We start from the raw sequence: 72,089 nt of genomic DNA, 5'->3' as shown, positions 1-72,089 counted from the left end.
CTGGGATTGAGCCCTGCATTGGGCTCCCTGCTTGGCGGGAGGCCTGCTTCTCCCTCTCCCACTCCCCCTGCTTGTGTTCCCTCTCCCTTTGTCTCTCTCCTCTGTCAAATAAGTAAATAAAATCTTTAAAAAAAAAAAAAGAATAAATGAATTCAATAAACTTGCAGGATACAAAATTAATACACAGAAATTGGTTGTGTTTTCATACACTAATAATGAAGTAGCAGAAGTAGAAATTATGAAAACAATTTCATTTACATTTGTACCCCAAACAAGAAAATATCTAGGAATAAACTTAACCAAGAAGGTAAAAGACCTGTACTCTGAAAACCATAAAGGCCTGATGAAAGAAACTGAAGATGATATAAACAAATGGAAAGATATCCCATGCTAATGGATTGGAAGAATTAATATTGTCAAAATGTCAGTACCACCCAATGCAATCTACAGATTCAATGCAATCCTGATCAAAATACCAGCAGCATTTTTCACAGAACCAAAGCAAATAGTCCTAAAATTCATATGGAACCACAAAAAACCCCAAATAGCAAAAGTGTTCTTAAGGAGAACAAAGCTGAAAGTTTCACAACTCCAGATTTCAAGATATACTACAAAGCTGTAGTGACCACAACAATATTGTACCAGCGCAAAAGCAGACACATAGACCAGTGAAACAGAATAGAGAGCCCACACACACAAAAAATGCTTTTATGGTCAATGAATCTCAAGAAAGGAGGCAAGAATACATAATGGGGAAAAGACAGTCTTTTGAATAAATGGTGCTGGGAAACCTGGACAGCTACATGCAAAAGAATGAACCTGGACCACTTTTTCACAGCACACACAAAAATAAACTCAAATGCATTAAAGACCTCAATGTGAGACATGAAACCATAAAAATCCTAGAAGAAAACAGGCAGTAATTTCTTTGACATCTGCCTTAGCAATATTTTTCTAGATATGTCTCTTCAGGCAAGGGGACCAAAATCAAAAATAAACTATTGAAACTACATCAAACTAAAAAGCTTTTGCATAGCAAAGGAACCATCAACAAAACAAAAAGGCAACCCACTGAGTGGGAGAAGAGATATGTAAATGATATATCCGATAAGAGGTTCATATCCAAGATATATTAAGAACTTCTACAACTCAAAACCAAAAAAGCAAATACTCCTATTAGACAATGGGCAGAGGACCTGAATAGACATTTTTCCAAAGAAGACATATGGATGGCCAACAGACGTAGAAAAGATGCTCAACGTCACTCATCATCAGGGAAATGGAAATCAAAACTACCATGAGATACCACCTCGTATCTGTCAGAATGGCTAGAATCAAAAAGACAAAAAACAACAAGTGTTGATGAGGATGTGGAGAAAAAGGAACCCTTGTGCACTGTTGGTGGGAATATAAACTGATGCTGTCACTGTGGAAAACAGCATGGAGGTTTCTCAAAAAATTAAAAATAGAAATACCATATGACCCAATGATTTCGCCCCTGGGTATTTACCCCAAGAAAACAAAGACACTAATTAGAAAAGATATATGCACCTCTAGGTTTATTGCAGCATTATTTTCTTTTTTTTTTTTTTTTTTTTAAAGATTTTATTTATTTATTCATGAGAGACAGAGAGAGAGAGACAGAGGCAGAGGGAGAAGCAGGCTCCCCGCGGAGCAGGGAGCCCGATGTGGGACTCGATCCCAGGACCCTGGGATCACGACCTGAGCCGAAGGCAGACGCTTAACCGACTGAGCCACCCAGGCGTCCCATTGCAGCATTATTTTCGATAGATAAGATATGGAAGCAACCCATGTCTGTCAATAGATGAATGGATAAGGAAGAAATGGTATATACCTATGATGGAATATTACTCAGCCACAAAAAAAAATGGGTCTTGTCATTTGGAACAACATGGATAAACATGAGGGTATTATGCTAAGCGAAATAAGTCAGACAGAGAAAGAAAAATACCAGGTGATTTCACTCATATTTGGAATCTAAAAAACAAAACAAATGAACAACGAAAAACCAACCAACCAACCAACCAACCAACCAACCAACCAACCAACCAAGGGACTCTTAAATACAGAAAACAGGGGCACCTGAGGGGCTCAGTCGGTTAAGCGTCTGCCTTCAGCTCAGGTCATGATCCTGGGGTCCTGGGATCGAGCCCTGCATCGGGCTCCCTGCTCAGTGGGGAGCCTGCTTTCTCCCTCTGCTGCTTCCCCTGCTTGTGATCTCTCTTGCTCTCTCTCCCGCTCTCTGTCAAATGAATAAATAAAATCTTAAAAAAAAAAATACAGAGAACAAACTGATGATTGCCAGTGGGGAGGTGGATGGGGGGAATGGGAAAAATACACGAAGGGGGCTAAGAGGTATAAACTTCCAGTTATAAATAACTCATGGAGATGAAAAGTACAGCATAGGGAATATAGTCAGTAATATAATAACATCATATGGTGACAGATGGTGACTACACTTACCATGATGAGCACTGAGTATAGAACTGTTGAATCAATATGTTGTACTCCTGAAACTAATATATCATTGTATATTAATTATACTTCAATAAAAAGCTGGAATTAAGAAGAACCATGAGAGACGATGGACTCTGAAAAACAAACTGAGGGTTCTGGAGGGGAGGGGGGTGGGAGGATGGGTTAGCCTGGTGATGGGTATTGAGGAGGGCACGTTCTGCATGGAGCACTGGGTGTTATGCACAAACAATGAATCATGGAACACTATATCTAAAACTAATGATGTAATGTATGGGGATTAACATAACAATAAAAAAATTAAAAAAAAATAAAACACACTGAAAATTGAAGAAAAAAAAACTGGAATTATATTACACAATGCTTTGTAGGCTTGTTTCTTTACATAATAATACCACATACATCACTTCAATATATATTCTATTTTTTTTAAGTAGGCTCCACACCCAGCATGGAGCCCAATGTGTGGCTTGAACTCATGACCCTGAGATCAAGACCTGAGCTAAGAGTCGGACACTTAACCAGTTGAGCCACCCAGGTGCCGCTCAATATATATTCTTACTGGCTATATAGTCCAACCTTAATCTCCTCTTTAGACATTTCTGTTTTTTAACTTAGTGCTGGTATAAATGTCTCTGGAATGAACATTCCTGTGGCTAAATCTTAGCACACATCCTTAACCATTTCCTTAGGATGTTTCCAAGAAGTAGAAATGTTGAATCAAAGGGTGAATGTTTTTAAATATCTTAACCATTTCTTGTTAAATAACACATGCAGTATAAAAAAATCTGGAAAACATACGAGCACAAAGAAAAAAAGTGAATTACCTGTAGTCACCTTACCCAACAAAATCCACTATTTACCTTTTGGTGTTAATTGTTCTGGTCTCAAATATTTTTGTGAGATTTTTTCATTCCTACAGTGAAATGCTTCTAGTTCTGTTTCCTTTAGCTGATGGTCTTATGCTCTGAATCTTACAACCTAGCCAGTCATTTCCCCAGTAGTGGATGCTATTGGCAACAGCTCTAGGTAACTTGACCATGATGCCAATAAATATATGAACTAGGGCTCCCTGGGGCTTCTGTGGCTACAAGTCTAATTGGGATCAGAAGCAGAAGCTGGGACAGTGGGATTGGCCGTAGTCTCATGGGGGCCATCCATCAGTCACTGTAACCAGTTGTGATAGCCACCTATATCCAAAAAGGGATGTCCATCTCTGGTTATATATGGTGAATGAAACCTTCACATTTGTCTCCACTCTTTCCTGAAACCCTGCTAAAATGGCAGTAAATAAAGTGCAAATCCTCAAAGACAAGGAGAACAGGAGAGGTACCATTAATGGACAAGAGAGGGTAGTATTTGGGAAGTAGAAAGCAGAGGGACAAGTGATCTAGTGGTCTTGAGCCTGGGTTCTGGGTGGAAGTGCTAGATCCATGGCTTTGTGACCTTGAGCAAGTCACTCTCCATGTCCCAACAAGAAATTGGAGGAAATAATAGTACCTACCCACAGAGTGGAGAGAAAGAAATGACATATTCCTTGTTAATCACTTAGGACAATGCCTGATGGAATTGGTGTTTAATCAGCAACAGCCATTGTATCTACTCTCGTTACTGCCGCTCCTCTGGAGAGACTTGAGACCTCAGCTGGAAGTAGGGGAGGCTAAAAAGAGCAAATCAACTCAACTGAACTCCCAACTGGAGGCAAAGCACCACACTGCAATGGTGAGACCTGGCAAGAAGGATTCCCAGTTAGCCTCCAGAACTCGGATTGCCAGGCTGATACCCATCAGGCAGGAATGTGGAGACTTTCTCTCCAGGAAAACAGCCTCTCCAAATAAAGACCTCTAGATACTGACACTGAGGTACCTCAACAAAATAGGCTCATCCCTCACTGCTCAGTCAACAACCCCCCTCGCAGGCCCCCCCCCACCGCCCCGAAAGAGGTTCCAGTCAGCATTTAGTGTCTCGTTCTTGACTATCAATGGGCAAGCTAGGAAGACCAGACATAGGAAGGGAAAAGTCTCTAACACAAAAGATAGAGAAGCAAACTTACTGAACAGAGAAAAGGAACAAGGAACACAGAGGAAACAGGAAAGGACAGGCAGTAGGAGAAAAATTTAAGAACAAACCAACATTATACATCTCCAGAGAGATTAAAGAAGAAATACAACCAGGGAGAAACAAGAACAAGAGACTACAAAAAAAAAAAAAGAAACCATTGGAAGATAGATCTTCGGGATATTACAAATATGAGAGCTAATATATATATTTTTTTAATTCAGAGGAAACATCGAACGTCAAAGCTGGAATTTATCTTAGAAATCATTTATTGATCAACCATCCCAGTGCGGAGGTGAGGAAATGGGGATCTGGAAAGGTGAACTGGTTTGCGGAAGGTGGTAAAACTAGAACCCCACAAATTACAGGAGGGAATTCATACAGAGGGCTTGGCCGTAGGATGCACTTAATCAATTTGAGTCTTAATAATGTTCATTAAGAGTTTATTATTTGTGGGCGCCTGGGTGGCTCAGTTGGTTAAGCGACTGCCTTCGGCTCAGGTCATGATCCTGGAGTCCCGGGATCGAGTCCCGCATCGGGCTCCCTGCTCAGCAGGGAGTCTGCTTCTCCCTCTGACCCTCCCCCCTCTCATGTGCTCTCTCTCTCTCCTCTCATCCTCTCTCAAATAAATAAAATCTTTAAAAAAAAAAAGAGTTTATTATTTGTAAATGACACCTCAATAAAGCTGTTTAAACATTTTAAGAGTTTAAATGTATTATGTATGGAGCAAAAACCTTTGGTTTATAGGGATTATTGTGTTTATGCTCACAATTCATAAGCATTAATGTCCTGGCATTAAGAGAGCTTACTTACACTTGCTCTAGCTTACCCTCGTTACTGAGTGGTGGAGCAAGGCTGCCTCCAGAACACCTGTTTGTAGCAGAGCCAAGAGTCCACCTCTAAAGAAGTCACATCAAAACTCCAACATGCCAGAATTCCCACTGGAGGTGAACCAATGACTTAGACCAGCATCGGCTAACTTAAATATAATTTAAACTTAAGTTTTCTAGAGCAATACTAACAAAAAAATAAGAGGTGAAATTAATTTCAACAACAGACTTTTTAATTCAATGGATCCCAAATTGTATCATTTCAACCTGTAATATAAAAACATTAATGGGATTTTTTTACACTCTTTTTTATTCTTAATTTCTGAAATCTGCAATATAATTTACATTTACCGCATATCTCAGTTCAGATTAGCTGTATTTCAAATGCTGAAGAGCCCCATGAGGCAGGTGGCTACAGTGATGGACAGGCACATCCCAAACCAGTGAGAGCAAGAGAGTGATCTGAGCTAAGCTCAACCCTCACAGCTTCTCAACTGGCTGGCTGCAGGGATCACTGAGCCAATCATGGAGCTAATGAATTCGCTCTTAACCTGAGGCTCAGCACCTCTGTAATACATTCCCCGACTCCACTAGAATGTACCCCTGGTCTGTGTTTCCTAAATATCCCATATTACCTCCCTCCTAGCAGTTATTGATGTGGGGCCGTGGAGCGCAATGGTTAAGAAAGAATTCTTGAGACATTTTATGGTACAAGAAGGTGCTTTTATTATAGCACAGGCATAGGACCCCTGTGGGCAGTGAGTTGCACTTATGATTGTGAGGAGCAACTGATTACATGCCCCCCCCCAAAAAAATTAAAAGTATATAGAGATAACATAAGTCTCTAAAGGGATTTCCACATGTTAAGGAAGACTTCTAGGATCTTGGAGATCTGGCTATTACTGTCAAGACGAGGTTGCTTTTAGTCTCTAGCAAAACATTAACATTAAAGCAGTCATGAGGTTCCTTGAGGAATGTCATGCTCTGCAGGTCTCAGGTATTTATCAGTGGGCTGAGAACTGTAAGGTAATTTAATTTTAGCTGCATTTCTCTCGCCTTTGTTCTCCTCATCATTTTCCCTCCTGAACAATTTTGACCCTTCAATATTTCAGGTTGCTGAGGTTGGAAGGTTTTATCTTCTGTAACTTCTTCCTGCTGAACAGGGGCGTAGAGATGTCCCTACGAGTCAACATTGGTCAGTTGGGGAATTTATATATAGGCGTTACCAAAGGCACAGGCAGCCGAATCCAAGGTAGGCAACATACGCGAATCCCCTCAAGTAGAAAGGATCATCTGTCGGCTTGAAGTAATGGCAGTCAGAGAGTCTCAGCACCAGCCGGGGAGACACTAGAAAAAAACAACAAAAGAAGATTAATATTATTATGAGAAAAGCCCAATAAAAAGACCTTTGATAATTGACCAAAATCCTCCTCCAGTCCAGGAGTTTAACCAATCATTAAAGGAGAGGGAGGGATCATGTAAAGTGCCAATTTTAGTATTCATATCTTTTAGCAATCCTGTTACATTTTTGTGATTATCTGGAATATATACACAGCAGTCCACTTTAATAAGGGGGTTGGTATCACCTTGTGCAGCTGTTAAATATCTAAGGCCATTTGATTTTGTAGAACTGCTTTGAGCATCTGTGTAACTTCAGCATTAAGTAAGGAAATACTGTTTTGTGAGTCATTTAGTGCTTTTAATAGTGCATTTGTTAAAGGAATTCCATATGCCAAATGACATCCTCCAATTTCATCAAGGGAACAAAGATGGACGTTAAATGATCATGCCAGTGAAATATGATCATGTCTATCATCATTTTAAATTTGGAAGATTAGCCAGAGTAGTGATGGTTTTGATAATGAGCCCAGGAATCTAAGCAAAACCCAAGGTGCAACAACCTGTCCATCCTGGAGGAAGCCAGGGCCATAGGTTAGATCCATGTAACCACTGGGGGCCATTTGGAGCTAGCCATCTAATTCTGGGTTGCCTTGCCCAGCCAGAAGCAAACCAATCAGTAATCCGGAATATAATGGTTTGAGATCATACTTCTAGCATAGCCATCCCAAATGTCGTGTGCTGTTTGTCCAGGTATTATATGTATGATTTCTTTGTTCTCAGCATAAAACTGCCTTTTGATTGAGTTGTCCAGCAGTTGGTGTAAACCATAAATATACCATCCTGGGTATATTGAGAAGTAGGGTTTTGTAATCTAGGCACTCATGGACAGGCTTGTGAATTCAGTTAAAACCTTTATAGTTTGAGGGTATGAAAAAGTCTGGCTATGACCTAGAAAGTTCCAAGCCATACTGATCATGAGCCAAGAAGAAACATTTTTTTTTCTAGTGATAGAATTATCACAATATATGCTAGTGTTAGGATTATCTATCATATCTAAAATATAAGTGTTTAAGGAGTGCCAGTCAGTACCTTGTAAAGGAGAAACATACCAGGGTAACTCAGATGTACTTGACATGGGCACAATTCCACATATCCAACAAGCTGTTCGATTTTGAAGTTCAGCATAATGTTGTGCCCATTGTAGAAAGGCATTGTCTGTTAAAATTGGTGAACAAAGAACAAAGAAATATACAACCTTCATAGTCGTTTGAAGAGGAGTTTCAGATCTTCTAAAGGTTCGCAGGAGTAGGAAGGCATGTTAGTTTGTTGACTGGTTTCCTGTGAAGGAAGTACAGGTTTTATTTTAGATCTAGGAGTCCAAGAAGAGTGTCTCCCTAATTTTACTGCAATAGAAGGACATAATATGACCTGATATGGACCTTTCCATTTTGGATTGAAGTCCCCTGCTGTATTTGACTTCTAATTCTATAAATAAGCCATGTCTCCAGTGCTGACATGGGCTGGACTTTCAGTTATAATTAAATCAGGTTTTGGGAGCATGTGATCAGCATATTCATTAAGTAACTTATGAATTAAACCAGCCTTGAATGAATAATTAAAGTGTTATGATCTTTATCTAATTACAGGTCCACTGTAAGAAATGGTTTTCCATATAATATCTCATAACCTATAGGTTCTTCTGGAGCAGTTATTCTGAGAAGTCTTATTGGTAAGAGAGTAACCCAGTCTTCCTGGGTCTCTAGACTTAGTAAGGTGTTGTTTTAAAGTAGGATTAGCTTTCTCTACCTTTCCAGAGGGTTGTGGATGTAGACAATACTTAATTTTCAAAGCTCGTGCTATTTGTCATTTGGGCAGTAAAAGAAGGTCTGTTGCCACTTTGAAGGGACCGTGGAAGGCCAGATCTAGGAATAATGTCTCACAACAAAACTTTGGTTACTTCCATGGCTCTTTTAGTTTTGCATGGAAAGGCCTTGATCCATCCTGTGAAAGTATCAACAAACACTAGTAGGAACTTCTAGCCTTTGCAAGGAGGCTTTTGTATGAAATCAAGCTGCCAGTCCTCTCCTGGATATGTTCCACGTCTTTGGAGTGGTTTCAAAAGGGAGGGGGGATGGGATGGACAGCGCTTTCCAGATTTACTTGCACACAAACGATACAGGATCAACAGACCTGTTTTATAGTTGTTATAACAATTTATTCCATCAAATATATTTTTTATTAAATGTTCTAAAGCTTTTTTTTTTCTCCAAATGAGTAGCCTGGTGTAAATCTGTATTACCTTCCATCAGTTATTTTTGGGTATGAAGATTTTCCTGTCATTATTAACAAGGCAGTCCTGTGCATTTTTTAAAATATACTTGTTCATGGGCTATGTGAATCTCTTGGTCTAAATAGACTGGAGATATGGGGGCACCTGGGTGGCTCAGTCTGTTAAGTGCTCTTAATTTCACTTCAGGTCATGATCTCAGGGTCGTGAGATCAAGCCCCCAAGTTTAAGATTCTCTCTTGCCCTCTTCCTCTGCACCCCCACCACTCGCACGCTTAAATAAATAAATAAATAATAAATAAACTGGAGATATGGACTTAATTGGAGTTAAAAGTGGTGTAAGACTTAATATTTGTTTATTTTGTGCTGCCTATGTGCCTGCATGGTTGGCCAAATTGTTTCCTTTAGATTCCAAGGTCATAGCCTTTTGATGTCCTTTGAGATGAATTACAGCCACCTCTGTAGGTAGATTTAGGGCCTCAAGAAGGGTAATTATTTCAGGCCCCTATCTGGGGAGTTATGACTTGATAGTAATCCCCTTTCTTTCCAAAGAAAATGCTCCATGGGCATGTAGTACCAGGAAAGATAATTGGAATCAGTATAAATACTAATTTTTAGGCCTTCTGCCAATTGAAGAGCATGGGTAAGTGCTATTAATTTAGCCTTTTGGGCAGAAGTATTTACTGGAAGGGCTTTTGCCTCAGTGGTCTTAATTAAGCTAACTACAGCATATCTGGCTTTTCTTTCTCCCTTATCCATGAAGTTACCGCCATCATTAAGCCTACTATCATCTGCATTTTCAGTAGGGGAATCTTTTAAGTCTGGTCAGCTAGAATAATCAAGATCAATAATTTCTAAGCAGTCATGTCCTAGCATAGAAGTATGATGGTCAGATCCAGGCATAAGGGTAGCTGGGTTTAAAGTTTGACAGGTTTTAAGTATTACTTCAGACATATCTAAAAACATAGGCTGGGATTTAGTATGTCAGTCTCTTGTCATCCATTGGTGGCCTTTGGTCTCTAGTTCTCTGTGAACCTGATGTGGAGTCAGCACTGTTAAGGATTGTCCCGTAGGAAGTTCTGAAGCTGCTTCTACTAGCAGGGCTGTTCCAGCCACCACTCGAAGACAAGCTTGCCACCCTTATGCTACACTATCAAGTGCCTTTGAAAAATAGCCCACCCGTCTTGTTTCGTTCCCTAATTTTTGGGTAAGAAGCCCCAAAGCTTGTCCCTGTTTTTCTGCTATAAACAAAGTAAAAGGTTTTTCTAAATTTGGTAAAGCCAAAGCTGGGACTGACGAAAGCTTAGCTTTTAATGTTTGAAAGCCTGTCTGCTGGGCTTTAGTCCAGAGTAAACCTTCTTTATCGGGGCCTTTAACTGAATCATACAATGATTTGAAGAGCCCAAATCCAGGAATCCACAGGTGGCAAAATCCTGCCATAGCTAGAAAAGCATGGAGTTGTTTCTTTGTAGTTGAGGGTCCAAGATCTAATACACCTTTTTCCTGTCAGTAGACAGGGTATGGTGACCTCATCTTAATTCATATCCCAGATATCATACCTTTTGTTTAGATATTTGTGCTTCTTAAGGGAGACATGCTATCCTGTTTGCCAAGAAATAAAAAGTTATAGAATTACTCTCAGACGTTTCTTTTGTGGGACTACAGATTAAAAATACCTACATATCGAATTATTGTCCCCTGAAGCAAGGATGTATCACCAAAGTCTTTAGTAAGTGCAGCCCTAAATAGGTGAGGACTGTCTTTAAATCCTTGTGGCAAGACTGTCCAAGTTAACTGAGCATCCTCTGGGCTTGAAGGTGAGCCCTAGTCAAAAGCAAGTAATGGCGGTGTTTCTTCACTTACAGGGATGCAAAAGAAAGTGTCTTTTAAGTCAAGTACTGTAAGCCAGTTAGCATCACCAGGGACCTGGGTGAGAATAGTATATGGATTTGGCACTATGGGATGAATAGGTACAACTGCTTCATTTATTGCTCTTCAATCTTATGCCATTCAATAGTCTCCATTTGCCTTTTAACTGGTAAACTTGGAGTATTATAAGGAGATTGACAAGGCCTTAAAATACCATGTTTGAGAAATTTAACAATAAGTGGTTATAACCCAGCTTTTGCCTCAGGTTTTAAGGGATATATATATATTTTTTTATGAGGTATAGTGGTTGGATCCTTTAAGGTCATTTTAACTAGTTGGTCTTTAAGAGCTTGTCCTGGGACATTGCAATCCCAGACCTGTGGCTTTACTTCCTTCCAAATATTAGAAGGGATAACGGTAAGGTTTTAATTCTCCAAGTGTTAAAGAGAATAAGCCATTCTCCTCTTTAGTAGGAGCAAACCTGCTTCCTAGTTTATGCATTAAGTCTCATCCAAGTAATGGAGTGGGACAAGATGGAAGGACTAGAAAAACATGAGTCACCAATTGACTTTTGTATTTATAAGTTAAAGGAATTGTCTGACGGCACATTTTAGTTTCCGCTTCTATGCCAACAATGTTATGGTTAGAAAGACAAGTAGGGCTGGGGCGCCTGGGTGGCTCTGGTGGTTAGGCGTCCAACTCTTGGTTTCAGCTCCGGTCATGATCTTGGGATCATGAGATCAAGCCCTCTGTTGGGTTCCGCGCTGAACGTAGAGCCTACTTGGGATTCTCTCTCCCTCTCCCCCTCCCCCCACCACTCTCTCTAAAATAAAAAAAAAAAAGAAAAAGAAAAAGGCAGAAAGAAAGGTAAGTAGGGCCTGAGTGCTGAATAAGAACAGAGTAAATGGCTCCTGTATCAGTAAGGAAATTGATAAACTTACCTTCCACATCCAGGGTAACCTGGGGCTCAGTCATCTTGATGTCAAAGGGAGCCGGACCAGCCTCAGGGCCCCGTCATGCCAGATCCTCAGGTTCCTGCTCTCAGGCGAGGAAGTGAGTTCCTGTCTTTCTCTCTCTCTGGAGATGAGGACAGTCTCTCTTCCAATGTCCTTCTTCCTTACAGAAAGGACATGGCCCTGATGGAGAGCTTTTGTTTGGACATTCCTTGCTCCAATGTCCGATCTGGCCACACCCATAGCATGGGTCTTACCTGGTCCTTGGTCTGATGCCGGCTTTTTCTGTGGCCCCTGGTTAGTCTGGTGTTGTGGGGGATCCGCGAGAGCGGCAGCCAATATTTGAGCCTGTATTTTACCCTGCAATTTAGCTCTCTGGTCCTTTTCCTGTCTTAAAACTTTCTATTATTAAAAACTCCAGTAGCGACCTTTAGGTGCTAGGTGGAGGTTTGAGGACCTAAAGTCACTTTAGTCAATTTTCAGTGGATGTCAGGCTCCAATTGACTTATAAAATGCATGCACAATCTAATTGTTCCCTCAGGCGATGTGGGGTCCAGATTTGTATAGTTACAGATGGCTTCTATCAAATGACCTTGAAATAGAGCTAGATTTTCCTCAGCTCCTTGAGTAATTGCCTGAATTTTAACAAAGCTTACAGGTTTAGAAAATACTTTTTTTTCCATTCCTGCTATTAAACAAGTGATCATATGGTCTTATCTTTGCCTTCCTTGCCTAACCTCCTGATAATTCCAATGTAGTTGCGTATTTGAGATAGCAACACCTCCTACCTGATAACGATCTCTATCTCTGGCTGCTAGTTCATCAACAAATCTTGAGCCCCCACCCAGATATGGTTCTTTTCCTCAGGGATACAACAATGAGTTCAAGCATAATAGATAATTGCTGAAAACCCTCAATAAATTGAGAAGGGTTTTCAGAATATCGTCCTAATTGTTTTATCTGAGCCAAGTCTGCCATGGAGAATGGGATATGGATTCGAATAGCACCCACTGTCTCCATTAGCAACCTTCCTAAGGGGATATAGTCCCGATTTAGGAGGAAGACAGGGAATTCCACTCCTGGTATGTCCAGCTGGAGCAGAAGGGTCTTGGGGCTTGTAAGGAGGAGGGATAGTAACAGATCCAATGTCTTCTTTGTTTGAACTGGCTGGTGATTCCTCCCCAGATTTGTTGGGAGGAGGGGGCCTATTTAGACAATCATCCTCCAATATTTTGAGAGGGGGTTTATTAGCTTGGTTAGTGGCTAAACAAATTTTGCAAAAAGTCCTTAGGTCAGGATCTTGATTTAAGGCCATGAAGGCCTGGACAGAGGGCACTTCAATCCTTTTGCCTTGTTTCCTGCAGAAGAGATCTAACGGGTATAAAAGTACTGAATTTTGTTGTCCCATTAATGGGCTATTTTTTCCTCATCTCCTATGGAGTACTGAGGCCATGTGTTATTGCAGAAGATGAGTCTTTTCTTCTTTAAATCTTGTAATCCAAATTGGTTCCAATGGGTTAAGAGACACCGCAAGGGAGAAAAACACCCCCAAGAGGAAGATCCCATTCCCATAAAAGAAGAAAAGTCCATTATCATAATCTCCCCTGGATTGCTTGGTGGCATCCCATTCAGGACTATGTCAAGGGTTCCTAGTGTTCAAAGAGACCAGAGGCATCCCTCAAAAAGCTTGTTTACTGAAGGGATGTCAACTTCCCTTTGCTTCCCTATTGTTTTTCCCAGGACACAATAGGTGCCGGTAGGTGGACCAAGAGAGCCTGTCATCTTAATCCATGGAGATGCTAAGAATCTGCAGGAGGAAATACTTAATGTTACAATTTAAGTTGTCAGTAGAGGACACTGATGAAGAATACTAAAGATGGAAATCCATCATGGTCTAAGTGACATTCCAACACATGGGGTCTTGATAGCTGACTTCCCCAGGAAATGGCCCCTGGCTGGGTTTTAATTCAATCAGGTACCTGTTTTAGCCAGCTCCAGGCAGAGGTCTCCTGGCCAGAAGCAGCTAAACCAGAAATGTGGAGGGTCTAATGATCACATTAGACCAATGAGGAGGAAACCTCCCATGGGAGTCTTAAGATCAGTAACTCACCAAGTTTGCACCAAGGCTCAAAGTCCAGATGAAGGAAGATGCAGAATCCCTGTATGTATGGGTCACCAAAAATGATGTGGGGCCATCAAGCACAACAGTCAAGAAAGAATTCTTGAGACATTTTATGGTGCCAAAAAATGATTATAGCACAGGCCCAGGACCCGGGGGCAGACAGCTGCACTTGTGATTGTGAGGAATGACTGATTATATACTTTAAGTTTGGGGGAGGGGGCTCACAGAGATACTGTAAGTCTCTAAAGGGATTTCCACATGTTAAAGAAGAATGATAGGATCCTGGAGATTTAACTATTATTGTCAAGATAAGGTTGCTTTTAGTCTCTAGCAAAACATTAACATTGGGGCAGCTGGGTGGCTCAGTCGGCCTTCAGCTCAGGTCATGATCCCAGGGTCCTGGGATGGAGTCCCACATCGTGCTCCCTGCTCCTCGGGGAGCCTGCTTCTCCCTCTGTCCCTCCCCTGACTTGTGCACTCTCTCTCTCGAATAAATAAAATCTTTTAAAAAAAATTAACATTAAGGAAACCGTGAGTTCCTTGAGGAATGTCATGCTCTGTAGGTCTCAGGTATTTATCAGTGAGCTCAAAATTGTAAGGAAATTTAATTTTAGCTGCATTTCTCTTGCCTTTGTTCTCCTCATTAGTTATCACAGACAATTCTAAAGGTTTTACATATCAAGTTCCCTCTATTAAAGTCTGGGTTCCTTGAGGTCTGGGACCATTCCTTTTAAATTCCTGATTCCGAAGCATCTCTGTGCGGTGTACATTAAATAAACCCTATGTTCTGATCCAAGATGGTAACACAGGAAGACCCTGAACTCACCTCCTCCATGGACACACCAAATCTACACCTGTTTATAAAGCAATTCCTCCTAAAGAAGAACTGATGGCTGACCAAACAACGTCTGCACACACAAAAAAGAATAGACCACATTGAGAACAGCATGGGAGATGGAGACACGCTTATGAAAGGAGCCATTACCCCCAGTGCTGCAAACGTCAATGAGGAAGGACAGTACTGAGAGATCATAAATAGATTTATTTTCCTTATGGCACAGGAAAAAAAAAAAAGCTGTGTGGGTTTTTTTTTTTTTTTTTAAGATTTTTAAAATTTATTTGACAGAGAGAAGAGAGAGAGAACACAGGCAGGGGGAGCGGCAAGTAGAGGGAGAGGGAGAAGCAGGCTCCCCGCTGAGCAGGGAGCCCGATGCGGGGCTCGATCCAAGGATCCTGGGATCATGACCTGAGCCAAAAGCAGATGCTTAACCGGCTGAGCCACCCAGGCACCCGAAAAAAAAAAAAAAAGCTATGTTTTAAAAGGACAACTAGAATGTGTAGGAACCAATCCTAGAACTCTGTCAAATGGCAAGGGAGCTGCTGGAACTCTGCCTGGGGCTCATGAGTGCCAAGGTTTATGCTTCCCCTTCACCTTGATGATGCACATGGGAGCAGGGTCCATGCACCATAACCAGCGAGCTGCCTCAGTGAGCTCTGGGCCTTAGCCCACACCAGCCCCTAATGCCCTGGGGTATAGGAAAAAAGCTGCATTTAAAAGACCAACTGGGTGGTGGTTAAGCCCTCTCCCTCTGCCCCCCCCCCACCCTCAAGTGCTTTCTCTCTCTCAAATAAATTGAGAGAGAGAGATACAGTGAGAGAAGGAACACAAGCAGGGGGAGTGGGAGAGGGAGAAGCAGGCTTCCCGCTGAGCAGAGAGCCCGATGCGGGGCTTGATCCCAGGACCCTGGGACCATGACTGGAGCCGAAGGCAGACGCTTAGCGACGGAGCCACCCAGGCACCCCAATAAATAAAATCTTTTAAAAAAATTGAAATAAAATAAAAAAATAGAAGAGCAACTAGAATATAAAAGAGCCAGTCATAAAACTCCACCAAAAGGTGGGGCAGCCGCTGGAACACTCTCTGGATCTGAAGGGCTGGTGAGCAGCACAGGTTACATTCCCACTCCACAAATGGACAGCAGCAAGGTCTGGGTGCCATCGCTGGCTTACCACCTCGGTGAGCCCTATACCCCTAAATCACACCGGCCCCAACCGCCCCACCATGGCAGCGCCAGTGCAGCCCACACTGGGAAATCCCTGGTTGGTGCTCACTACAGCTCTAGCTGTCACACCAAGGTGACACGGGGGCAAAGCACCACAGAACATTCTAGGCCCACACCACTTTGGCTCCAGACAGCTTGCTTAGGGCCCCTCTGGCACACAGAGGTCCAGGACCTTCTGGCTCATGCCTGCTTTGGCTCTAGTTGCCCCACCAAGGCACCCCCTGTGCAGAGCACCCCAGAAAGCCCCTGGCCAGTGCCTGCCTCAGTTCTAGCTGCCCCACTGGGGTTCCCCTTGTGTAGAGAACCCCACAACCCCTGGACTGCTCCCCATCTTAGTTTCAGCCACCCCATCAGGGTGTCTGCCCTCAGTGTTGGAGGACCTCAGGATACCCTGGCCCATGCTGGCCTTGACTCTAGTCACCCCACCAGGACACCCCATGCACTGAGAACCCTGGAATACCTCAGCTTGCACCCACTTTAGCTATAGCTGTTCTGCTATGAGATATAGGACACAGTAATAAAGGGAACAATCCAACAAGAAGATATAACAATTCTAAATATTTATGCACTCAACACGGGAGCACCCAAATACATAAAACAGTAAATAACAAACATAAAGGAATGAATCGATAGTAATACGATAATAGAAGACTAACACCCCACTTACCTCAATGAACAGATCATCTAAACAGAAAATCAACAAAGAAACAATAGCTTTGAATGATACACTGGGCTAGACAGATTTAACAGCAATATTCAGAACATTCCATCCTAAAGCAGCAGAATACACATTCTTTACAAGTACACATGGAACATTCTCTAGAACAGATTACATATTAGCCCACAAAACAAGCCTCAACAAATTCCAAAAGATCAAAATCATCCCATGCATCTTTTCTAACACAAGGCAATGAAACTAGAAGTCAACCACAAGAAAAAATCTGAAAAGACCACAAATAGATGGAGATTAAATAACATGCTACTAAACAATGAATGAGTCAACCAGGAAATAAAAGAAGTAAAGTTCATGGAAATAAATGAAAACACAATGGTACAAAACCTTTGGAATGCAGCGTGGTTCTAAGAGGAGGTTGTAGCAATACAAGCCTAGCTCAAGAAGCAAGAAAAATCTCAAATAAACAACGTAGCCTTATACCTAAAGGAGCTAGACAAAGAAGAACAAACAAAACACAAAACCATCAGAAGTAAGGAAATAATAAAGATTAGAGCAGAAATAAATGATATAGAAGCTAAAAAAAATCAATAGAACAGATCAATGAAGCCAGGAGCTGGTTCTTTGAAAAATAGCAATAAGACTGATAAACCTCTAGCCAAATTTATCAAGAAAAAAAGGAGAAAGGCTCAAATAAATAAAATCATAAATGAGAGAGGAAAAATAACAGCCAACACACAGAAAAACAAACAATTATAAGAGAGTATTATGAAAAACTATATGCCAACAATTGGACAACCTAGGAAAAAAAAGGATAAATTCCTAGAAACATATAAACTACCAGAACTAAAACAGGAAGAAATAGAACATTTGGACAGACTGATAATCAGCAAAGAAATTGAATCAGTAACCAAAAAACTCCCAACATCAACAACACAAGAAACAACAGGTGTTGACAAGGATATGGAGAAAAAGCAACACTTATGCACTGGGAATGCACATTGATGCGGCCACTCTGGAATACAGTATGGAGTTTCCTCGAAAAGTTAAAAATAGAACTATGATCCAGCAATTGCTCTACTAGGTATTTACCCAAAGAATACAAAAATATTAATTCAAAGGGATACATGCACCCTGGTGTGTATAGTAGCGTTATCTACAATAGCCAAATTATGGAAACAGCCCATATGTCCATAGACTAATGAATGGATAAAGAAGATGAGGTGCGCGCGTGCACACACACACACACACACACATACACATTACTCAGCCATAAAAAAAGAATGAAATCTTGCCATTTGGAACAAAATGGATGGAGCTAGAGAGTATTATGCTAAGCAAAATAAGTCAGAGAAAGACAAATTCTATATGATTTCACTCATATGTGGAATTTAACAGAGCAAACAAGCAAAGGGTGAAAAAGAGAGACAAACCAATAAACAGACTCTTAACTATAGAGAACAAACTAATGGTTACCAAAGGGAGGTGAGTGGGGGGATGCGTTAAATAGGTGACAGGATTAAAGATTACACTTGTGATGAGTACTGGGTGATATATGGAATTGCCGAATCACTATATTGTGCACATGAAACTAATAGAACACTGTGTGTTAACTAATGAGAATTAATATACAAAATTTTTTAAAATAAAGGAAGAGTTTCCCAAACAAAATATACAGTAGTTTATTACCACTAAACCAGCCTTACAAGAAATGTGAAATAAACTTCTTTAAGTGGAAAAGAAATGTCCATAATAAGACATAAAAAAATATGAACAAAAAGATGTAAAATATGATAGCATATACATAAAATGTGGAGAAGAGAGTGAAAAAGGAAAGAGAAAGGGAAAAAGATTTTTTCTTTTCCAATTAAAAAAAATTTTTTGAATGTGTTTGAACTTAAATAACCAACAAATTAATATGGACTGTTATTTACTTAGGATGGTATATATGAACCTCACAGTAACCACAGACCCAAAACCTATGATGGATACACAAAAATTAAAGACAAAGAAAGCCAAACAAAACACTATAGGGGCGCCTGGGTGGCTCAGTCGTTAAGCGTCTGCCTTCGGCTCAGGTCATGATCCCAGGGTCCTGGGATTGAGCCCCGCATTGGGCTCCCTGCTCCGCGGGAAGCCTGCTTCTCCCTCTCCCATTCCCCCTGCTTGTGTTCCCTCTCTCGCTGTGTCTCTCTGTCAAATAAATAAATAAATAAATAAATCTTTAAAAAAAAAAAAAAACCACTATAAATACTCATTAATCACAAAGAGCAAGAGAAGAAGCAACAAAGAAGAAATACAAAAACAACCAGAAAACAAATTTTAAAAATGGCACATATCAATAATTACTTTAAATGTAAATGGCATAATGCTACAATGAAAAGACAGAGCGGTGGAATGAACAAAAAAAACAATATCCATCTATACCTGCCTTTGAAAGACTTGTCTGAGACCTAAAGACACATACGGACTGAAAGGGAAAGGATGGAGAAACATTCACCATACAAATGGAAGTGACAAAAAAGCCAGGGTAGCTTTCTTATATCACACAAAGTAGACTTAAAAATAAAGACTGTAACAAGAGACAAAGGAGGACATTATATAAAGGGATCAATCCAACAAGAGGATATAACAATTGTAAATATCTATGCACCCAACATTGGAACACTTAAATACATAAAGCAAATATTAATGGACATTAAGAGAGAAAGTGACAGTAATACAATAATAGTAGAGGACTTTAACACTCTACTTACATCAATGAATAGATCATCCCGACAGCAAATTAAAAAGGAAAGAGTGTCTTTGAATGGCATATTGGACCAGATGAACAGATATATACAGAACACTCCATCCAAAACTAAGAGAATACACATTCTTTTCAAGTACACATGGAACATTCTCTAGAATAGATCACATAGTAGGCCATAAAACAAGCCAATAAATTTAAGAAGATTGAAATCATATGCATCTTTTCTGACCACAACAGTATGAAACTAGAAAACAATCACAAGAAAAAAAACTGGAAAAACACAAACACATGGACACTAAACAACATGATACTAAAAATCCAAGGAGTCAATGAAGCAATCAAAGAAGAAATTTTAAAAAAGATATACGGAGACAAATGAAAATACAACAGTGCAAAGAAAGCAGTTCTAAGAGAGAAGTATACAGTAATACAGGCCTCTCTCAAGAAACAAGACAAATCTTTTTTTTTTTTTTTTAAGATTTTATTTATTTATTTGACAGAGAGAGACACAGCAAGAGAGGGAACACAAGCAGGGGGAGTGGGAGAGGGAGAAGCAGGCCCCCTGCCGAGCAGGGAGCCCAACGTAGGGCTCGATCCCAGGACCCCGGGATCATGACCCGAGCTGAAGGCAGACGCTTAAGAACTGAGTCACCCAGGTGCCCCCAAACAAGACAAATCTTAATCTAACCTTATGCCCAAATGTTCTAGGAAAAGAAGAACAAAGCTCAAGATCAGTAGAAGAAAGGAAATAATAAAGATCAGAGCTGAAATAAATGACATAGAAACTAAAAAAAAAAAAAAAAAAGATCAATGAAACCAAGAGCTGTTTCTTTGAAAAGATAAACAAAATTGACAAATCCTTAGCCAGACTGAACAAGAGAAAAAGAGAAAGGACCCAAATAAAATAAAAAATGAGAGAGGAAAAGTAACAATTGATTCCACAGAGATACAAAGGATTACAAGAGAATACTATGAAAAATTATATGCCAACAAATTGGACAACCTAGAAGAAATGGATAAATTCCTAGAAACATACAATCTTCCAAAACTAAACCAAGAATAAAAACTCTGAGTAGACCAATTACAAGTAACAAAACTGAATCAGTAATAAAAAAAAAACTACCAAAAAATAAAAGTCCAGGAATAGACGGATTCACAAGTGAATTATACCAGATATTTACAGAAGAGTTAATACCTATTCTTCTCAAACTATTCAGAGGAGAAAAAAATAGAAGAGAAAGGAAAGCTTCCAAATACTTTCTACAGGGATAGTATTACCCTGATACCAAAACCAGACAAAGACACAATATGCGCCCCCCCACACACACACTACAGACCAATATCCTTGATGAACATAGATGCAAAAATCCTCAACAAAATATTAGGAAACCACATATAGCAACACATTAAAAAGATGATTCACCACAATCAGATGGGATTTATTCCTAGGATGCAATGATGGTACAATATTTGCAAATCAATCAATGACATATGTCATATCAACAAAATCAAGAAAAAAAAACCATATGATCATCTCAATAGATCCAGAAAAAGTATCTGACAAGATTCAAAATCCATTCATGATAAAAATTCTCAACAATGTGGGATTAGAGGGAACATATCTCAAGATAATAGAGGCCATACATGAAATACCCACAGCTAACATCATCCTCAATGGTGAAAAACTGAGAGCTTTCTCTCTAAGGTCAGGAACAAGATAAGGGATGCCCACTCTCACCACTTCTTTCACTATAGTACTAGAAGTCTTAGCCACAGCAATCAGACAAGAAAAAGAAATAAGAGACATCCATCCATATTGGGAAACTGTCACTATTCACAGATGACAGGATACTATACAGAAAATCCTAAAGATTCCAGCAAAAAATCCTACTAGAAGTAATGCAAAAAATTTAGTAAAGTGGCAGGATACAAAACTAATGCAGTGAAATTGGTAGCATTTCTATACATTAACAAAATCACAGAAAAACTTAAAAAACAACACCATTTATAATTGCACCAAAAAGAATAAAATACCTAGGAATAAATTTACCCAAAGAGGTGAAAGATCTGTATTCTGAAAACTGTAAAACACTAATGAGAAAAATTGAAGACAAACAAATGGAAAGATATTCCATGCTCATGGATTGGAAAAATTATTTAATATTGCCAAAGTGTCTACATTACCCAAAGCAATTTATAGATTCAATGCAATCTCTATCAAAATACCAACATTTTTTGCAAAACTAGAACAAATAATCTGAAAATTTGTATGGAACCATAGAAGACCCTGTATAGCCAAAGCAATCCTGAGAAAGAAGAACAAAGCTAGAGGTAGCACAACTCCTAATTTCAAGATATACTACAAAGCTGTAGTAATCAAAACAATATGGTATGGCACAAAAACAGACACAAAGATCAACAGAACAAGATAGAGACCCCAGAAATAAACCTACAGATATATGGTCAATTAATCTATGACAAAGAAGGCAAGAATATATAATGGGGAAAAGATAGTCTTTTCAATAAATAGTGCTTGGAAAACTGGACAGTTACCTGTAAAAAAATGAAACTGGACAACTTTCACACCATATACAAAAATAAACTCAAAATGGAGTAGAGACCTAAACATGAGACCTGAAACAATAAAAATCCTAGAAGAGAACACAGGCAGTAATTTCTCTGACATTAGCCATAGCAACATTTTTCTTGATACATCTCCTAAAGGCAAGGGAAACAAAAGCAAAAATAAACAAATGAAACTACATCAAGCTAAAAAGCTTTTGCACAGCAAAGGAATCCATCAACAAAACAACAAATAACCCACTGAACGGGAGAAGATATTTATAAAAGATCTATGCAATAGGGGGTTAACATCCAAAATATATAAAGAACTCTTACAACACACACACACACACAAAATCTGATCTAAAAATGGGCAGAGGCCCTGAGTAGACATTTTTCCAAAGGAGATATATAAATGGCCAACAGACACATGAAAAGATGCTCAACATCACTAATCCTCAGGGAGATGGAAACCAAAACCACAATGAGACATCACCTCACACCTATTAGAATGCCTAAAATCAAGACAAGAAACAACAAGTGTTGATGAAGATGTGGAAGAAAAGGAACCCTTGTACACTGTTGGTGGGAACGTAAAACAGTGCTACCACTGTGAAAACAGTATGGAGTTTCCTCAAAAAATTAAAAATAGAAATACCATATGATCCAATAATTCCACTATTGGGTATTTGCCCAGGGAAAATGAAAACACTAACTTGAAAAGATACATGCACCCTATGTTTATTGCAGCAGTATTTACAACAGGCAAGACATGGAAGCAACCTGGGGCACCTGGGTGGCTCAGTCGGTTAAGTGTCTGCCTTTCACTTAGGTCATGATCCTGGAGTCCTGGGATTGAGCCCCATGTCGGGCTCCCTGCTCAGTGGGGAGGCTGCTTCTCCCTCGCCCTCTGCCCCTCCCCCTGCTCCTTCTATGGAAGCAACCTGTGTCCACCAATTGATGAATAGAAGGGAAAATATGGTATATATACCCAAAGGAATATTACAAAGCCATAAAAAAGGATGAGATGGTGTCATTTGAGTCAACCTGGGTGGTCCTAGAGGCCATGATGCTAAATGAAGTAAGTTGGACTGAGAAAGACAATACCATGATTCCACCCATATGTGGAATCTAAAAACCAGCATCTACAAAAAGCTGAATCAGAATATAAATACAGGGGCGCCTAGGTGGCTGAGTCAGTTAATCGTCTGATTTCGGAGCAGGTCATGATCCCAGGATCCTCGAATTGAGCCCCATGTATGGCTCCCTGCTCAGCCGGGAGCCGGCTTCTCCCTCTCCCTGCTCCCCACTTGTGCTCTATCTCTCTCTCAAATAAATAAATAAATAATCTTAAAAAAAAAAAAGAACTATAAATACAGAAAGCAAACAGATGTTAGCCAGGGCAGGGGGGAGGTGGGGCTGTGGGCAAAATGGGTGAAGTGAGAAGGAGATTCAGACTTCCAGTTATGGAATGAGTAAGTCATGGGAATAAAAAGCAGAGCATAAGGAAAAAGGTTAATTATATTATAATAGTGATGTAATGGAACAGATGGTAGCTATACCTGCAGTGAACATAGCATATCATAAATTTGTGAAATCACTAAGCTGTACACCTGAAACGAATGCAACATTTTGTTTCAACTACACCAAAAAAAAAAAAAATCAAATTAAAAACAAGCTGATGTACCAATACTGAGATCAGACAAAATGACTTTAAGACAAAGACTGTAACAAGAGACAAAGAAGGACATCACATTACGATAAAGGAATTAATCTGACAAGAGAACATAGATTTCTATGTACCTCCTAGCATTGGAGCATCTAAATACATAAATCAAATATTAACAGACATAGAGAAATGGACAGTAATACAATAATAGGGCACTTTAACATTCCACTTACTTCAATGGATAGACCATCCAGGCAGAAAATCAATAAGGAAATGGTGTCTTTGAATGACACAGTAGACCAGATGGACTTAACAGTTATATAACACAACATTCCATCTAAAACCAATAGAATACACATTCTTTGTAAGTATACATGGAACATTCACTGGGAGAGGTCAAATTTTAGGCCACAAAACAAGTCTCAATAAATTTAAAAAGATTGAAATCATGTCATACATCTTTTCTAGCCACAGCTGTATGAATCAAAAGAAATGATTTACAAGGAAAAAAAAAGCACAAACATGTGGAGGCCAAAAAACATGCTACTAAAGAGCCAATGGGCAATAAATCAAAGAGGAAACTTTAAAATACCTGATGAAAAATGAAAATGAAAACACAACAGTCCAAAATCTTTGGGACACAGTGAAAGCAGTTTTAAGAGGAAAATTTATAGCAATAAATTTTCTATCTCAAGAAACAAGAAAAATCTCAAATAAACAATTTAACCTCACACCTAAAGGAACTAGGAAAGGGAGAACAAACAGAGCCCAAGGTTAGTAGAAGGAAGGAAATAAAAAGGTTAGAGCAGAAATAAATAAAGACTAAAAACAAAGAAACAAAACCTGAAAAACATAGAAAAGATCAATGAAACCAAGAACTGGTTCTTTGAAAAATAAACACAATTGATAATCCTTTAGCCAGACTCCAGGGGAAAAAAAGGGAGAGGACACAAAAAAAATCTGAAATGAAAGAGGGGAGATAACAACCAACACAAATAGAAATACAAAGGATTATAGAGACTACTCTGAAAAAGTATATGCCAACAAATTGGACAACCTAGAAGAAATGGATAAATTCCTAGAAACATATAATCTTCTAAAGATTCTAAGTCAGGAAGAAATAAAAATTCTGAACAGACTGATTCCTCATAATGAGATATTGAATCGGTTATCAAAAGCTCCCAACAAACAAAAGCCCAGGACCAGATGTACCCATAGGTGAATCTTACCAAACATTTAAAGGAGAGTCAATACCTATTCTCCTCAAACTACTGTGGGGAAGGATGGAAGAAAAACAGAAGAAGGAAAGCTCCTAAATGCATTCTATGAGGCCAACATTACCCTGATACCAAATCCAGACTAAGACACTAAAACAAGTAAAACCACAGGCCAATATCCCTGATGAACATAGATGAAAAAATCCTTAGCAAAATACTAACAAACCACATTCAACAATACATTAAAAGGATCCATCACCATTGATCAAGTGAGATTTATTCTGGGCATGCAAAGATGGCTGAATATTCACAAAATCAATCGTGATACACCACATCAACAAACCAAGGATGAAAATCCTATGATCATCTCAATAGATACAGAAAAAGCACTTGACAAAATTCAACATCTGTTCATGATAAAAGCTCTCAACAAAGTGGGTTTAGATGGAGCACATCTCAACATAATAAAGGCCACATATAACAAACCCACAGCTAACATCATACTCAATGGTGAAAACTGAGAGCTTTTCCTCTAAGATCAGGAACAAGACAAGGATGTTCACCCTCACTAATTTTATCCAACATGGTACTGAAAGTCCTAGCCATGGCAATCAGACAAGAAAAAGAAATGAGGCATTCAAATTGGCAAGGAAGAAGTATAACTGTCACTATTTGCAGATGACATGATACTAATATACAGAAAACCTAGACTCCACCACAAAACTATTAGAATAAAAGAATTCAGTAAACTTGCAGGATACAAAATTAATACACAGAAATTGGTTGTGTTTTCATGCACTAATAATGAAGTAGAAGTAGAAATTGTGAAAACAATTTCATTTACATTTGTACCCAAAAGAATAAAATATCTAGGAATAAACTTAACCAAGGAGGTGAACGACTTGTACTCTGAAAACTGAAACACTGATGAAAGAAACTGAAGATGATATAAACAAATGGAAAGATATCCCATGCTAATGGATTGGAAGAATTAATATTGTCAAAATGTCCATGCCACCCAAAGCAATCTACAGATTCAATGCAATCCTGATCAAAATACCAGCAGCATTTTTCACAGAACCAAAGCAAATAGTCCTAAAATTCACATGGAACCACAAAAAAACCCAAATAGCAAAAGCTATTTGAGATCTTGAGAAAAGAGAACAAAGCTGAAAGTTTCACAACTCCAGATTTCAAGATATACTACAAAGCTGTAGTGACCACAACAATATTGTACCAGCACAAAAGCAGACACATAGACCAGTGAAACAGAAGAGAGAGCCCACACACACAAAAAATGCTTTTATGGTCAATGAATCTCGAGAAAGGAGGCAAGAATACACAATGGGGAAAAGACAGTCTTTTGAATAAATGGTGCTGGGAAACCTGGACAGCTACATGCAAAAGAATGAACCTGGACCACTTTTTCACAGCACACACAAAAATAAACTCAAATGCATTAAAGACCTCAATGTGAGACATGAAGCCATAAAAATCCTAGAAGAAAACAGGCAGTAATTTCTTTGACATCTGCCTTAGCAATATTTTTCTAGATATGTCTCTTCAGGCAAGGGGACCAAAATCAAAAATAAACTATTGAAACTACATCAAACTAAAAAGCTTTTGCATAGCAAAGGAATCCATCAACAAAACAAAAAGGCAACCCACTGCGTGGGAGAAGAGATATGTAAATGATATATCCGGTAAGAGGTTCATATCCAAGATATATATAGAACTTCTACAACTCAATGCCCAAAAAAAAAAAAAAAAAAAAAAGGCAAATAATCCTATTAGACAATGGGCAGAGGACCTGAATAGACATTTTTCCAAAGAAGACATATAGATGGGCAACAGACATATGAAAAAATGTTCAACATCACTCATCATCAAGGAAATGGAAATCAAAACTACCATGACAGATCACCTCACACCATTCAGAATGGATAGAATTAAAAAGACAAGAAATAACAAGTGTTGATGAGGATGGGGAGAAAAAGGAACCCTTGTGCACTGTTGGTGGGAATGTAAATTGGTACAGCCACCGTGGAAAACAGCATGGAGGTTTCTCAAAACATTAAAACTAGAAATATATGATCCAGTAATTCACCACCCAAGGAAAACAAAAACACAAATTCAAAGATACATGCACCTCTGTGTTTACTGTAGCATTATTTACAATAGCCAAGATATGGAAGCAACCCAAGTGTCCGTTGATTTATGAATGAATAAAGAAATGGTATATATATAAAATGGAATATTACTCAGCCATGAAAAAGAATGGGATCTTGCCATGTGCAACAACACGGATGAGTGGGAGGTTATTATGCTAAGTGAAGTAAGTCAAACAGAGAAAAACAAACACCCTGTGATTTCACTCATATGTGGAATCTAAAAAACAAATATATAAACAAACAAAAAGCAGGCACAACCTCATAAATACAGAGAATAAACTGATGGTTGCCAGAGGAGAAGAGGTAGGGGGATGATCAAAAAAGGGTGAAAGGGAGTGAGATACAGGTTTCCAGCTATGGAATGTCATGGAGATAAAACATATAGCAGGGGAAAGATATACAATGGTATTCCAATAATACTGTATGGTGACAGTAGCTATTCTTGTGGTGGGCGTAGCATAACATATAGACTTGCAGAAATCACCTATGTTGTGCACACCTGAAACTAATGTGACCTTGTGTACCAACTATATTCAATTAAAATAATAACAATAATCCCTAGAAGCACTGGGGTCATTCTATGGGCTTTTGATATTACCTTTATTGAAAGAAAGAAATGAAAGCACGCCTTTGCCACTAGGTGACACTCTTGTCCCACCATTATTTTTGCTTCTATTTATAGTCCGTGCTACCGGGAGCTGTTTTTCACATTCACAAGAAAACAGGAGCACTCCCAAATCCTTCTGATCGGCCTTCAAAGCTGCAAATGATAGGATCCAAGAATTAAGGCGTGTATCCAAAATGAAATGCCATCTTGAGGACAGAGCTCGGACTCCTGCCATGCTGAAGTCCTCAGTACTCAGCCAAGGAATCCCAGTTGTCTTGGCCCGTTTTTATCGGCCAGTTTATCTTGGCTGTTTGAGGAAATCGAATAGCCTGTTTTGGAAGAATAGGAGATGGATCCTGGGAGTAGTCATCTGGGGGCAGCCGTGGGGGTAAGAAAGATGGGAAGGGGCAGAAGAGGAGCCAAGCTGTCCCCATTTCACAGGCAAACGGTTCAATTTGTAACTACTTTGTATCTGGAGGCCCCCAGCCCTGCCTCCCATAGTCTCCCGTAGGATGCGCATCCCTATTAAATCCACTCAAGGCTTCCTTATCTATACCTTCTTCTTGTGACTCCAATAGGCATTTGGCCGTGGAACGGAGATTCACAAAAGCGTGTGGGACTGTTCAAAGAATGGCGACTGACACCAGACACCGTGTGCGTGTGTACGCGCGCACAGGCACACTCACGCACGCACGCGTGCACGCGCAGCAGACTGGAGATGGATGGGGTGGAAACGTCATCGGTGGCATGGGCTTCTTTCTCACAAAATGGAAGTCTGTGCAGCTTAACCTTTCCTCAAACACTGAAAATCCATCCAGACCATTTTATTGTGTAGAGGAGTAGTAAGGCGCAGTAAGCTGAAACCCGCTATAAGCAGGTGAGCATATAGTGCGTTTATTGACAAAATCAGTATATTTTTTAGTGGAAAGAGGAGGGTGTTTTCTCATTACACTGAGACAACAAGCATACACTGGCACTGCTAAACTGGGCGAACTGGGATGAACGGTCGCTCTGGATACAAGGCCATGCCACCAGCCTGCAAACAGCTTTCAATCAGATTTAACTTGGAATGTAAGTTATTTGTCCTGGTCTGGCTATTTCCCTTGCTCCTGACAGCAAAGAAGAAAATGGCTTTGGGGTTTCTTTAGTGGGTGAAGAGTGACTCCCGGTGGACACTGCACATTGCCCTCGGAAGGCTCCCCAACGTCTGCTGTCGGCTGGCAGAGCCCGGGGCCGCCGGTCATCAACAGCATCAACGTCTGCATCGATATGCCAGTTCCTACGTCCCTCAAATCTCTGCTTGAGTGCAGCCTGATTTCTCTCATATATGGCTAGTTGCTTGCAGGGCTGAACCCACAACTCCAGGTTAATGTGGACAGTTGCTGAGAGATACCTTCCCCTTGCCTTATGACTCACATTGCCTTGAGATGGTAGAAACCACCCCGCTCCTGCCTTGACCCTTCTTCATTCCCATCCGTGGGGCACCTCCTCTGCATGATCACCCTAACTGGAGCACTGCAATGTCAAGTGATTTGCGAGGAGCTAGCTGCGAAATGTGGTGCAAAGACCACAAATTGGATCAAAGGACATGAGCTCAGAGACTGACACATAGTAAATGCTCAATAAATGCAAGCTGATTCAAGTCTGACCATCATAGGAACCCTCGCAGCGGAGGGAAGGCCTGTGATCTTCTCTACTATCAGGGCGTTAGAGGAGGAGTCCCTTGCCTGCGTGCCCCCCAATTCAAGCCTATTGTAGTAGAGGCGAGTACCATTCAAAGCAAGAGATTAACACTGGGGCTTCTATGGATCTAGGGGCTCTCATCTATACATCTTTCAAAACTTAAACATGATTCCTTTGAATCCCTGGGAACTGAACAGGAAAGAAAGGATCTTACTCCCCCAAACAGGAAGGAGTAATGCCTTCCCCTAACTCAGAACATGAAGGGAGAAGAAAGTAGCAGAAGACAGGAGGATGACCCTGGACCCAGAGTTAGACAGCCTTGGCTGTGAACTCCCACTCTATTAGCACTACTTATCCCACTTAGCCCCTGGACCCTTACTTGTAAACTAGGGATGATGATGACCACCTACCTGGGTTGCTGTGACAACAAAAGACTCCAGATGTTAAGCCCCAGCACGTGATCAGCCCTCTATCTATGTGAACTATTATTGCATGGGATTGTCTAAAAGAACAGTAACACCCAGCTCTGGGGAATATAGCTCTGTAAGTAGGAGCCCCTAGAAAGAAGATTCTAAAATCATAAATCTTGGTCGCCTGGGCGGCTCAGTAGGTTAAGCATCTACCTTCGGCTCAGGTCATGATCTCAGGGTCCCTGGATCGAACCCCACATTGGGCTTCCTGCTCGGCCGGAGAGTCTGCTCCTCCCCCTCCCCACTCTGCTCCACTCCCCCCACTTGTTCTCGCTCTCTCACTCTCAAATAAATAAAATCTTAAAAAAGAAAAGAACAGGCTTCTTTTCTACTGAGACTGCCATTAAGCAGATTTCTCTGTGCATGAGGAGAGTTGCCCATGTGGCCACCATGTTGCTTGGACCCTTAGGGTCAGCCACCATGGAGGAAGCATGCCACAGTCCTCTCCCTAATCTTTCTGGGACAGGCAATAATACCTTGCCCTTTCATCCTACATTTTCCAAGGATACAGCACTCTGGGAAGCACCTGTGAATTTTCCAAACTTTTTGGCAAACGTTACTGAAAAGTAAAGATGACAGAGCCTGGCTCAGTTTGAAAAGATGTAGGTTCTAGACTCACATCTTTCCTGTATTATTTCTTAGGAAATGTAGGTTTCAGAACTTTTTTTTTCTGATTATAGAATGAATATACCCATTTTGGAAAACACAGAGAGGCATTAAGAAGAAATTAGCCTGCCCCCTGAGAGAACCACTCTTTGCATGTGCCAGCCTCACGTCTACCATTCACTAATGCGTACCCCGGTTACCCCTGTGCTGTGGGACCCCAGTATGTTGGGAAGATGTTCTTACTGTCTCCTTGCCAGTTTTTCACCTGGCAGGGTTTGGCATGGGGAAAGTGAGGGGCACTAATAGTGGTTATCACAACGGTGAGAAATGGGGTGATGGAAAGTGTGAGCAAAGTGTGCGTTTAATGCATTTTGACTGTAGATGTGGTAAGACTAACTGTTGGCCTGGGGAAAAATTTGGTGGTAGCTAGGGGTTTCACCACCTAGAACCACAGTCCCTCACGTTTGAGAAACATCGTCTTTCAAAGCCTTGTTTCCTCATTTGTACAGTGGGGAGACCTCTGTTTATACCAGATAAATTGTGTCAAGTTTCCTGCAAACTAGAAATGAAACCATTATTTCAAAGCCTACTTATTGCAGCTTCCGCAGCCAGGGCCTTTACACCTTAACCATGGGTTCTACCCCTCTGCCTGACCAAGGTAGGCAGTGACCACCTGGTTTACCTTGATGGGCGGGGATGATGGGGAAATACAGAGGGAGAAGAGCTCAGGGTGAATCAGAGGCTATCCTGAGATTAGCTCTATCTCCTGATCACTGAAATAGTCCCTGAATTCTCTGCTCAGTCCTGGAAAGACATGGTCAAGGGGATAAATTGCTGGAATGGGACAGGCACCTCCAAGAAACAGTAGATATACTGACCAGGAGATGAGGTGATATTTTATGGAGTGACTACCCCTGTGCCGTTGGGAGGAGGGAATTGAATTGAAACTACCTTCGTGGGGAGTGTTGGTGGCTCAGGGGGTCCAGCGCCTGCCTTCAGCTCAGGTCATGATCCCAGGGTCCTGGGATCGAGCCCCACATCGGGCTCCCTGCTCAGTGGGGAATCTTCTTCTCCCTCTCCCTCTGCCCCTCCCCCTGCTCAAGCTCTCACTCTCTTGCTCTCCAAATAAACAAAATCTTTGAAAAAGAAAAAAAAGAAACTACCTTCATTTAGTCATCCCAGTTACTGCCTGTCATAAATGCCTGAGTTGGGGTTGGTCCTATGTGTGGGCCAAGGAACCAACCAGACTTGCAGCACTCAGGGGACTGGTTGAGGGGTGGCTGCATTTCAGTGAGGAGACAGAGAAGCAGGGTTGTTTCTCACTCAATAGCTATGTGGATTTGAACCCATTCCTCCCAGTTTGTCTACCTCTAGGGTTTTCAGACTTCCTACTGTTGACATTTATGGCCGAATCATTCTTAGTTGTGTGTGTGTGTGTGGGGGGGGTACGTTCCTGCCCACTGTAGGATGTTTAGCAATACCTGGGGGTTCTATTCACTAGGTGCTAGGAGCAATCCTCCCTCCCAGTTGTGACAGCCAAAAATTTCTTCAGACATTGCTATCCTGAGGGAAAAATTACCCCTGTCCTTGCCTTGTTGAGAAAAACGGAGTTATCCTGAAGGAGAAAGAACTAACCAGAAGTCTTGAGCAGTAGTTGAGAGATGGCTTTAGGGACAGACAGTCTCTTTCAGGGGGTTGGGGTGCCAAACTCACTCCACATCAAGGCCTAGCTAAAACTCGGCTCACATTTCCTTAAATGTATTACCTTAGGTTTGACCTTTGACTCCAGTTACAGTTCTTTCACCATTGATCTGGCCCAAACACTTAGACTCTCTGAACCTCTCTGTGTGCCCCTTCCTGTCTTCCTTGGTTCCAGGAGAGTTTCCTGCATCTCTGGAGGGTAGAAATGGGATGTGGGTCTCTCTGAGCTAAAATCAAGGTGTCTGCAGGGTGGTATTCCTTTTTGGAAGTTCTAGGGGAGAATCCATTCCCTTGCTCTTCCCAGTTTCTAGGGGCTGCCCACACTTCTTGGTTCACAGCCCCCTTCCTCCTTTTTCAAAGCCGGTGGCAAGCATATTCCCTAGCCATGCCTCCCTCTCTCGAACCACAGTTAACCAAGTTTCTCTGCTTTTAAGGAGCACCGTGATTAGATTGGGCCCATCTGGATAATCCAGGCTAGTCTCCCCATCTTGAAGTCCTTACTTTAATCACATCAGCACAGTTGATTGGCCATGTAACGTTTTGTCACAGGTCCTAGGTATCAGGGCCCTTGTTCCGCCCACCACAGCTGGGCCAACTGCCTGGCCTCTATCAACATCACTCCAGCTTGGTGTCCCCATTCCGAGGGGTGCAGGTCGTGAGCTCAGGGGTTTCAGAAGGTAGCGTCACTAGGCGGTTATCACCCTCGGCACAATACCAGCCGTTTAGCACCCATGATTATTACCAGGCAGCATGGAATCTACCTCGAGGCTTCAGGCGCCTAGAGCTGAGTGTTGTCGCTTCCATCAGCCTCCTCTAGTCCCTTTCCTCTGGCTGTCCCAGAAACATAAGCCTCCGGGCCTGACTCCCTAGGAGGAGGGCGTAAATCTAGGGCAAGTCCCATCTTTCTCTCTCTCTCTCCACCACCCATCATGGCCCAGAGGGCTCTGCACCAACCCATATAGCCTCCTGTTGGCAAACACTGTGCAGAGAGGGGGCACCAGTACTCAGGCCACATTCACGCAAGTGGCCTGATGCCCCTGCTGTTTCTGCTCAGCACAAGACACCCAGGGCTGGGCACAGGCTTCTGAAAAATGTGGATAACCGGGAGAGAGCACACAATGGCTCACTGAATCCTCACAACAACCCTGCGAAGTACGTGCCACCACCACTTCTTACCGGCAAGGAAACTGAGGCAGCAGTATTTCGTGACTTGCCAGTGAGTGGGAGCAATGGGATTCACGGCCAGGCAGGCGGCTGCGAGCCTGTGCCTGGCCCCCGAGGCTACGGCGCCTCCTCTGTCAGGAGACCGGCAGCCTCTGCTGGCAATGGGAGTGCTTTCTCCTACCTAGATGTGCACTTTTAAAAAGCACAGCGAGGGACGCCTGGGTGGCTCCGTAGGCTAAAGCGTCCGCCTTCAGCTCAGGTCATGATCCTGGGGTCCCGGGATCGAGCCCCACATCGGGCTCCCTGCTCAGCAGGGAGTCTGCTTCTCCCTCTGCCCCTCACCCCGCTCGTGCTCACTCTCTCTCTCTAATATTAAGTTAAAAAAAATAAAAAGCACAGAGAGATGCACTCACTCTGGCAGCACATATTCTCAAATTGGAATCATACAGAGAAGAATAGCATGGCCCCTGCACAAGGATGACACTCAAATTCGTGAAGCATTCCTAATTTTTTTAAAAAGATAAAACCCGAGAGGAGTACCTTGTGCAACGTAAGGAGGCATGCACCCGACCAACGGAGGTGGATTTGGGTTGGAAGCCCGAATAAGGTAAAGGTATGCTCAGGTTCTTCTGTTTACTGGCTGAGAGGCTTTAAGCAAATAACCCACCACCTCTGACCCTCAACCTCTTTACCCACGGAACGGGGGTGACAGTAACCATACCGTGCTCACAGGGGTGTGGCAGATCAAATGAGATAAGGAAGGTGAAATGATCTGGTGTAAGTTATTATTACGGTTCGAGCGTGGGCTTCACACTTGTTGAGAGTGAATTTGGGACCGAGACCTTACCGGCCCCCACATCACACAACCAGGCAGCACCTATTCCTTCGGCACAGAATGCCAGCTCTCTTTTTTCATGCCCTGCCACCCCCGAGGCTCTTGCTGGAACCTCTGCAACTGTCTTCAGTGGGCACGCTGCCTCCATTCCTGCCCCTTCCGCCCCTCCCCCATTAGCCTTACTGAGACCCACCCCTGCTGTGAACCCCAAGTTGCAACCTTCTATGGCCTGGGTCTGGAGGGTGCCACAGATGAGCCAAGCCAGGTGGGGCAGGTATGCAGACACGTGAGCTGCACCCTACGGGGCTCTCGTCGAAAAGGGACTCAGCTACTCCATTCCTGCAGATTGTCTCCATGAGGCCAGATCCTCCTATGTTTAAGGAGAAGCTGGAAATCTGGGTAGTATGTGAAATGTAGGTCCTTATTTTTAAAAGTTGGCTCAAATTAAACACACACATTATACAGGCCAAACAAAAGCCATCTGCAGGATAAACGCAATCAGCCAGTTTTTTACTTTGGTGTACAGGCTACATCCCAAATCATGAACACGGCATTCTAGGCTCAGATTCAGCAATGACCTACCTTTCCAATCGTCTCTTCCCCTCACTTGGGCCTTCGGCTAGCCAAGAGGAGTTGTGGCTCCTGGGACGCCCGAGGCACCTCTCTGCCCCATGCACCTCCGCTCTGCTGGCTCTGGAATGACTTTCTCCCAGTTCCTCCAGCTCTACCTCGAGAGTTCTACTCCTCCTCCTGGAGGCCTTCCCTGAATTCTCCCCAGCCAAAGAATAATTCAGTAATTATATACAATCTACTCCCCCTGGGCCTCTGGGGCACTCTTAGAGGTTGCGTTTCACCTCTGCTGTATTTTCTTCCATATCCCGGCATGCACCGCCCATCACAAGGCTTCAGAGAAAAAGTGTGCTATTATATTGTAAGCAACTTGTGTGCAGAGTCCCCTCCCCAGCCGCCAACCTGCCCCCCCGCTGAGCCCCAGGATACCACTTGTAGGTCCTGGATGCATGTCTGGGCTTCTTGAAAGCTCCAGCTTTAAGGAACTAAGCTGAGTTTTGCCTGGCCTAACTAAACTCACACCTGGAAGACTGCGCCTGATGGACTCACCAGTTTTCTACTGAATCCTTAGAACTGCTGCACCGGGAGCGAAACTCCCCCTTCTCCTTGCAGCCCCTCCCCAGGGCTTCACTCTTCCCCTGCATTCCCCGCATCTCCTAGCTGAGTCCTTGGTCACTTGGGATCTCGGGCCAGGGACTCTTAATGAGCCAAGCAGCCTCACCCACCCTGGGGGAGTGGATCCAGGTGCTAGCCTGCTGACTTGGTTTGGGGGATGACAGCATCACCTGGGAATGGGAAGCGATGGCTTGAGGGAGCAGCACCTGGATTTGGCTAATCCAAATCAGTACTGATATTACCTTCCTAAAAACGTTACAGCCCAGGGGCACCTGGGTGGCTCAGTTGGTTGGGCGTCTGCCTTGGGCTAGGGTCATGATCCCGGGGTTCTAGGATCGAGCCCCCCGTGGGGTTCCCTGTTCAACGGGGAGCCCCTTCTTCCTCTGCTCCCCGCTCATGCTCTTTCTTGCTCTCTCTCTCTCTCTAAACTAAATAAAATCTTAAAAACAAAACAAACAAAAAAACGTTAAGAGCCCAGAGGGGCCTTATAGACATTAAGATCAAAGGAGCCCCAGAGAAGTGCAGCTTGCCCAAGGACAAGGCAGTATGTGTCCTGGATAGGATCCGAGATACCCAATTCCAACCTGAAGGACTTTTTCCCACTAAGCCATAGATTTGCTGCTATCATTCTTCTGCTAAAACCACAGGGGAGATAGCGCAGGGCCACCTTTTTAAAAAACTCCATTTTGCAGCTAAGCAAAGATGGGCTTCTGATTTCTTATCCTTCCTGCCTTTGTGAATGTAGCACTTGGGAAATCAACATTTGCTGCCCCTCCAGCCATCCCCACCTTGGTGCAATTTCCTTAGCAGAAGGAGTAAGAGTGGGTGCATCCACACATTTCAAACTCTTAGCAAAACGTGTCACAGGAGGGGACAAAATGAGAAAACTCTCACGGGTAGTTTGCTGCGATGTGTCTTGATCTGCTTTCCATCAGAGCTTGCCATATTTACCTGGGAACATTCAAATAAGGAAGAGCTACCGTTTAAATGATGAAAAAAAATTTTTACACTCAACATTACTTTTTCCAGAATAAGAGATTATACTGTCTCCTTCTCATGCCCACCCTGGGAACCTCTGTGTCAGTGTAGGAAGAGATTTAGTGTTGGTAAGACGAGATTATTATCTTTGCTTCACAGACTGAGGCCCAGAGCAGCTCAAAATCAGTCGTCCATGAATTTGTTGTCAAGTAAGTGGACCAGGTGCTGCGCCAGGTTCTGGAAATACAATGGTGGGCAAGATGGACACAGTCCTCACCCTCAGAGTGCTTCCAGCCTAGCAGGAGAGAGACTGTCGATAACTTATATGAAATTGAACATTAATAGAATGTCACCCCAAAATATGCCACTTTGGCATAAGGATTGTTTTGAGCTGAATGCAACTGAGAAACAGACCACAGAAAAAGCTCTCTACCGTCCCCATTTGTCTAAAAGCAGGGCACAGACTTCCCATTATGAAGGGATCCCCCTCCCCTCTCTTGTACCTGGAAAGGCAGGAGGACGGAATCATGGGAGAGGACTGTAGACTCATCACTCCCAAGATGGCACCGAGAGGAAGTGCTATAACAAAGCTTCCTGAACATCCGTCATTACATTCCCACAATGTACCAGCCCCAGAAGCTCAAAAGCCCTTTTAAAATGTCTTTCACTTCTCTACACATTCATTGTCCTCTGTAGAAGCCTTTCGGGTCTGACCATGTCTTTGGGGGGGTGTCTCATTTCATGTCTCTGAGGCTCTCCATATGCATGTGAAATCAACCTTTTTCTCCTGTTCATCTGTCCTTCGGCATTTTAATTTCCAGCGCCTCAGTCACAGAACCTGAGAGGCGAGAGGAGACAGTGTCCCTCCCCTACAACATCTTCTGGCATTTAGTCCGGTGTCCTTTCCCCTTCATGATGCTGACACCACACTCCCAAATCAGCAGTGAAGGAAGAGTTCCCAGGTGAGCTCAACTCTCGGTCTGTAGCTGCTCCTTTCACCTGACCTTGTCACCACCCTGGCTGCCTCCCTAAAGCATGCTTTATTTTGAGGCGAGTCTGGAGATCTTAATCGTCGTGGTCCACATTTCGTGAGTTCCTCAGCGGTATCTTTCAGGCCTGGTAGCCCAGAGCAAGCTGCCCATTGCTCATCTCTGTTGTAATGATGTGGCTTATCCCAAGCCAGAAGCCAGAGAGCATCAAAGAGTTTTTTTGCTTAATAATACACTTAGTCATGCAAACTGTGGCAGGCTTTGATGGTTTCTGAGAAATGTCCAGAATTTCTAAGGAAGCTATCATTTAAAGTCAGCCTTGTGACCTCTGATCATCCAAGCCCGTTTCCACACCCAAAGCCCGGAATTCTTTGCGTCGACCCACAGTGCAGGGTCTGTCTCACAGTTGAACCCTGGCAGCTTTTGCTACCACGGAACCAGCAAAACCCAGCAGGAGAAACCAAAACCACTCTGAGGAAACAGGCCGATGGAGGCAGAATGACAATGGATATGCAAAGGTGTGTGTATGCTGTGCATTGCACCTTTGGGGCCACCATGGAATTTTTAAAATTCTTATTTTGAGGTACTGCACAGGGGGCTTTGCCAGGCCCTAATGGTGGAGCTTCAGTAAGTGTCACTGGTTGTTGTTGAGTGCCTAGCCTCAGCCCCTGAGTCCCCAGGCACTGCGTGACAGGTATAAACCAGGGATGCCTTAAGCTCACCTGCTTGGGTGTCAGAGGTGGTCGGTCCCTTTAGCAGTCTGTCCTGAAGTCTGCCCCACCTGCTATGTGGCAGTCCATCTTCCTTCTGTCCCCGAGCCAAGGAACTCCTAGGGTGGATCAGGAGCTCAATGGGAGTGAACTTGGATCCTTCCACGGCCAGGACACAGGCATGTTCAGAAATGGCTGAGAGACTTGAGGGGGGCTGGGAGGCTTATTGTAGGTGAGGCTGCAGGGAAGAACAGCGGGGATCCTAGGGGATCAATCACAACTGCTAAGGAGCAGGGCGGGAAGGCCAGACTCAGCACCAAGTCCTGCATCCTGGGAGAAACTACGGTCCGAGGGCAGCACACACCTACCCACCACCCCGCCAACGACCGGCCTTCCAGCCCAGAATGCGCGTCCGCAGTGGGATCCCCCTGGGAGAAGCTGGGTGCGAGGAAGGGGACTCCCCTATGGGAGGAGAGGAGGCGGAAACCCAGAGCAGGTGTGAGGGTCGCTAAGAGCCCATCCATGTGCCACACCCTAAAGGCGTCGGAGGTGGAGGGCCCTGCGGCCAGGCACTGCCAGGCCGGTGGAGAATGGCAGAGATGTGGACAGAGGCCCCGAGTGGCAGAGCAGCCCGGGGAACCAGGTCCGTGGGAGTGGGCGGGGCAGCAGGGAGCCGAGGGGCAGCCAGAGGAAGGGGCCAGGAGCCGTGGCCTGCCTGTCCTGCAGCTGTCCCCTCCCACCCACTGCAGGAAGAGGGACTGCCACACAGTGGGCAGGGCCCACGGCAGGACGAAGGGACCCCCAAGAAGGTGAGCCTAAGGCCTCCCTGGGGGATGCCTGCCACGTAGCGCTTAGGGACCCCCAGGACATGGGGGAAAAGGAACGGCACTCTGGATTGCACTTCCAGTGGGGACCCATATGGACTGGGAGCTCTTGAGGACTGAGTTTGCCCAGGTTCTTAGGACCTAGGTGCTATTTATTGCAAAATGAGACACTGCTTTAATGATAGGCTTTAGGGAGATTAAAAAAAGAGAATAAAAAACACTATTACATTAGATATATATATATTTCAGAAATATTAGAATATGGTAAAAAAATACAACTTTGTATAGAATTGAGGTGACTCTGTCATATTAACACGGTGACATTTATCCTTGCAGGGCATGTGTTTCGGTTACACCAGGGTGTCAGGGGAGCTGAAGCCCTGCCATGTGGGTTTCAGAACAGCCTTCACAATCTGGGGAGCCCGTGGGTCGTTCGGGGGCCTCGTGACCACCTCTCAGGGCCCTTCCGCAGAGCTCCTTGCCATTTTGACCCTGAACTTTGCAGTTCAGGGATATTAGGAAGCTCTAGGAATGGTATCCACATGTCTCTCTTTTCTTGGCAAAGTTTCACGGAAGCTGTATTTATTATAGCGGATCTTAGCTTATTTTTTAAAGGAATCGTGTGGCATGTCCTTTGTGGATTTAAAAAAGTCTTCAAGGAAGTAAACATTCATTCCCATCATTTGTACTTCACTGAAAACATTTTTTGGGGAGGGGCGGTGGTCAGAATTAAGTTGGTTTATCTTTTTCTATTTCAAATGAGTTACGTGGGGCTTGGGGAGCACCAGACTTTTCCTGGTGTGGTATTTCTTGACCGATGGGGAATGAATTTTCCCTTGCTGGGCCTTCCCCTGCAAGCCCTGTTCTCAGCAGCAACTGCTGGGAGGGCCCGGTCTCCTTACTCCATTAGCCGGTCGCCCTTCTTCCCCGGGTTTTGGGGCTCACTGAGCTTTGAGAGACCAAGGCAAATACTGTAAGTGGTTGAGAAGCACAGGCTTGGGAACAGAACTGTCTGGGTCCAAATCCTGGCTCCTCCAAGTGATCAACTAAATGCCCCTGGGAAAGTTACCTCTGTCTGAGCCACGGCTTGTCACTTAGGAAAGTGATGATAATAGCACTCACTTCGTAGTCCTGCTGTGTACCTTAAATGGGTCAATGAAGATACAGCCCTTAAAACAGAACCTGGCACAGAGTAAGTGCTCAGTAAATGGGAACTACTAACTCTAAAACAAGCAAGGCCAAAATGATGGACTCCGGTTTGAGGTGGACTCATAGAGCACACACCAGTCCCAGAATATTCCCCCACCATCCTGCCAAACTATACCTCCTGCGATTCAAGTCAGTCCTGGGCCAAACTGTTGTCTCACAAAGGCCCCTGCTAGAATGCAGACATGAAATCGTACGAGGATAACTGATTCAGACCTGTTGGCAGAGTGGTTTCTCACAAGTGAAGTCTTGTGAGGTTCTTGACCACTACAGGACACACCCAGACTGGATACAAGGGACTGGATCAAAGTATGGCGCTTATGAAAGGGGGAACTGGGAATGAATTTTATAGGAAACACAGTCACACGGCTCAAAAAACCCAGAGGAATAAAGACACATGGTAAAAAGGCCACCTTTCATCAACGTGTTGATTTCATACTTACATATTGCAACCCAGTTACCACTAAGACCTCCGTCATGTCCCATACTTCTTTTTTGTGGTGCGAACATTTAAGATCTAATCTCTTAGCGACTTTGAAGTATATGATGCAGTGTTGAAACTATAATGACAATGCAGTGTATGAGATCCCCAGAACTTATTCTTCTTCTAATTCCAAATTTGTACTCTTTGATCAACCTCTTCCCAATCCACTACCCCACCCCTGCCACCCACCACCCCCACGGCTCATGCTCTTAACTAACCCTTACTCTGTACTCTATCTGGGTAGCCTTGTAAATTACTTAATGCCTTGGAGTTCAGTTTTCTTCTTTGTGAAATGAAGACAGTGAAAATGGTCTACATCATTGTTTTGAGGATTAAATAAGGTAATGTACAGAAAGCATTTGGCACAATGTCTGGCAGGTTCTAACCCTCTCAATAAAAAGAATTGGAGTATTGGACATTCTTTTCCAGGCTTCATGAAAAACTTTCTGCATCTCAGAATGGAGTTTCAACAGCTTGTGCACTTCAGTTCCTCCAAGGGATGTTCTCCATCTCCCTTATAACCAGAGCAAAACCAAAGGGGTCCGAAGAGGTGGGAAAAGGACAGTCCCTGGAAGATCTGCCCAGCTGATAGGAAACTAGATACAAGCTATTTGCTCTGTCTCTGCTGTGTGCAAAAGAAGGCAACCACTGGCATGAAGTTACACAGGAGCTTGACAGAGCAAGAGCTCCCAGAAATTTATACCTCACCGTGCATCAGCTCAATGAACCCTGGGTCTCCAGGTTACTGTCCAATTATTGGATTTTATTTTATAACAAAAGAAACATAAGTTCTCTGTGTCACATTAAAAAAGAAAAGAACCCCCACCCCAGGCATAGCCAAGGATGATTAGATTTCCAAAATATTTTTTTCTTAACAGGGCACAAAATAGGGAAAGAAACATGTAGGATAGGTTTCTTCTCTCTGGTCAAGGAAAAACTGTTCTGGACGTGGCCTCTATGTAAATATTTGCAGGAGAGAATAAACCACTGAAAACCACTGAAATCACCCAGAGCCAGGAGCCTTCTCCTCCCCTCCTAGGACAATACTCCACTCTTGAGGGCAGGATTCTGGTTAGAAGCCGGACAATTATTCTATTTTGAACGTCAGAATGAAAGTTTGGGCATTGGTTCTGGTTTTAAAATGCATCCATCCTTTTTTCCTCAATCACCATATGCCGTTATTATCTTCCATCTCCCCCAACTTTCCCCTCACCCCACTTTTGAATGGTCTTCCTCTTGCACTCATCCCATGAGCTTAGAAGGACCCACTTGGCCACCAAGTCTTGTGGCCAAGTATTGTCTTACTGATAGGGGCTGGTTGACAAAAGAAAAGCAATGGCTCTTAAGGTACCATTTGAAGGCAAAGCCACGTACCAGGCTGGCAACACCCAAACTGACTGCCCTCACTCCCATTCACTCACTCACCTGGCCAGGGATATTGCCTCACCTGCGTCTCTGAGCTCACGCCTCTCCAGGTACCCAGTTCCTGATTACATCTTATCTATGAATGAACAGGAAAGCACTCCCCAAATGGAGGGCCACTTCGTACCTTCAGAACCAGCTAACAGATCAGCAGTAGGCAGGTGCAGAGCAGAAGCACAGCTGTTAGCACTCATGTCATAAACACGAAGATTACTCATCATATATGATGAACAGAAGCCAATCAAAAGCACTTGTGATGAACTTCTATTAAGTTCGTGTAGTACTTCTTTTTTTTTTTAAAGATTTTATTTATTTATTTGGGTGAGAGGGAGAAGCAGACTCCCCACTGAGCAGACAGTTCAATCCCAGGACCCTGAGATCATGACCCTCAACCAACTGAGTCACCCTGGCGACACTCATGTAGTGATTTTTTGTTATTCTTCATTTTTCAATCAAGATGACATTTGTACATGGAAAATACATATATATTAAACATAACATATATATTATATACATATTATATTTAACATATATATTATATACATATATATACACATACACATATATATGTATGTATATAATAGTACAAGCAAAGAATTTATAAGAAAAGTCCTGCCCCTCCTCCAAGTTTCCCTAAGAGGCAACTACTTTAAATCAGGTTTCGGTTTTTCTAAGGTCACCCTCAGAATTCTAAAACCTACTTTTATCCAGTCTGGCGATCTATGGATTCCCCAGAATGACTTTAGCTCAGGGGCATGGCCACTCCTCTCCCTTCCTCTTCATGATCGGTCATATGTTGTTGTAGGATTATTCTTCAATGCTTCTAGGAAATATCTTGGAAGCTTGAAATAACATGTTAAACCACCATGTATTTATTATTGCATCAATGTTAGTTAGCATCTGGTGACTCCCTTCCACACAAGGATATAAGGGACCCTACCCAAATTCTCTACTTTTTCCCCCTTCACCATCTGTCAACTACACCTTTACCTTTGCAAAAGTTATGTCCTGTGCTGTAACTTTTATGAGGCCTTCCGTATTTTGTCTGTCATTAATTTTAAAAGCTGGAACTCAAGGACTACTACTTACGGTACTGGGTCTATGTAAAGAGCTCATTGCAGGATCACTCAGCAGGTAGGGTTATCTTTCCTTATCTGTGGGAATCTTTCCTTATCCTTAAGTTACTAGCATCAAGATCAAATAATGCCAGTTTTTACTTTAGATGTTGGCCCCCCAAAAGGCAAGCATGAGAGGGTTTTTTCCTGGGGAACAAGGACCCTAGTAAAAGCGTTAGTACTTCCTAGAACACTTAATTGAATTTCTTTTGAGACAAGTCTTAATTTAATGCTTATTTTTACTTTTTATTCCCTAGGATACATGTTTGGATGAATGCCTGCTGGGAGAGGGCCTGACTGGTAGCAGCTGATCTGTAGAAAGACCTTCAAGTGTTGGCCCTGTTTTTGGAGCCACTGCCCTTCCCATTCCTACTCTTCAGCTTGGTGACAACAAACAAGCCCACAGCCTTTCCGGAGCCCCACCTCTATGCCACCAACACACCTCCTCACTACAGGTCTATATACCCTCCATCTACTTCCCACCTCTCAGAAATGTGTTGACCTTTCTTGTGGACTTATGATCTCCCTTAAATTCTCTTGGCTTAGGAGTTCATTCTTTTTGTGCACTTCATTATTGACATTGAGGAAGATCTCAAGAAGAGGTGGCAAAGGCATAAATTTGGTCTGCCACCCTGAACTAGATGATAAATGAGTTTGTCTTTATACAAAACAAAGGCAGGAGAACTAGTTCCTACGCTGGACACTTTGTTCTTACATGTTTATCCAAGTCAGCATAATAGTCTTGATCGCTGATTTTGATTAGCCTTTGACATTTCTTTACATTTGAGCCATTCTAAATCATTTCCAGGAGCTTGGCATTAAGCCAGGTGATAGGAGGTTTACTGATTACATATATGAAGCATGACAATATTAAAAGTAAAATTTGTGCTATAGTAACCGTTAATATCTATGTTTCCACTTTACTTGCCTTTTATATTTTTCTATTTGTATTTTCTCTTGACCTTGATAGTTTTGGATTCCTTTGATCAAGTATTACGTCTTGTAACTTTCTCTAGGTCCAAGTATGGTTCTTGTAATCAGACAATGCTCAGTAAACATAATTGACGCAATTTTGCCTAGCACCACAACCAGGGCAAATACACCGGTAGGTGCTCACTGAGAAATTGTTGAACACAACACCCAACTAAAAGAAGTTTCAAAAAGAGAATGAGAAAAAGAAAATTATTATTCTTTTTTTTTTTAAACTAGGCTCCATGCCCAATGTGGGGCTTAAATTTACAACCTAAGATCAGGAGTCACACGCTCTATGGACTAAGCCAGCAGGTGGTCCCCAAATTATTATCTTTTTAAATACAAGAAAATGCCCCAGAATAGAACTCAATAAGTGCCTGCTACAACAAATAAAAAATAAAAAGATGCACATCAAAGCTCATTCTCATGAAATCTCAGATAATCAGAAAAAACAAAAAATATCTTAAAAGTTTCTAAAAAGAAAAAGTAGGCCTCATTCAAAGGGCCAGAAATCAAAACATCCCACTGTTCTCAATAGCAACATTGAAAGCTAGAAGACGGTGGAGGAATAACTTCAAATTTCTGAGTGAAAATCACTTCCAACCTAGACTTCTACTCTCAGATAAAGCCTCAGTCAAATATGCAAATAGAATTAAGACATTTTCAAGTGTACAAGAGTTCAAAAGTTATCTCCAATCTGTCTTTTCATAGGAAACTAGTGGAGTGTGTGCTCCACCAAATGAGGAACTATACCAAGAATGAGAAAGATGTGGAGTCCCACAGAAAGGAGAAGAAAGAGGGTCCAAAGATGATGGTGAAGAGAAACAATATGACAGCAGAGCACCAGGGTTACTGTGCAATCTGTCCACAGCTGAGGAGAGATGGCAGGTTCTAGGAGGATTGTCTTTAAGAAAACTATGAGTTACGGGGCCCCTGGGTGGCTCAGTCGGTTAAGCGTCTGCCTTTGGCTCAGGTCATGATCCCAGGGTCCTGGGATCGAGCCCCACATTGGGCTCCCTGTTCAGGGGGGAGTCTGCTTCTCTCTCTCCCTCTGCCTGCCACTCCCCCTGCTTGTGCTCTCTCTCTCTCAAATAAATAAAAACAAAAAAAAAAAAAAAAGGAAAAGAAAACTGTGAGTTACTATAAAGGACTTGCATAGCTTGGACAGCGGTTAAGGATAAACTATCGTTAGTAATATAGCAAACTAAGTGATGTGATGAGACAATTATTAACTCCAGAATAAACAATCTGTTGTCTAAAAAGGGTAATGTAAGTATAGTACACCAAATGGTCTACCTGTAACATAGTCATAAAAGCAGAAATTCTGAATATTCATTTAACCAAAGATCATAATTACATTTGATTCAACAAATGGTGCTGGAACAATTTCATATCCATGTGCGAAAGAAAATGAAGCTCAACGCTTACCTCATGCCATATAACTAGAAACAGAACACTGACCTAAATGTAAGAGTTGAAAAATAAAATTTCTAGAAAACACAGGAGAAAATTTTTGTGATCTCGGATCAGAAAAGACACAATAGCTGGGAAAAAAATGCATAAAACGTATATCCGATTATAGACTTTTATCCAAAAGATTTAAGAAAAAATCTGTAGAACATATATCTGGTAAGAGACTTGTAACCAGAATATATAATTCTTACAACGTTTTTTTGGGAAATCAACCCCATAAAAAGTGGACAAAAGTTTCGAATAGGGGCGCCTGGGTGGCTCAATCGGTCAAGCATCTGCCTTAGGCTCAAGTCATGATCCCAGGGTCATGGGATCAAGCCCTGCATCAGGACCCAGCAGGGCCTGATTCTCCCTCTCCTGCTCCCCCTGCTTATGTGTGTGTGCTCTCTCTTTATCAAATAAATAAATAAAATCTTAAAAATAAAAAGTTTCGAATAGACACTTCACCAAAAATACATAAATGGCAAACAAGCACACAAAAAGAAGTTCAACATCATTAGTCATTAGGGGAAATGCAAATTAAGACCACACGGAGGGGCGCCTGGGTGGCGCAGTCAGTTAAGTGGCCAACGCTTGGTTATGCTTGGTTTCGGCTGGGGTCCTGGTCTCTGGGTCATGAGTCGAGACCCGGAGCCCCGTGTCAGGCTCCACATTCAGCAGAGTCTGCTTAGAGTTTCTCCCTCATTCTCCCTCTACCCCACCTCCCTCTCTCTAAAATAAATAAATTGGGGCGCCTGGGTGGCTCAGTGGGTTAAGCAACTGCCTTCAGCTCAGGTCATGATCCCGCGGTCCTGGGATCGAGCCCCGCATCAGGCTCCCTGCTCAGGGGGGAACCTGTTTCTCCCTCTCCCTCTGCCTGCCGCTCCCCCTGCTCCCCTGCACGCGCTCTCTCTCGCTCTGTCATATAAATAAATAAAATCTTTGAAAAATCAATAAATCTTTTTTTTTTTAAGACCACACTGAAATAGCACTACATACCTACTAGAAAGGCTAAAATTTAAAAGATTGGGTCAAGAAGCAACTGGAACTCTTGTACGTTACTGGTAAGAATACAAAATAGGGCGCCTGGGTGGCTCAGTCGTTAAGCGTCTGCCTTCGGCTCAGGTCATGATCCCAGGGTCCTGGGATCGAGCCCCGCATTGGGATCCCTGATCTGCGGGGACCCTGCTTCTCCCTCTCCTCCCCACTTGTGCTCTTTCACTATCTCTGTCTCTCTCTCTCTCAAATAAATAAATAAAATCTAAAAAGAAAATTAAAAAAAAGCAACAGCAAAAAAAACAAAATAATATAGCCATTTTGTAAAACCAGTTTGGCAGTTTCAGCTAAAGTTAAACATGCACACAAGACAAAACAATACCATATATATTTGCAAGGTACCAAGAGAAGAGATCTTAATCCTTCTCATCACAAGAAAAAATGCTTGTAATTATGTGCGGTGATGGGTGTTGACTAACCTTATTGTGGTGATCGTTTCAAAATATACACAAATATCAAATCATTATGTTGGATGGATAGCTAAAGCTAATACAATGTTATAGGGCAATTTTATCTCAAAAAGAAGTTGAACACACACACTAATCTACCCCATCCCTGCTCTCAGAGGTGGAACAGGAAGAATGATAAGAATTATCCCTTTGAAAAACAAGGAAAAAATCACAATATTCAAATTAACGTGCATTTTAAGTCTACTGTATAGTTTTTATTTGGTGATTATGCTCTGAAGAAAAGAATTTCTCTTCTCTGCAAAGCAATAAAAACATGCTGGATAAACTTTTATTTGGGAAATAGTAAGAGATATTCATGTCTGTTCAGATATTTGCACAAGTGACCTTTAAACTTAGTTCAAACTCTCGGATCAGTGGTTGTATAGACACAAGGACCACGCAGATGAGGGGATGCAAAATCCTGGAAATCTCAGAGTAGAGCTGAATTTCATGACACACTACTTTCCAGAATTTTGAGCCAAAATTTTTAGCAAGCAGAGACCGCTTGTTTTAGAGCATGGGAAAAGGCATTTTGGGTGAAAAAAAATTTAGGGGCACGTGGCTGGCTCAGTTGGTAGAGCATACAGCTCTTGATCTCAGGGTTGTGAGTTTGAGCCCCACGTTGGATGTAGAGATTACTTAAATAAATAAACTTGAAAAAATAATTTAATGCAACAGTGAAAATAACAAAATACAACTACACACAACAATCTGATCGATTCTTATGGACACAGTGTTGAGCAGACTATATGATGCTAGGTGATGGCTAGATTGATGTGTGCTTGTGACAATTTATTGAGCTGTAGACTATGATTTGTGCCTTCTGTATGTAAATTATATTTTAATACTTTTTTACAGTATCCTATATGATTCTATTTGTTAAGTTTCCCCCAAAAGGCAAAACCAAACTATTGCTTAGTAGTACATGCAAAGGTAAGTAAAAATATAAAAAGCCAGTCTATTACCTTTGAATGCAGGAAAGGGTTTAAGATCAGGAGTGGGTGACATTAGGGGCTCCTATCCGGGGACCTTGATTTACTGAACTGCCAGGAAGTTCTATTTCTTGGCCTGAAAGGTGCTTGCTTAAGCCTTTGCTTTAGAACTCTGCCAAACTGAACATTTAAGTTTTATGCACTTAGAAAAAAAATTAAGTAGATTCAACCCAATCTAAAAGTCTATCAATAGGGACTATTTAAATTAATTATAATACAGTCATGGAATGTATTCTGTACCATCAAAAATGAGGCAACTAGGGGTGCCTGGGTGGCTCAGTTGGTTAAGCATCTGCCTTTGGCTCAAGTCACCATCTCCAGATCCTGGGATTGAGCCCTTCGTTGGGCTCCCTACTCAGCGGGGAGTCTGCTTCTGCTTCTCCCTCTGCTCACCCCCCTACTTGTGCTCTTTCTCTCAAATAAATAAAATCTGTAAAACAAAAATGAGGCAACTATATGCTTATAAGATCCTACATGCTTAAAAGGACCTGATGCCCAGATTGTGTCCTAAAATGACAAAAGCCACGCTATAAATGAATCTGGTATGATTACACACACACACACACACACAGAATACCTCTACCTCTAGAAGAATAGACAAGAAATGAGTCAATATTGCCTTGAGGAGACCGGGAACCAAATTTTGTATTATGTGCATTTGTTATCCTTCAAATAGAAAGGAAAATAATTAATTTTGGAAAATATTTGTTTATTGCACAGTTCTTTCCAGATTTTATGTCTAGGCTCACCTTTCATTCTCAAGTACTTTAGCAAAGAACTGGCATTCAAATATGGCTGGCCAATCACGGCCATGTTAACTACACAAGGACTTTTCTGAGCTAATTTTTCTCAAGCACCTATTAGGAACTTGCACTGAGTTAGGCACTATAAAAACAAAGGTAAATGGGACAAAATCTAAGCCTTCGTGGAAGGGGAAGGCAGTGAGGAAAAGGAAGAGTGAGAAGGAAGAAGAGCAGGACGCCATTTGGCACCATGGGGATTTTTCTTCCTGCAGCCATTTAGTCTTGGTCTTTGTCTTAGATGGAATCAGGTCACAGTCCTTGTCTTGACAAGTCTTAGAAATCAACCAGAAAACACATAGTGCACGAACGAATCCCACAGGTTTAATACTAGGCAATGCATTAAATACCTCAGTGGTAGAATCTTCATCTTTCTACACCTCTGAAGCTCTTTTACCCGTTATCCCTGTTGCTTCAGCTTCAGCTTCCCAGAAGGCAGAGGTGAGATCCTAGGTAGGTGGGCTTTTCACATCTCTGCTGTTTGATAGGATTCAAGGACAACGTAACAGACACTGCAGCGGAGGCGCTGAGAGCCCCAAGTAATGTGGGGGGAGAAGAAGCAGAGGACATTTCCTGCCACAGACCAGACAAGTTTCCATTCCTCACTAGGGATGGGAGGACTGGAATGGAGGAGGACCCAAATTACTTGTGTGAGGAAGTCTTGCCTTTTGCTTGTCGCCATGGTTCCGATTTACCCGTGGTTATGTTTTGAAAATTCCTTCCCAAAGAAATTCTTTCAGCCATTTCCTAAAGACAGTTTTTTTTTGAATGGTTGTAAAAAATCTGGGTCATCTTTTTTTTTCTTCCAGTTTTATTGATATAATTAACATATAACATTGTATAAGTTTAAGATGTACAACGTAATGACCTGATATATGTATATACTGCCAAATTTTTACCACAATAAGCTAATGTCCATTGTTTCACATAGTTACAAACTTTTTCCCTTGTCATAAGAACATTTAAGATCTACTCTCTCAGCACTTTCAAATATATAACACAATATTGTTAACCAGAGTCATCATGTTGTACATTACATCTCCAGAACTTAATTTATCTTAAAACTGGAAGTTTGTATCTTTTGACTGCCTTCACCAAATTCCCCCCCACCCCTCCCCACCTCCCACCTCTGGCAACCCCAATCTGATCGGTTTCTATGAGTTTGGGTTTTTTTAGATTCCACATGTGAGATCACATGGTATTTGTCTTTTTCTGTCTGACTTATTTCACGTATAATGCCCTCAAGGTGCATCCATGTTGTAGCAAAGGTTAAGATATCCTCGCTTTGTGAGACTGAGTGATAGTCCATTGTCTATGTGTGTGTGTATATATATATATGTGTGTGTGTGTGTGTATATATATATATATATACACACACACACACACACACACACACCATATTTTCTTTATCCATTCCTCTGTTGATGGACACTTAGGTAGTTTCCATTCTTTGGCTATTGTGAAAGCTGCTGCAGTTCCAATTTTCTAAGGAACCTCCATACTATTTTCCAGAGTGTCTGCACTAAATTCCATCTCTGCTAATAGTGTACAGGTTTTAGATTTGGATCATCTTAAAGGACAGAGGTTTAGAAGCATTTCATTGTTGTAGTGATCCAAACCCACGCCCCTCATTTCTTCGTCAAAATCCCACTTGCGGCTCTTGCCTGCCAATGAGTATTGATGGTGGGGATGGGAGGTGTAGGTAAGGAGAAAGGGGTCTTCCTGAGGTGAGTGGCATGTGGTAGAAGGGTAGCAGCTGTTAAAATCCACATGCATCTTCTCTTCATAAAGATCACCCCCTGGGTTTGGCCATAAGGGGCGACAGCTACTTTCGGCCGCAGGTGGCTCCACTGGAATCTGCTGGGGAAAGGGTTCTGCAGAGTTCTGGGAAGGGGAGAAGTCGTAAGGCCAGCTGGTCAGAGGGAAAGGATAACTGGGACAACAGTTGTCATTAAGAGAATGTCTCCCCAAAGCAGTGTTTTTATTCCATGTTTGCTGATCATCGTAGTCAGAGAAGACTCCAGAAACAGGATGAAGCAGGTCCCCACTATTATAGATCCAACTACTGGACAGTTTGCATTTCTCATAGAGCTTAGTGGGGCCCAAGGTGGAAGTGGGGTCTGCCAGATCAGCGGTTCCCCCCAAGCAATAGCTCTTGGAGAAGAATAAGCAATCATTCAATGACTTCTGCTGGGGAGTGTTAGCTATTAAATGTCCACTGTAACTACTGGGCAATTGAACGCCTTCCTGGAAAGACCAAGTTAAAGGTAAACTTCCCCAACTTTGGGTTTCACCTGGAAGAGACTAGAAAGGAAAGCGAAAAGCTCACATTAATAAGTTAAGCAAATTGACACAACTACCACAGGCACCCAGAGTTACTCTGTACAAATAAGCGCTCTGATCTTCCTCATTCCTTACATACTTGAAGCACAAATGCACAGCACGGTTTCACCACAAGCACTTAAAGCCTGAAAGAATCGAAGGTTGCGTCCATTTCCACTGTAAAGCCTACTAACCAGTAAGAGCTGAGTTACTCTTACTCCTTTGACTCTGAGCAGAGTGAGTGTGTTTAAAATGTTTCATCTTCAAACACAAATCTGATATGGTAACTGCCTTTGTAAGAGACTATTTAAGAAAAATCAAACTACAGCTTCAAAGATTTCTATTATACTCAGTATAACTCTCAGTGGATCTCTGTCTTGCTCGCTCACTCAGTCTCTCATACACACACACACGCACAAACACACACACACACATGCACAAACACACACACATCATTTTCTTTCTTGACTTTTCTATTTTTTAGCATTGTTTGCAGTCTGAGAGACTAGGGTTGTTGTTGTTTTTCTCCGAGCTCATGGGGATTTTGTTGAATCATAAATAGGACCTCTAGGATATGAAGTAGTAAATTTATTTCTATAAATAAAGGAAGCGTATTACTTTCCAGTTATTCACAGGGAAAGAAGCTGGTTGAGAATTAAGTGATCTGCTTGTTTATGTAACGAGGGTGGGGGTAGAGAGACTATGACCAGGTAGAGTGAGTGGGAGGAAATGCCCTTCAATTTGTCCCAGGGCTGTGAGAAGGGATGAGGAACCAGCCATTTGGTTTCAGGGGCTCACATGTCCCTATTAACAGACCCAAATGACATTTTTTTTCTACGTAAGACACATTTAGAACCTCTAGGGATAAACTGGCTCCATCTCTGTCCTCATGAAATGCGGAGCACTGAGCAGTAGTAAAATACAGGAATTAGCATCACTATTAAGCAGACAAACCCACAAACCTATGGTTTGATGCCCATAAAGCCATAAATTTCACATCACAGTTTGGCCTCTCCAACCCCCAACACTGCAGGTGTCCAATGTTTTCAGAAACTTCCTGGTTATTTCATCTTGGTAGAGTGTGCTTTATCTATTTAGGGGAAGAATGGAAATTTTGGAAAAAACATTTTAAAACACAAGGCTAATATTCTGCGGAGACCATTTTAGGTTCATTTCTGAACCAAAATATAAAGTGCCAAATAGAGGTTAAGTACTAATCCAAGTCTCTCCTTGTAATTGTAGTAGGGAAGATGTTTCTAAAATTATATGGAATTTAAGAGCATTTGAGAGCATGCTACAAAGATGGTAGAAATTAAGAGGAAAACCCCAGATTCCATTTCTTTTCTCTGGGGAATGCTGCCTTGTAGATGAGCCAGATGGGATGATTTTGACCTCCTTTGTCGGTGGGGAAGGGACCAGGGACGTTTATTGCCCCCACCACAGGGGTGGTGAGTCGCCATATGTTTTGAACACACAGGACGACAGGTTACCTTTGTCTCTGGGCTCTCCTTCAGCTTTAAGGGGACAGAGGCAGACGCCGTGTGTACTTTCTTCATTGTTCTTCTTGCCTCGGCTTCCAGTTTGGTTTCTGGTTTTGGATGATCGTGCTCTCCCTTTGACTTACAGGAGACAAGGAGGTAAAATAAATAGCAAGATTGTACCTCACAGTGTGCTAAGTTTTACCCTGTGCCCTGCCCTGGGTGTTGCTCTTGATGACTGGCACAAGACTGCATAAACCTCCTCAGCCCGTCATGTGCCTTCCTGCCTGTCTTTGTCCATGGTCCCCCTTGCCCACTTGGCGAAGTCATACAACCATAAGAAGTGACACGAAGTGCTTCCTACGGTATGTGGAGGAGGCTGCAACGAACACATGATCTCACCGACTCTTCGGCACCGCCATCAGTCATGCCACCATTATTACTGCCCCAGCTTCCAGAGTAGGAAAACGAAGCATGGGGAGACTCCACCAGCCCCGCAACCTCCCCCCCTGCCCCCCTTGAGTGAGTGGGGAGCCAGGATTCAAAGGATGCTGGAGCTAGCTGGCCAAGCTGAGAGCCAACTATAGGACATTCGGGAATTCTGGGAGCTGGTTGGTAGCTGGAGATGAGCCATGGCGGGAACTGTTGTTATCACAGATGCTGGCCCACCCTAGCAATCGGGACATTTTCTTTTCGGAGGGCTGGTTGACCAGCACGCCACTGATCCAGACCCAGGCAGTCTGCCATCAGAGGCCACGCTTTATCCCGTTCATACCACCGCCCCCTCAAGTACTTCTTCATATCCACGTCTCATGTAAAACTGGGGCTCAGGGGAGTCCAGTCACGTGCTGAGGTTTACAGAGCTGGTGAGAGGTCAGAGCCGGTATTCAGCCTCGGGTCTGCCGAAGCCAACCACATGCCGCAGCACTGCGCTAGCCTGAGTGTGATCAGATTCCTGACAGCTGCCTCCCCCAGGGAGCCCGTCCCCTCCTGGGGCTCCCGTGCTTGGCGCCTCCGCGGAGGCGCGGGTGCAGACATTTGCTTGCCCAGAGCGCACCTCAGGGTTGGTACGTTCCCCTGTCCATCTCCTGTATGAAACGTCCCCCTGTGCTCGGTACACACTTCCTGAATTAAAGAGAAGTGGCATCTCAGAACTCTAACCAAATCCAACCTGGAAGAATATGAAGCGTCCATCGTGCCTCCAGAAGTTGGTGACCGGGAAGCCCCCATGGCCTCGGCAAGGAATTAGCTTCAGAGGCCCGTCACAGTTGGGACAGCGTTTCCCTGTAAGAGAGCACAGGCAGGTGACCATGCCAACTGAGTCCTGGCAGTTTGCACCTGACTCCAGGATGTCAGAGAATGGACCTGGGCACAGCGCTATGGGCTCCCTTCCACTGGGCATTGCCTTTGACCCGAGGAGGCCTGGCCATCAACGCGTCCCAGACCAGTCTCACACAGGGGTGACAGGGGTAGACGAAGTGGTCTCCTACAGAGTGGGCGATTTCACAGGTCAAGGGAGAGCTCTCCTGAGCAGAAAATCCCTCCCTCCGTATTTACTGAGACTTGAAATTCTTTGTAGAGAAGAGGACAGAATTCTTTCACTTCACAATTAGAATTAAGGGTCAAGGAGCCAAGTCACAGGAGAGAAAACGCACAGCCCCTAAATTCTCATTAAGTTGTAAATGACCGAGACCAGAGCCTCTCCTGAGACCAAGTTTTCAAGACGCCTTACAAGGAAAGAACATGAAGTAACTTGAGGTCTGAAGTGAGCAAGGCACGGGGAATGCTGGATGCAGCTGTTTCACAATGCGATGAACGTGATAAAGAGAAACAAAATGAACATGATTATGGTATGGACCTAAATGGCGCGGAATGGAGTCTAATCTCAAACTTCGTCCCAATGCTCCCACTCCAGACCAAAGCATTCACTGAGCTCCTGGGGGGGGGGGGGCGGGGGCGTTCCCCAAGATGTCAAGTGGCAAGTGTGATCAACAACGTTCTCCTAAGGGCGCCTGGGTGGCTCAGTCGGTTAAGCGTCTGCCTTCGCTCAGGTCATGATCTCAGGGTCCTGGGATCGAGCCTCCCCGCTCGGCGGAGAGCCTGCTTCTCCTTCTCCCTCTGCCCGTGGCTCTGCCTACTTATGCTCTCTGTCAAATAAATAAATAAAATCTTTAAAAAAAAAAACAAAAAAACCCCAACGTTCTCCTAGACTTTATGTGGGTGCACTGAGGACCTAATGTGAGTCCCTAAGTGACGCATCTGCTTTTGAACAGAGGCCTTGAGTCAGGTGCCTTAACCCAAGGGAGCAGCTTTGTTGGCGGGTTCCCTGGGAGGAACCACAGGGCAGATACTGGGGGGTGAGGAGCCTGACCCTACTCACTCTGCTGCTTCTGCCGGGCTTTGTCACAGATGGCAGGTCGCAGGTAGATCTTCCGCCCCTCCTCGGCGGAGCAGTCTCGGCCGCACACCACCACGCCCAGACAGGACTTCTTGAGGATGCGTGAGTTGTGGTTGTTGGTGTTGCGCATGGCCCAGCTGCTCAAGTGCCGCTGCGCATTCCTGTCCTCTGAGCTGTAGATGTGCTTCTCATAGGAATCTGGCCATTCCTGGAACCAGTCGGTCTTTTTCACATTCTGATAGAAACACAAAGAATATCGCTATGATTTAAGCGAGAAAACACAACTGCGGGGCGCCTGGGCGGCTCAGTGGGTTAAGCGTCTGCCTTCGGCCCTTCGGCTCAGGTCACGATCGCAGGGTCCTGGCCTCAAGCCCCGCGTTGGGCTCCCTGCTCAGTGGGGAGCCTGCTTCTCCCTCTCCCTCTCCCCCCTCTCATGCTCTCTCGCTCTCTCTCTCAAATAAATAAATACTATCTTAAAAAATAAAAACAACACAACTGTTCACTGATGTGAAGCTTGCTTTGGCACCCGAGAGCTGTGGAGACCTTTGGCAAAGACCAACCAGGGTTTCATTCCAGCAGCGGGATCTGAGCGCTGAGCAAGAGGACTGCTGAGACTATGGGACATTTGCTCCCCGGACCAAGCTGAGTTGCCATTCAGTGCCCCCCTTCCCCTGAGTTCTACCCCACTGATGTTTCTCTAGCCCTTGGTGAGAAGACTTACTGACCATTTCTCACAAAGAATTTTTGAGGGTGAAGTAATATGATTGTGCTCTTACACAATCACAGTGGACAACACCGTGGCAGGGTAGTGAGATAATGTCTCATACCACACTGTAGTTACCCTAGTGGGAAGGCGAAGGGTTTATGCGGTCACCGGAGCTGAGCAGCGGGAAAACTGGAGAGCCCGGGTTTGGGAGGGTTCTGACAGCCACTTTCTCCCCTGGGGAGATCTTCTTCCTTTTTCTCTACTTCTGGATCCACGGGCCTCCAACAAGGCAGGGGGAAGGAAGAGTTTACTTTGGCTGGAAAGTTCTATGTTCTTGCCTAGCACTGGCACTATTCCCTGTGCGTGAACATCTAAGCTCTCCTTAAAAAGATCACCAGTACAATCAATCCTTTGTGGTTGGGCTTTCTGTGCTTCTGTTTCTTCATCTGTAGAATAGGGATAATGAGAACCAAGTGTGGTTCTGAGAATATGATAATATATAAAAAATACTTAGCACAGCACCTAGCATGGAATAAGCTCTCAATAAATGTTAGTCATTGATGTTGAGGCTCACGTTCCGTAGGCCCTTTGGTGTATAGACCCTGCATTTAACAGTTCCTGCTTCATTCTCAAGAACGACAATCGTTAAGCAGTCTCCATACTCAAACTTAGGTTGTGTCCATCCCCACAGCCTCTAGAGACCAGGCATCATAAAAGAACATTTTTCATCAAGAAGATTCTAGAAGGTCAGAGAGAAGATTCTAGAAGGTCCAGAAGGAGAGATCAGAGTGCCTTCCTTTTGATTCCCCAACAAGAAAGCCAGGCATAGAATATTGGGGGAGGGAGACAATTTAGAAGGAAAAGAGAAAACATCAATATGAGGATGGAAGGGCAGCATGGGGAAGTTGGTGTTTATTGAGTTAGATTTCAAGTTTAAAACGTGCCAAAGAACTTTGTAACATGAGACTCTGGGCAAGTGACTATCTCTGAAGCCTCATTTTGCTCTTCTCCAAAACGGACATAGTGATAAAATATTCTTCAAAAAAGTACCACGAAGAGCAGATGTGTTGTAAATTCTAAGTCTGATACAATGATAGTTGCCATTTGAATGGCATGTTGTGGGAACTGAGGTGGATCTGAGGAACCATAAGTGAGGGAGAGGTAGTGCTAGTTAACAGTTAAGAGCTGGGGTCTGCAACGTAGGGCCCATGGGTCAAATCCAGCCCACTGCCTTTTTTTTTTTTTTTGGTAAATAAAGTTTTATTAGAACACAGCCATGCTCATTCATTTAAGTGTTGTCTATGCATACTTTACACCCCTACAGCAGAGCCGAGTCATTGTAGCAGAGACTGGATGGCCCATAACACTGAAAATATTGACTATCTGGTAGTATTCATCTCAGGCAGCCCCCCTCCTGCTTCCCCCCCCCCGCCCCCCCCCCCCCCCCCGGCCTTCTCTTCTATTCTTTTCCTTCTGACCTAAGGCTCTAAACAATGCCCTCTTGTTTTCTGTGGTCACAGAAAGGCCATGGGAAGCATAATATTTTATCTTCTGAAAAAAGAAAAATGCAGGTTAAAACGCTAAAACGTGTACCTTTAACAATTTGGATTGTAAAAACCGCCTGGTGCATTTAAAGAACTCAAACACAAAGCACAGCTGGCCAGGGTAGCAGAGACAAGGGCAACAGACTCGAAGAAAAGCGGAGATTTTCATTTTCAAGGTGAGGGGGCCCAGCAGGTTGGTCAGTGCCATTAATCCCACGAACCAGGAGGAGGGGAAGGTGTATGTGAGTGTCTCAGATGTTCAGAGGAAGAAATTATCTCCACCGTCTTTTTTTCCCCCAGTTTTCTCTCAGTTTAATGTATTATTTTGATCTCCCTTTGAAGCTTCCTCTTTGACTTATGGATTATAGTTTCCATGTATTTGCAGATTTTCCTATTGCCTTTCACCATTAATTTCTAGTTTGGTTCCACTATAGTTGGAGAACACTGTATTTTCAATTATTTTAACATTGTTGAGGTTTGTTTTAGGGCTTACAGTATTTTCTTTTCTTTTTAAGAAATATTTTATTTATTTATTTTTTAAGTAGGCGCCACACCCAGTGTGGGGCTTGAACTCATAACCCTGAGATTAAGAGTCACATTCTCAATCTACTAAACCAGCCAGGTGCCCCAGGGCTTATAATATTTTCTACATTTGACTGTCTTTTTTCTTCTTCTTTAAGTTTGTTTTTTTTGTTTTGTTTTGTTTTGTTTTAGTAGCCTCTATACCAGTGTGGGGCTTGAACCCGAGATCCCCAGATCAAGAGTTGCATGCTCTTCTGACTGAGCCAGCCAGGTGTCCCTACATTTGACCATCTTTTAAGCTTTTTTTTTTTCTCCCCCAGCAGCCTCTTCACTGGCAGGCTACATTTCCAGTCCCATCAGTAATAATTTTGACAAACTATTAACTTGAGAAAATTCCTAGAAGTAAATGTGTTCTTATCAAGCTCTTCTCTATGCCCAATCTTTTGAGATTTGGATGCTTCGTGGAATCTTCGACAACGTTTGACATTGAAAGTAAGACAAAACCCAGATTCCCATAATGCAAAGGAACCCAGGTGTTGAATGATAGTGATTTCTGAAAACCTTGTAAATTCAAGGCACCAGAGAGGTAACATTTAAAAAGGAAGAATAATCATTTCTTAATCTTGTTTAGCAGATCTCCATAAAATATTTTCTTCTTTTCTGATCTTGTGTTTATTTTAATTTCTAACTTTTCATGAGTAACTTTGTTTTTCCTCTCAGTTAAGAAGTTTATAATTTAAAGGGAATATTCTTCAGGTTTCCAACAGGTAAATCTAACGAATTTATATTTTATAATCTCATGGGTAACATCACTGGGGTTTTAATTAACATTTCTATGATTTCTGTAATTTTTTTACTAAGAGACCTAATCCTCTAACTCACTCAAAATCTTTGCAACTCCATGGAATCCCAGAGCACCCAACCTTCCTTATTCTGCTTTACTTAACTACTTAAAGTTCTAATAGGGTCCCTTAAAAATTAAATATATATTATTACATAAAACTAATAAAATGAAAATTTTAAAATAAGGTATCAAAAACACCTACATTACCATGTTATTATATTAAAATTGATTTCACGTAGAATACAATCCACTCTCATATAAAGCAATTATCTGCAGGTTTTCTTTAATGCTAGGAATAGCTTAATTCTTTATAAATAAATGTTTCCAAATAAAACAGGGAGAGCAAACAGATACACCTTTAAGCAAATCAGATAGAGGGAGAAAATGAGATGTTACTTATGGAACACAGAAAAAACAATTCAACCAGCATTTTGGTATCTATACACATTTTCAGGAACTTATTTCTTCTGGGCCAACTAGAAACAAACTCCAAGTGTTATCAAAGGAAGAAATTCAACTCAACAAAATGCTTTTGAGTTAACTCAAGAGTGACACCTTAGGCTAACACTGCAATTTCTTACCTTTGTTAAAGGGTCAAAATTCAAAACAAAAATGTCCTTATTTGCTCAGACAACACTAAGGTGGGCCAGGGTACTCCAGTTTTCCAAACTCTCCATCGCTTGCCTCTCTCTACTCTTCTTCCTTCCCTTTTCCACTCTACCCAGCTAAGCAAGGGACCTTCCGGCAGGCACCCAGAAGAGAGTTTCTCCTACCACAGATGCAGTAATGTCCCCACCCCATCACACCAGGAGCACGGAGTGGCAGAATAATTCTGGCTCCAGTAGTGGGGATTCAATGACCAAGGGAGCCCAATATAGGTGGAGCTGTCCCAGGAAGTTCAAATGACCTTGAGATCAAGGGGAATGCCGCCAAGGAGGACAAAATCATAGATGTACCTGTCAGACCAACAACAATGTGACCTGATCATGCAGGCAGATAATAATTGCAAGAAATCCAGAATCTGGTTTACCTGTTAGCTCTTTAGCACCAAGACACATCTACTTACTCCTTCTGGCTCATTGTGATTTACATTTACCCACATGAACTCACTGACAGAGCTCAAAGATTCACCTTCACTTATAACTTTGAGGCCAAGTCAACCTTGCTGGCTAAAATCATGGTTCAGGAATTAACTAATTGGAGACATGGCTTCTTTGTGGTTGACTCAGCAGGTTTTAGGTTGACCTGTATTTATGTTTAGCCTGTGTATATTTTTTTTTATCTTTTCTCTATGAAAGAATGTACTTAAACCTTGGAATTTTGGGAGTTAATGTCTTGGTGTGGCTTTGGCCATGGATTTTTTTTTTTTTTAGGTAAGCTCTATGCCCAACATGGGGCTTGAATTTATAACCCTGAGATCAAGAGTTGCATGTTCTACTGACTGAGCCAGCCAGGCACCCCTGGCCACAGGTTTAATCTGAAAACTACTCATGCTTAGGAACAAAATGATTCAGGGTTTGTCTGCTGTGGTGCTTTTGGAACACTCTGTACTTGTACTCAGAGAAACTGGCTGGTGTTAGGAACAGAGCAGGTGCTCTTAGTGCCCTGCTGAAGTGGGTACTACTTAGGAAGAAAAAGGAGTGATTCTCTCCCCAATTTTCCAACAAGAAAAAGAAAAAAAGCACTTTCTTAGGTATTCAAGGCTGTCAAGAGTTACAGTATTAATGAAGATTGTGACCCTTTCCAGGAACTTGTAATAAACATTTTTAATGTAGGGAAGACTAAACCAACACCAGACATTTGCTGCTTGGGCCAAGCAAACCCTAAAGCAATTATATTTGCATCTTTAAGATGAAAATGTAATTTAAGGGGAATAAAAAGGGAAAGCAAACTGGTGTACGTTGGCCTGGAATAGAGATTTTTATCAGTGGTTGTTTTGAGTAAGTTGAGTGCCTGCGGATCAGGGCCGGCTCCCTGGGGGCTGGATTACGGGGAAAGGGTGTCAAAATAACCACACGTTAGAGGAGGGACCAGAAACAAGTGAAAGGAGGATTTATAGAGATATAACATGCAGCTGAAAGGAGGAGGAAGCCCACATGAAACAAATAGAGGGGAGGGATGGCTTAGTCAGGGCAAGTGGACTCTGAGCCCCAGATCCAATGACGACGCTGTCCCGCCCCAAAAGCCTAATGGCTGCCAGCTTCCTAGAAAATAACTAAATCCTCTTGGGATACCCTGCCTCCAAAGCACCTTTCCAGCCAGTTGCCTCTCCCATCTCCCTGCTGTCCCTGCTGAATGCCTGTGCACAAGCTCCGTCAAACGTAGAGGCTGAACAGCCTTTGGACTCTGGTGCCCTGCTCTGCTTTGAGGGTCTTGTTTGCTCCCTTTCCCTGCCCTAATCCTTTTACATTTTACAAGGCACTGCTCCGAGAAAGCCCTTTGCCAGAAGCTCTGCCTTGCTTCCCATGTCCAAGGCACACTGAATTACATACTTCCTCTTGCAAGGACCTCCAGCATTTTTCTGCATGACACAGGTTCTCCGTGCAGGCATGGACCTTGCTCCATTTGCCCAGAAGATCATGAGCCCTTCCATTGAAGTCATCATAGCTTAATGGTCCCTGTATCCCCAGAGCTTGCTGTATGTAGCGTCTGGCAAATTCTAGTCACTCAGAAATGTTTGGTGTCCTTTTTTTTTTTTAAATTTAATTTATTTATTTGAGAGAGAGAGAGCACACAAGCAGGGGAGGGGCAGAGGGAGAGGGAGAGAGAGAATCCCAAGCATGTTCTGTGCTCAGCGTGGGACTCGACCTCCCAACCCTGAGGTCATGACCTGGGCTGAAATCAAGAGTCAGACGCTTAACCGACTGAGCCGCCCAGGCGCCCCATGAAATGCTTGATGTCTTAATGAGGATATCAGCATTCACTGTTGCCAAAAATTAGCCCATAAATCGTGACATGTCTGAGATGTATAAGGGGCTATGGAATTTTAGGGAATGGGACATGCAATCAGCATTCAGGGGCCCCTCTTGAAACTTGAAGCATGTGAGTGGATTAGCAGGAAAGAAATGGGTCTACAAGTTGCCAGAATTTGCCTACACATTGTGGAAGTAGTCATCCTGGCAAAAACACAGAATTATGAAAAACAAACTCTAAATTCCTTGTGTGACATTTACAACAATAACAAGCAACTGCATTTGATCCTTTAAACCACATTTTTTTTGGTGCCCAAGCAGGTAGTCTGAGGAACATTAATCGCCTGAGGGCCTCCAAAGAGAGAGCTCCAGGGTCAGAAACAAGTCAGAGCCGCAGTGCCTGACAAGCCTCCTCTTGGGAGCACCGCCAACACACACACGGATGGAAGTGTCCGAGGCTGCAGCGGAGAACTCTGTTTAACTTTGTTGAACCTAGTGTTTCTGTTTTTCTTTCTCTACGGTACCGACAAAAAGACCGCGTCACTTGTACTCTGCAGAACATACTTTGGGAAACACTGTTCTAAGCAGCTTGCATAAGGAATCACTATTTTCCTTTTACCGAGGAGGTAACGGAGACTTAAAATCCTTTTGTTTAGAGCCAAACAGATTCTAAGCAGTGGAGCCACCCGCTAATGAATTCCACATTGATCCACTGCTGTTAATATATGCCAGGTACTGTGTTAGCACGGGGCGGACAGTTCCAGAAGGCAGGCTGCCTTCCTAATCTCAGGTCACAGAATCCTAGGCCGGTGAGTGCAACCACCTCATCTCCTGAAGAGGAAAGGGAGTCTCAGTAAAGGTAAACAACTCCCTAAGGCTTTACAGTTTAAAAAGAGGCAGAACTGGAATTCCAAGCCAGGGTTTTGTCCCCATACAGTGCAATCTCTCGGCCTCGTAATACTCACAACCAGATATACTCCCAAAATACACAACCTAATTAGCTTGGAAATCTTTTCAAGACCCTTTTATTTTTCACCTCAACTGCTTCTTGATATGATTCCAGAGCCAGCATAAACCCAGATCAGGATGGTGATGTCTCTGCTTAGAAAATATTAAAGGGATACGGCACCTTTTTTTTTTTGAGAGACAGTGAGAGAAGAGTACACATGAGCGGGGGCAGGGAGGGGGGGCGCAGACAGAGGATCTTAAGCAGGCTCCACACCCAGCGCAGTCCGACGTGGGGCTCGATGTGGGGCTCGATCTCACAACCCTGAGATCACGACCCCAGCCAAAACCAAGAATCAGAGGCCTAAATGACTGAGCCACCCAGGTGCCCCAAGGGACACTGCACTTCTAATCATTTCCCTGGCCTATTTACAAGGGCACTTGAGTTATTTCCATGAGCAATTAAACTTTTTGATTAACTATAAATGATACATTTTCAAAATTGCATTGTGTATTTTTGTTGTAAATTTCTGAGTTTAATGTCTTGGGTAGCTGTGAATGCTTTTGTTTTTGGAAATTCACATTGGAAAATGAACTTTTATGAGCCCTGAGTTTTCCTCCAGAGAAGTGGTGCTTCCTTTCTTTTGCCTACAGATCTGATGAATGATATGGATCCTCTGTCCCAGAAAAAAATGCATGTTCGTACACGGTGTTACCCACCATTTCAGAAGGTTCTCAAACCCCATTAAAACTCCTGCTCTAGGATGCGAAACTGCGAATCTTCCTTGTACTTGTTTATTTCTACTCTTGCTGTTTAGGTTATCCAGCAGCTCTTTGTGAGCTACAATCATGAAATTAGGAATAGGCAGCAATATAGGCCCCTGAGCCAGGTAGAACTAAAATGTACCTTAAAGTTTCCCCTAAAATAGCTACAACAATCATAAACCAATTAACAGCAACCATAAAGGGGCACCTGGGGATCCTGGGATAGAGCCCTGCATGGGTCTCCCTGCTCAGCAGGGAGCCTGTTTCTCTCTCTCCCTCTGCCCCTCCCTACTGCTCGTGCTCTCTCTCTCAAATGAATAAAATCTAAAAAAAAAAAAGAGCAACCATAAGGACAAATCCCTACAATAGACATTTATATGATTCAGTTCTGGTTTATTTAACCACCTTCACTGAGTGGAAAGCAGGGTACGCTTTGTGTCTTCCAGCTCTTCCAAGATCTACTGAGAGGTAACGTAGGCAGGAATTTAAGAGAAACAAAAGAAGATCTTCGGGGTGCCTGGGTGGCTCAGTCGTTAAGCGTCTGCCTTCGGCTCAGGTCGTGATCCCAGGGTCCTGGGATTGAGCCCCACGTCCGGTTCCCTGCTCCACAGAGAGCCTGCTTCTCCCTCTCCCTTTGCCTCTCCCCCTGCTTGTGCTCTTTCTCGCTATCTCTGTCACTATCTGTCTCTCTCTATCAAATAAAAATCTTTGAAAAAAAAAGAAAGAAAATCTTCACTAGAGTGCAATTTGGAATGATCCAGAAGTCTTCATTAGAATGAAATCTGGAGTGGTTATAAATCAAGACTGTGGAAATCTCATTTCTTCTGCCCTGCCTTGGAAAATCCAAATTTCTTGTTCCCCAGAATCAGGCAGACTAGCTTGACCTTTTCATTACATGGTACTGGTGATCTCCAGTCAGCCTTCCCAACACCCTCTCCAACAACTTCCAATGAAAACACATCCTTTGAATGCCAGAAAGGGAGCCAGGGGAGGTCAGTTTTAAACAACTACTATTTTCCACCAAATTAAGAGTTAAAAAGTCAAATGCCAAAAAAGAAGGTAAAGAAAATATGAAATGCATTACTTACAAAAGTTCTAGAAGAGCTGCTCTATCCCATAAGAGCTCTATCATTTGCACATTCCAGTTACAGATTTAATTTAAAACCATTATTATACTGGGGCACCTGGGTGGCTCAGTTGTTTAAGCGACTGCCTTTGGCTCAGGCCATGCATGATCCTGGAGTCCCAGGATCGAGTCCTGCATCGGGCTCCCTGCTTCTCCCTCTGACCACCCCCACCATGCTCTCTCTCTCTCATTCTCTCTCTCTCAGATAAATAAATAAAATCTTCAAAAAATAAAACCATTACTATATAGCAAATAAGACTGTATGGGAATTTGTGCACTGTGCAGAGTCAATCTATTGGCAAATACCTTATCATGGACTTTATTCTACCAGCTAGCTAGGGTGGGTACAACAGAAGCCAAGTCAAATTTTGAAAGAGAAGGGAAGTAGCATTTCCTTTGTTTCAGTCTGTAACTGTTGTGGGGCGGAGGGTGTGGTGTCTGATAGGTAAAAACCTGCTCAAATTCTAGGTCATGGCATCTCCTCTTAAAATTCCTCAGTTGGATGCCCAGCTGAAGCTCTGCAGGAGAGGAATTTACCCAGCTTGGACCTTCACCAATTTCCTTCCAGATTTTAGCAAGTTAAGGCTTCACAGTCAAATGCTGAAGGCAGATTCTTATGTAAGTGCGTACCTGTGGCAGTTTCATATCATTAATATCCCAGCTTAACATCTCCTTGTCCTCGGAATCAAAGTCTTCAGGCTCCATGACAGTCAGGTCACCCATAGGTTTCTGCCTGTCCAATCTCCCGCAGAAGTGGTGGAGAATTTTCCTTTCAAAGGCGTTTCCTACCGTTGGATCAATCCACTCTTGAGTCAAGCAGCTTAGACCTGGAGACTGTTTTCTGACACTAAAAAATAAGTGATAGTAATACTGACAGTTAAAGAGATAAAAATCAGTACTTGCCTGCCAGAAAAACCTGTTTCATTGACATTTTTGCAAGCACCAACAGACAAAATAAAAACACAAGGTATAAGTCATTAGTGATCTTGTGGCAATAAAGCTTGACCACGGGGAATCAGAAGCACCATGATCCTTGGGTTGGGGCTGCCTTTCTCCCTTCTAGGCCCAGGCTGGGAAAGCCGGAGTAGGGACCATGGTCGCCTGCAGCCAATGGTTAGAACATTGTCCTCCATATACCTTGGGGCAAGAGGGAGAGCTAGCTTGGAGTTGTTTGCATGGATATACCTTTGTACATTAGCTAATATGTGGTTCAAGTTACAAGTGGGAAACATCACAACCAAATGTATCTACAAGTATTTTTTAAATCTAAATTGCCTCAGACATTAATTTGTATCTCCTCAATAAATCCAGTGTGTACTCTGTATCTTCAAATATTATCAATGGATAGCCTCAAATCAGATTCCCTCTAAAACCTTGGCGTTATTGACATTATGGACGTGGTAATTTTTTGCCGTGGGAGGTTATCTTGTGCACCGTAGAACGGTTAGCAGCATCTTTGGTCTCTGACCATTAAGTGTCAGTAGCAATGCATCCTTTTGTTGTGAGAACCAAAAATGTCTCCAGACATGGCCAAATGTCCCCTGGCGGGGGCAAAACTCCTTGAGAACTACTACTTTAAAATAGTATTTCTTCAAGGCAGAGGATCATAGGGGAAGAGGGGAAAAAATGAAACAAGACGAAACCAGAGAGGGAGACAAACCATAAGAGACAATGTCTGGAAACAAACTGAGGGTTGCTGGAGGGGAGAGGGTGGGGGGATGGGGCGGCTGCGTGATGGACACTGGGGAGGGTATGTGCTATGGTGAGCGCTGTGAATTGTGTAAGACTGATGAATCACAGACCTGTACTCATGAAACAAATAATACATTATATGTTAATAATAAAATAAAATAAAATAAAATAAATAAAATAAAAATAGTGTTTCTTGACTTTAACTCAAAGCACCCTTCAAGGCTTTCTAATAGAAATCTCCCCCTTCCCTGCCCCCCGCCCCCCACTGAAGATTCTTCTATCTCACTTTACTTTGATTAGATTGTATTATGTAAATGATAGAGATTCAAAAATGTTTGTGCAGACTGCATTTCTTCCCCCATGAGAAATACCACTCTGGTTTCTAATCATAATTGGTTAAAGGAGTTTACCCAAAAAAAGAAAAGGAAGGGAAAAAGAAGAAAGAAAGAAAGAAAGGAAGGAAGGAAGGAAGGAAGGAAGGAAGGAGGAAAAAGGAAGGAAAGAAGGAAGAAAAAGAGGAAGGAAGGAAATGTTCTACTCTGAGGAAAAAAACTAATCATTTTGCAGATGAAATGTGCTTATTAGTAGAACACAAAGTGACACATGTTTACATGTGTGACATCTCCATTTGCTGGTGGTTCTTGTAAAAACAAGGGACATACTGATGTTACATAAAACAACTTAATAGTAAACTTGAACTATGAGTTTAATAGTCTCCAGCTGAGGAAGTGCCATGGGCCCCATTCCTTAGTTACTTGACTTCATATGAACCTTAATACTTGTCAGTCTCTGAGATCCGAGGGCAAGTATATGAATATAGAAGACGGCTGACCTGAACCGATGACCATTAGATAACAAGCTAATTAGGGGTCCGTCTGCGCCTTATCCCCTCTACCACACTCACCTACAACTTAGTGGTTAAAGATTCAAAGAGCATGAAGTCCATCACCCATGTTTCAAACACTGCCATGCAAGGTTAAATCCCCAGGAGTTTTAAATAAAAAATTGCTTGGGAAATAGACATGAAGTCGCTCAAGAAAGGCCGTCACAGACTGACCCGAATTCAGATTTCAATGACAAGTCTATGAGACACAAAGATCGCGTGTCGACCTGATGGCAGCAGCTGGATGCACTTACCTCTTTGAGCGTTAACAACAGTAACTCAGATGGTCTAAAACTTGTTACAGCTAATTGGGACAGATTGATCTTTTTTTAAAAAAAACAAAACAAAACAGAAAACCAAAAACCTTGAATAACAAGATTCACATCTCAAAAATTCCCAAGCATTATTTTAAGCGACATAGACATAATTCTTTTGTTTTTAAATTAAGGGGAGGGGAATAAAAAAATCTTGCTGCACAAAAGCTACATTGCCCTTTTGGTTTTCTTGGCTATAAATTGTTGCCAAATGAACAAACGTTAATTTAGTATTTCCTGAAAGTTAAGAACAAAACATAGGAAGGACCGTATGCAGCCCTTCGAAAATAAACAACTCAGTTTTCCTCCAGAATCAAAAAACTTAATTTGTAAAGACTTCCCTTTTTTTTTTTTTTAAGCAACTTGGGCCAAAATGTATTCAGATTTCATCATTTCTATAGAGAACCTAGTAGAACTGAAACCCTGTAGGAATGGGGTGACTATTAGCATATTCCTTACACTGGCCTCTCCTGGGGATTTCTGGCTTCCTTACCTTCTGACTTCTTATGGAGATGCAGACAATACTGTGTCATAAAAATCTCATCTCTGGTTCAGGTCCCAGCAGGTTCTGGTCATTTTCTACACAGAAGCTGCATTTCCCTAATCCAGGTCAAGGTACACTATGCTAATGAGCTCTGGCAAAAGTCCAATCAAAATCTAGATGCTCTCAGCTTGGGATAGGCGAGAGAGTTATCCAAGGAGTCACTTAACCAGCGCAGAATGCCAGCAATGTGAGGGATATTCCATTGTTCACCTCTGAACTTTCCCCTCCTTTATGTTAAGAGGGGATTTTAGGGGCGTCTGGGTGGCTCAGTCGGTTAAGCGTCTGCCTTCAGCTCAGGTCATGATCCCGGGGTCCTGGGATCAAGCCCCGCATCGGACTCCCTGCTCAGTGGGGAGTCTGCTTCTCCCTCTCCCTCTGCCCCTCCCCCTGCTCATGCTTTCTCTCTCTCTCTCTCTCTCTCTCTCTCTCTCTCTCTCTCTCGCAAATAAATAAATAAATAAAATCTTAAAAAAAAAGAGGGGATTTTAACTGAAATGGACATTGAAAAAAGAACTTCATGAGGAAGTACAGGTGTTTTCCTGCTCAGAATTTCATAGGTTTAGCCCAAAGCAGATTGATTTAATAGTAGATTCTAATTCTCCTACCACATACCCCTGCCTGTGTATGAGAGAATAGAGAGGCAGACAGAGGTAGAGAAATACCATGCTGATGGAACCTACTGGAATAGATTTTGGATGGCCAACATTCCTAAACCAGAAATACTATAAAATGCTATTCTAGGGGCGCCTGGGTGGCTCAGTTGGTTAAGCAACTGCCTTCGGCTCAGGTCATGATCCTGGAGTCCCTGGATCGAGTCCCGCATTGGGGTCCCTGCTCGGCAGGGAGCCTGCTTCTCCCTCTGACCCTCCCCCATCTCATGTGCTCTCTCTCTCTCATTCTCTCTGTCTCAAATAAATAAATAAAATCTAAAAAAAAAAAAAAAATGCTATTCTACACCTACCAATGATGCCCCCACTAATTCTAAGTGTTCCAATCCCCTCAAATAATACCATCCTCACAAGTCAGTTCAGTCCACATGCTGTATTCCAGGCTGTCTGATAGGCTCTGGAGATCTAAGGGAGAAATAAAGCATTAAGTTTCGTAGTGGAAAAGATGAACAAAGACACTAAATAAGCCAAAGATAACTTAATGCATGGAACTGAAGCAGTCTAGAAGGAGTGTGGAAGGTAAGGTATGAAGCTGGAGGGAAGATAATCTAGGGAAACTTCTTTCACCATCATGATGTGCATCGTAATGCCCCATCAGCCTCTTGACGGACAAATGGGTATTTGTCAAGGCATCAAAGAATGGAAGAGGGTGTTCCAGATAGTGGCAATATTGTGGGCAAAGGCAAAGTAGTGTGAAAAGTGTGGTGCGCTCATCATTAGGAGAAGTAGGCGCCCGTCAGGAAGGCCCTGGCCATGGAAGACAGGCTGCAGAGGAAGGGATGAGCAGCAGGTCAGAGGGCAAAGCCCTTGGGAAGACTCATGGCTCTGTCAGGCAGTTGCTGAACCATCTTTGGCAATGTTGAGAAGATTTCTTACTAGTCTTTCAGTTCATGACTGAATTTCTCTTTTGCCTGGAGGTTGAGACCCTGAAAAAATTTTCTGGTGCTTTATCTGACTAATCTTGATCTGCTCCTTGTAGTCCCTCCTTGGCAGGGAGTTCTTTCAACATCCCCAGACATGCTGTGGCAGGACAGAGCCAAGCACTGTGCCAACTGGCAGGAGAGAAAGGTCTACATGGTCCAGCTCCAGAATCACAAAGCAGGGCCAAGAATGAGAGGAATTAAGCTGGTAACTGGCACGGCACACCCGTCATGGTTATCCACTCACTTAGGCCTCCTCTCTAGCGTGTCTTCTCCCATCCATGTCTAAATCCTATCCCTCTGTCAGGAATCCCCCAAATGCCACCTCCTTATGGATCTTCCCACACTAGTCTAGAACCTGTGATTTCTCATTTCTGTGGTATTCCAGAACTCTTAACTGAATTATAGGCTGTCTTAGGTCACTCAGGACTAACATTTTTTTCTAATCACAAAATGAATTCATAATCTTTTTAAAAAATTCGTGTTCTTGGGACACCTGGGTGGCTCAATTGGTTAGGTGTCTGCCTTCGGCTCAGGTCATGATCCCGGGGTCCTGGGATTGAGTCCCGCATTGGGCTCCTTGCTCAGTGGGGAGCCTGCTTCTCCCTCTCCCTCTGCTCCCTCCTCTCTCTCTGAAAAATAAATAAATAAAATCTTTATTTAAAAAAAAAATTCGTACTCTCATCTCCTAGAGATTCCCACTGTGAACATTTTGGTCACGTCCTTTCAGACTTTTGTTTTCCCCTACGTACATCACCAAACATAGATATTACTTTGCATAATTATAAGAGTACATGTACATGCTATTCCTTTAACTATTTGTGAGTGTTAGTCCCAGTTCCCCAGCTACGCTGCTGGTTCCTTCCTGAAGGAGTTGCCATCTTCCACTTCCCTTCTCCTCACACAACGATCTGCTGGGGCCCGGCTGCAACATCACATCCCTCTTCATCCCAACCACCAACCCTACTCTGACACAGGAAGGAACTGAGGAGCTGTCTCCACACTCTGAGCTGTGACCTTATGTCCCAGACCGGTAACAGCACTTCTGCTTTCATAAGGCCAGCATCCTACCTTCTTATCCAAATTCTCCTCATTGGATCTCTGTCGTTGTTACTGATGACAACAATAATCATGGCCACTTCCCTTGGCCGAACACTTACAGTGTGTCAGGTGCCATGCTGAAAACTCCAACCTTACAGCAGCCTTATGGGGTGGATGCTGTCCTTAGTATACTCTCTTACTGAGGAGTTAATCAAGGCTTACAGAAAGAGTAACTCACCAAAAAAAAAAAAAAAAAAAGACATAGTACCTCACAAGCATGTAGGTGGCAGAGCTGGGGCAGAACTCAGACGAGCCTACTGGCCGTGGTCCTGCATGACCTGCCCAGGGCTGTTCAGTGTCTGGAGTCTTTGTCTCTGCTCCTATTTACTCAGAACTCTGCATTGCTCTTTTCCGTCTCTGCCTCCTTCCTGAAGACAGGAATCCCGCCCTAAAAGCCAGGTGCCCAGGGGCACCTGGGTGGCTCAGTCAGTTAAGTGTCCGACTCTTCATTTGGGTTCAGGTCATGATCTCAGGGGAATCAGGCTCCCTGCTCAGTGGGGAGTCTGCTTGTCCCTCTCCTTCTGCCTCTCCCCACCCCCAACCCTGCTTGCACACACACACATACACACACACACACTCACTCACAATCTCTGTTTTCCTCAAATAAATAAAATCTTAAAAAAAAAAAAAAAAAAAAAAAGCCAGGTGCCCAGAGGCCCTATTGCTTGGTGACCAACCTCAATGACCGAAGCTTGGATTTCTCAGTCCCTCTGCTCTTGCACTCCCTGTCACTCCGGGGCCTGCCTACTGAGGTCATTCTAGTTTCTTACATTAGTGGTGGTGCTTTAGGCATTTTAGGAAGGGGGGTTCTTCCGTGTGTAGGACTGTCCCATGAACATATTGTTTCCCCAGACACTAAAGGCCAGAAACACATCCAAGTCACAATGTCAACCATAACCTCCTACCCCTGTATTTCCAAATGTCTAGAGAGCTCCAGGGAGCGTGGCATCATACTGCTCTGCTTCAGAACAAGTATGCCAGACCTTCAATGCTGAGGTGCTTGCCTGGAGTGACTGCCACCTGTGGTTTCTAATTCATGCACTTCAGACACCTCTCTACACTAGATGGATGAACTTTCCAGTGTCTATAAGTCTTGTCTATTCTCCCGGTGCCTCCCTCAGCTCAAGAGATGTTCCAGGCCCCAGATCCACCCATTGTCTGGTCCCCCTACCATGAATTAAGCCATGTATTTAACCCTTATTGTGTGTCAGGGTTAATCCTCACAACTACCTCATGAAATACAGCATTATTAAGTTATATTAGTATGAGAAACTGAGATACAGAGGGGTTAAGTAACTCAATCTTTATAAGATCATGAAGTAACCAATCTCTCAACTAGAGAACAGTGATGTTAAAAGGCATTCCCTTCATGATAGAGTAAATCATTGGACACATCAGCTCTTTCTGGTGTCAACTTCCTCCTGCCTCCTAACTTCACCATTTTTAAGGAAACTGCTGTCCTTCCTCCCCTCCCCCACAAGGCCATCCATCAGAACTTTCTGTCCCTTCTGGCATGGGACGCAGTCTGACCTACACAGTCCTTCCCTGGAATTTCCCAAGTCAGAGGTGTTCCTTTCAGCTGCCAAATTGTAAGCCTGGCCTCAGAGCTGCTATGGCCATATCTCTGCTGTCGTGGGATAGA

The 72,089-nt window shown here is 42.9% G+C and overlaps 1 protein-coding gene and 1 non-coding gene across 2 annotated transcripts; one reads left to right on the top strand and one right to left on the bottom strand.

Annotated features, from left to right (window-relative positions):
- Nucleotides 1-33,699: 33,699 nt before the first annotated feature.
- Nucleotides 33,700-33,806, top strand: LOC116635953. The gene has a single exon (XR_004300250.1). It is a non-coding gene; the product is annotated as a U6 spliceosomal RNA (small nuclear RNA).
- Nucleotides 33,807-50,329: 16,523 nt separating this feature from the next.
- On the bottom strand, nt 50,330-65,030 carry GCM1 (glial cells missing transcription factor 1). The gene is made up of 5 exons (XM_032410080.1): nt 64,956-65,030; nt 54,944-55,196; nt 53,735-53,847; nt 52,576-52,704; nt 50,330-51,067 (listed from the first exon to the last, which is right to left on the bottom strand). The coding sequence occupies exons 1-5, from the start codon at nt 65,028-65,030 to the stop codon at nt 50,330-50,332; spliced, it is 1,308 nt and encodes a 435-aa protein (XP_032265971.1).
- Nucleotides 65,031-72,089: the final 7,059 nt, after the last annotated feature.

Source organism: Phoca vitulina, unplaced genomic scaffold (assembly GCF_004348235.1).
Source record: "Phoca vitulina isolate PV1807 unplaced genomic scaffold, GSC_HSeal_1.0 scaffold11, whole genome shotgun sequence".
NCBI classification, from domain to species: Eukaryota; Metazoa; Chordata; class Mammalia; order Carnivora; family Phocidae; genus Phoca; species Phoca vitulina.
Note: the sequence above shows the minus strand (reverse complement) of the source record. Positions and strands in the feature narration are given on the sequence as shown.

Excerpts from the sequence above, each read along its gene's own strand:
- GCM1 (XM_032410080.1), bottom strand. The coding sequence starts at position 65,030 with ATGGAGCCTGAAGACTTTGATTCCGAGGACAAGGAGATGTTAAGCTGG. Across the intron at positions 55,197-64,955 it reads ATGATATGAAACTGCCACAG|AATGTGAAAAAGACCGACTG; the intron begins GTACGCACTTAC and ends TGTTTCTATCAG. Across the intron at positions 51,068-52,575 it reads AGGAGAGCCCAGAGACAAAG|TCTCTTCCAGGTGAAACCCA; the intron begins GTAACCTGTCGT and ends TTTCCTTTCTAG.